This window comes from Epinephelus moara, chromosome 24 (genome assembly GCF_006386435.1).
Source record: "Epinephelus moara isolate mb chromosome 24, YSFRI_EMoa_1.0, whole genome shotgun sequence".
In the NCBI taxonomy this organism is placed as follows: domain Eukaryota; kingdom Metazoa; phylum Chordata; class Actinopteri; order Perciformes; family Serranidae; genus Epinephelus; species Epinephelus moara.
The window spans coordinates 15,771,364-15,832,311 of NC_065529.1; the positions used below are offsets into that span (position 1 = coordinate 15,771,364).

General features: G+C 40.1%; 5 protein-coding genes across 8 annotated transcripts in view; 3 read left to right on the forward strand and 2 right to left on the reverse strand.

The window, feature by feature from the left end:
• rabif (RAB interacting factor) overlaps positions 1-2,259 on the forward strand; it is a 2,764-nt gene extending 505 nt beyond the window's left edge. Inside the window, exons 2-3 of one of the 3 annotated variants that reach the window (XM_050039183.1) lie at positions 161-312; positions 1,681-2,259. In XM_050039183.1, the coding sequence (XP_049895140.1) occupies positions 169-312; positions 1,681-1,929 (393 nt within the window). In that variant the 5' untranslated portion in view covers positions 161-168 and the 3' untranslated portion in view covers positions 1,930-2,259. Of the gene's footprint in view, positions 313-1,680 lie in introns of all 3 variants that reach the window. The other 2 variants (XM_050039185.1, XM_050039184.1) reach the window with 2 other exon arrangements.
• A 4,883-nt stretch (positions 2,260-7,142) lies between these two features.
• On the forward strand, positions 7,143-27,852 carry kdm5ba (lysine (K)-specific demethylase 5Ba). Of its 2 annotated transcripts, none has more exons than XM_050037484.1 (27): positions 7,143-7,461; positions 12,488-12,565; positions 12,859-12,981; positions 13,131-13,358; positions 13,666-13,791; positions 14,222-14,315; positions 14,394-14,500; positions 14,677-14,835; positions 14,996-15,115; positions 16,746-16,904; positions 17,401-17,582; positions 17,777-17,939; positions 18,259-18,378; positions 18,786-18,980; positions 19,410-19,591; positions 19,953-20,077; positions 20,197-20,347; positions 20,736-20,856; positions 21,070-21,425; positions 22,587-22,725; positions 22,830-23,009; positions 23,103-23,261; positions 24,795-25,214; positions 25,385-25,475; positions 26,039-26,226; positions 26,340-26,603; positions 26,716-27,852. In XM_050037484.1, exons 1-27 carry the CDS (start codon positions 7,309-7,311, stop codon positions 26,851-26,853), a joined length of 4,521 nt encoding a protein of 1,506 aa, XP_049893441.1. In that variant the 5' UTR covers positions 7,143-7,308; the 3' UTR covers positions 26,854-27,852. The 2 variants fall into 2 exon arrangements, with proteins under 2 accessions (XP_049893441.1, XP_049893442.1); XM_050037485.1 differs by having other exon boundaries at positions 7,145-7,461; positions 13,131-13,301.
• Positions 27,853-30,652: 2,800 nt separating this feature from the next.
• nelfcd (negative elongation factor complex member C/D) lies at positions 30,653-37,461 on the forward strand. Its single transcript, XM_050039152.1, has 15 exons — positions 30,653-30,866; positions 31,630-31,736; positions 31,936-32,045; positions 32,146-32,255; positions 32,387-32,494; positions 32,844-32,996; positions 33,590-33,720; positions 33,925-34,090; positions 34,174-34,308; positions 34,411-34,550; positions 35,746-35,860; positions 35,941-36,036; positions 36,139-36,279; positions 36,737-36,866; positions 37,104-37,461. The coding sequence occupies exons 1-15, from the start codon at positions 30,807-30,809 to the stop codon at positions 37,136-37,138; spliced, it is 1,737 nt and encodes a 578-aa protein (XP_049895109.1). The 5' UTR covers positions 30,653-30,806; the 3' UTR covers positions 37,139-37,461.
• Positions 37,462-37,874: 413 nt separating this feature from the next.
• Positions 37,875-43,624, reverse strand: ctsz (cathepsin Z). The gene is made up of 6 exons (XM_050038451.1): positions 43,369-43,624; positions 41,875-42,038; positions 41,471-41,650; positions 41,240-41,390; positions 39,298-39,460; positions 37,875-38,679 (listed from the first exon to the last, which is right to left on the reverse strand). Exons 1-6 carry the CDS (start codon positions 43,491-43,493, stop codon positions 38,554-38,556), a joined length of 909 nt encoding a protein of 302 aa, XP_049894408.1. The 5' UTR covers positions 43,494-43,624; the 3' UTR covers positions 37,875-38,553.
• Positions 43,625-44,872: 1,248 nt separating this feature from the next.
• On the reverse strand, positions 44,873-58,396 carry npepl1 (aminopeptidase like 1). Its single transcript, XM_050038571.1, has 12 exons — positions 58,173-58,396; positions 55,770-55,955; positions 55,349-55,519; positions 55,093-55,182; positions 54,916-54,997; positions 53,558-53,700; positions 52,656-52,733; positions 52,449-52,549; positions 52,212-52,335; positions 51,844-52,020; positions 49,837-49,947; positions 44,873-45,880 (listed from the first exon to the last, which is right to left on the reverse strand). The coding sequence occupies exons 1-12, from the start codon at positions 58,320-58,322 to the stop codon at positions 45,722-45,724; spliced, it is 1,572 nt and encodes a 523-aa protein (XP_049894528.1). The 5' UTR covers positions 58,323-58,396; the 3' UTR covers positions 44,873-45,721.
• Positions 58,397-60,948: the final 2,552 nt, after the last annotated feature.

Genomic DNA, 60,948 nt, shown 5'->3' on the forward strand with positions numbered 1-60,948 from the left:
ATGCGCCCCATCTTTCTTTTCGTTAACATAGCCTTGTAATTTCCCATTAGCCAGTTAGCCCTTACAGTTAATCACTGTCGCTTGGTTCAGCCTGGTGGAAGATACTGAGACTCAGGCCTGTTTGGTGCATGTACATCACAGTGAGTGTGCTGTTCGTCAGGGCTCGACATGGACAACAGTCAGCAGTCCAAAGACAGCACGGACCGGTCCGACCTGGTGTCTGAGGACGGGAAGAACAGCAAGTCTGTCGTGTGTCAGCGCTGCGGATCCAAGGTGCTGTGCCCGGGGATGGCTGTGATGGCAGAGAAAGAGGTATGCTGTCCTGTCCATCAGTGGGCTGATACATTGCTTAACCTGTCTGCCCTCAGGTAGTATGTATATATCAATAGTTTTCAGCAGCACCATGTCATCCAAGGTGCTTTATATGACAATAAAACCAGTGGTACAGTGTGTGTGCATTTACTCAAGTACTCTACTGAAGTACAAATGTTAGGCACATAACTTGAGTATTTCTATTTTACGCTACTGTACACTTGTACTCCAGGACTGTTCATAGGGAAATATAGTTAATATTGTCAATATTAATTAGTTAATAAATTAGTAATAAAGACTAATTAATCAGTAACTAATTATTTTGCAGACAAAGATGTAACATTCAAAACATATATATGTCAAATATATGATACGGTGTTATAGATTAAACTACCTAATAGTATAAATAATAGTCAATAGCTTCATTTTGACCAACTACAACAGAAAAATCCTACTTACATGTTGTGTGCAATAATAATCTCATGTGATAATATCTGACGGTAAAATACTCACAAAGGCAATGTTTATGCAATGAGTATTTTTACTTTTGATACTTTTAAGTGCATTTATTATGCTAATAATAGTCATGTTTTTTTTATTTATGCAATGTTTTAAATTGATACATTTTAATTTGTAATGGAGAATTTGTATTATTTCTACTTTTACATTAGTAAAGGATCTAAAAACTTTCTCTAACCAGTATATGTCTACATGGGGCCCTGTAACTGGCTGGCTACACGCAACTTAGGGGTGAATGTAACAATCCCATTTAACTGAAGGATGGCTAGGTTTAACCTTGGAGATGATGTCAGCATGTGATTGTATGTGTCAGTATTATTATTGTTGTTATTTTGTTTTGTTCCTTTGGTTGTAGTTGGTCTTTTTCCCTCATCTCTGGTATATATATGTATGGGAGCTTGTGTGCATATATGATGCTTACCGGTATTTGTGATGGATTTTGTTTAAACGTAAAATAAAAAGAAAAATGTGCATTGTGGGGAAAAAAACTTTCGCTAACACAGCAGAATTGTACATTTTAACATTTTTAAAAAACTTGAATATGAAGGAGATCGGTGCCCCTTGACCTGAGAAGTCTGCAGTGTTTATATTCTTAGAGGACGTTATATACAGAGGCCATCTAAAGTTTTATATACCAGGAGGAGGAGGATCTTTAAAAGCAACAGGTAGCCTGTGGAGGTTTCTGGGGACCAGAGTGATGTAGTCTGATTTTTTTTCATTTTTATGTTACAGCAAGGTCAGTGCAACCTGTTCAAGTGTATGCTAGGTCCAAAACTCATATTGCATTTCTGATATTGAGCTCTTTCTGAAGTGTTTCTGTGTCATCTGAGGCTTGTTTTCTCCCACCAGCTGTTCCTACCATCCATGCGGAAAAAGAGCGGCCTCAGCAACACAGAGGGCTCAGTGGACGGGGACACTCTGACCGCCCACTGGTTTGTGGAGGACATGTTCACTTTTGAGAATGTGGGCTTCACTAAGGACGTGGGGAGAATCAAGTATCTTATCTGTGCAGATTGTGAGATTGGACCAATCGGCTGGCACTGTTTGGATGACAAGACGAGTTTCTACGTCGCTTTGGAAAGGGTGAATCATGCATAGTCTAAATGCCCATGAGCCCACATGAACTTAAAAAAAATGTGTTGGCAGGCTATGCATCTTTTCATGGATTTCCTCCCAGAGCTAACCCCAATCTAATCCATCACACACACGCCCACATACTGTTATGTGTATATTGATCATGAAAACAGGACTGTGTCGCTCTCATTCTCCTCTACCACACTGACAACAGTATGACCATCCTGTTCTAATAAAGATGTTTTGGGGAAGCTGATGTTGAATACCATACTGCAGCTGTTTCCTGGATATTATGATGTAACTTCCTTTGTCTCAGTGTCTTTTAATCCACGGAAAAATAAATTCCAATCAGATTTATGAAATTGTGTCAGTTTCCATCCTAACACAAGTGCTTGTTTTATTTATAAAAATAGTTGGGTACTTAAATGATCAGATTAATCAACTGAGAGTAAATAACACATTTGATAATTGATTCTTTTTTGAGGTCAATTGAAAAGCTGACTTTAAACTTCACAAATACGAGTATTTATTGCTTTACGTGTTTTTATCAGTAAATTGAATGCTTTGGGGTTTATACTAAGAGCAAACAGAAGCAGTTTGAAGATGATACACAGGGCTGTGTGAACTGTCTGGTGGTGGGCATTTGTCACTATTTTTTATTTTATAGGTCGAAGGTGTTTGTAAACAGTATCACAAGTGAAGTGAAAGCCAGCCCCAGCTTCGTCCACTTAGCGTTCCTCCTCAGTGTTGTTCTGTTCTTCGGTGCTGTGTCCACGATTTGCTGCCTACAGTCTGGCACCTGGCTGCTACCTTTTTATGAAGTCCTGACCTCACCTGCACATTGTACCCATGAATGCCCCAAACACAGCAAAATAATAAGAAAATACAGGGAGAGGAAAGGTACATAATTACGTAAGTACACCACCACACACACAGATGGATGACTGAACAGGCTGACCGAGCACAGGCCTAAGGATCCACCTGGACTTCACTTGCAAAATGTCACTCAAATGAACACAAACTGACCAGGAAGAGACAAAACAACCACGAGGAGACACACAATTGGCTATAAGAGACACAAAATTGCCACAAAGTCTCTTGTCTCACTGTAGGAAAGGTGGAGGGGCCTTTTAACCCACCAATGGCCACATACTCGCAGTGGGTCATGAGTGGTGATTGAGAGTTAACTTTTGCATGAGTCTAAAAATTGTAAGGAAAACCCTGCATAGTACACCTTTAACAGAGTCACTGAAAACATTTTTATAGACTAATAAATGCTGGAAATAAAAATTTGTTGCAGCCCTAAAAAAGTTATTAATTGTAGAGAAAAATCTAGTCCCCACTTATTTGCATGGTTGAGCCCTAAAAATACAGGATGTGAATTCCATGTTATTTGTTGACACAGCCTGACATTCAGCTTGCTCTTTGTCTTTTTCAGAAAGAGGCGTTTACCAGTAACTAAACCAGTTTGTTCAATATTTTCAGTTATAAATTTGTTATTAAAGCACACACATGGTCTCACAACTCCACACACACCCAAATCATATTAGAAGTTGCTCAGTGTATAGGAAAATGTATGTAAATTTACATGATGGTCGTTGAGGCCCTTGGTTTAGTTTTAGGGTTGCAGATATGAACTTTTTTTTTTTTTTTTTTGTGCACATAAAGTTGTAAACTTGTAAATGAAAAAAAAATCCATCATCAACATCCCTTTTCAGAGCCCATGTCCTAATTACTCTTATCCTTATTATTCATAGACCTCACTGTTACCTGCACACAGTGAAGAAATAACCCTTATAAAACAGCCTGGGTGAAAGGTGAAAAGTCATTATTTTAAGGTGTAGGTCTATTCTTCGCCACTAGATGTCGAGATTTCATTATTTGACAAAGACATTTATTACTCCACAGTAGCCGGTGGATTTCCTATATGATGTGGTCATTGTTATTTTGTGTGTGCCATGCACCTATCAAGTAAAGGCTCTGTCCCCACCCTGTCAGCTGCCAAATCAGTGGCAGTGGTGGTAGTCAGCATGCTACACAGTGAGTGATGGTGGTGGAGCTGTTTGCTTCCCTTTGTGCACTTTCAAACATTAATGTGCCATGACAGATGTAGAGTATTATATTCAGAATATTATAAAAAGGGGCATCAAATAATATATGTGGGATTGCAGCAGTTTGTGCATCAAAAAAATGTATGTAAATGACCCTCTGCAACATACTTAAACGTCCAGTGTGTAGAGTTTAGTGGAACCTAGTGGAAAGTTTGCAGAACTAATACTTCTTCTTTGTGCCAAACATGTAGAGGAACTATGGTGACCAACATGAAAATGCAAATGGCTGTATCTAGAACCAGTGTTTGGTTTGTCTCTGGTATCTCTCTTGCTATCAGAGAGGACCTAATCTGTGTGTAGATATAAACTGCTCATTGAAAGACAACAAAAAGTAAACTATTCTTATTTTCAGATGATTATAAACAAATGAAAACGTAGTCATGAATATTAGAAACCAGTTTTGCCAATAGATGCCCCTGAACCATGCACACTGGACCTTTAAGATTTAACAAAAGTTTTTTGTGAGTGTAGTCTTGAGCACCTTTAAATTTAAATATGTAGCCCACTGTTGATTTTGAAAGACACCTGTCATGTGTACCCGTTATAGTCTACTGTCCAAAATCCACCAAGATCGAAACAGAGAACAGGGACATTCAAATCAGTCTTGTGAACAGAGTGAAAATAAGTGAAGTGGTGGGCAGTACTTTATCAGCAGATGATACAACTGCTGCTCATTTATAAAGGTGGTTTAAGATTGTGAGATTAATGATGTAAGAGTTACAAACAATATTATTGAGACAGAGTTATGAGTTAAAATAAAAAGATGTCAACACAGAAAATAGACTCAATAGATAGACAAAAACCAATGTCAACAAACAGACATGAACAAAGATTTAAAAAAAAAAATCAGCTGTTATTTCCTCAGTTTTGGTCATCAGTGGAGATATGGGGTGGGAACCTATAAACATCAGACATAAATATCAAAGGTTTCAGCTTTGGAGCAGACTTGTGAGGATGTTCTGTTAGAGACTCACTGAGGGTCTGTTCTTCACTTATCAGAGGAGGGGTGGCCGGGGTGTGACTTCATTTTTGAAGTTACAGCTGTTTTCCCGTGAGCCTCCCTGAGTGACTGGCAGAAAATGCATGACCCTCCCTCCACCATAAATTAGTGATTACATATTAAAAAAGGGACCCTTTGATGTTTGCAAGTTAAAAGTCAAAGAGGATGTCCTGGTGTGGAAAAAAAGCCTTGGTTTTTTACTCTTGTCACCGACGCCGCTTTGCAGTTTCTTTTTAGCCAAATCTTAAATAAGACATAGAATTAAGTGGTTTTGATGAAGTACCACAATTTTAAGTTCAGATTTGATTTTTTTTCTTCTTCTTTTTCTGACAGAAGCCTTTCATTGCACATGATGTGTCCAAAAACCCTTGGAAATTTCAAAATCGACAATTTCTGTTTTTGATGTTTGTGGCTATAATAAAGGATGAAAGTAAGTAATGTTGTCTTTAAAACTCAGTGGTAAGATAAATACAAAATACAACCACTTAAATTTGTATACCCCTCCCCTAAACCTAATTAAAAAACATAAGTCCCTCTCAGTGCTTAAAGGATTATTTGACATGCCTCCCCCTTTTAGCACCACCCCTCCCCCCTCATAGGTAAAGAACAGTCACTGAAAAGATATTTAATTGGGACATCTTTTCATTCATTTTCCACAACAGTGGATGAGGAGTAAAATATTTCTTATGTATAGAGAAAATGGTCTCTTTATACTATTAGCCAAAATTACCATCTTACTGTCTCATAAAGAATAGCTACAGTGTAGAGCCTTATGTGAAGTATAATTCAAACAAAAGGCAAAGATCCTCATGTGCACATTTACGCTCAGGAACATTACCATTAGACCTAGAGATTGGTAGGTTTAGTGCCACTCCAGAGGAGAACACACTTTGTTGATGTGTAACATAGGTTCATTTTTTTATTTACTGAGCTGCATAGGGAGACATAAGGGATGCACTTTTCATTGCACTCCATTTATGTTGATTACTTCTAGTTGGATAACCATGAATAATTTGAGCTATTTTTTAAATGAGGAACCATTTTTTGGCAGAATTTATTTGCTGGACGTGGGATAGAAGGCAGAGTATTTTGTTTGGAGACTGAGCAGTCAAATAATGTACTTTGGAGTGATCTCTGCAATGATAAAATGGTGTCTTGTAAACCCATGAGGGTTGGGTACATGTTTGTGTGCATGACACAAAATAGTAAATAAATAAATAATGCTATAAATCTTGTATGTTTAAACACAGACCCTTATATAAGCATTTTCCAGTTAAATGATCACCCCCCTAAATGTGTGTCTGTATATGATTGGTACCAATTAGCAAGTGGCCTCATGCACAAGGCAAAAACTGTTAATGAATGATTCAACAAAAATAAATAAATAAATAAATAAAATATAGTATTTTACTATGTCATAAAGGCTGCACTTTAAGCCAGAGGTGTTCAGGGGTCAGTAAAGAATTAATTATTCAATTAAAATGTTTATTATTAAAACATAACAGCTGAAGTATTAACATATGACCGTGGTCTCTACCAATCAACGAGCTCCTCTAGACCATTTAAAAACGAAGTGCCGGTCAGCGCGCAGCGATCTAGTGGGTGTGTTCGATTAGAAAACTCAACGTACCGTCTGATACGTCTATTATTAAGGCTGAGCCGGGCGGGCCGAGGAAGAGCCGGTTGCAACTAGTCATTCATTTGTCAACCGGCTCGCCTGTGTACACCCGCGTGACAACACGGTGTTTGAATCAAACTCATCCAACAGGGGGGCAATCATCTGATAGGAAACCACGGAACCAATAAACTATATAATCCTTAACTAAAGAGCACTGTGCTCACAAAGTGTTTACTGCGCGCGAGGAGACTCCTACGTACTTTATTTAGGGTTGTAGTAAAGTATGGTGTGAAGTAACGGTTGAGGCGTTTACTCTAATCTAACAGTCATGCACTACTTCAAACATATGTAAGGACTGAATCAGTGTAGTTAAAACAGTTATACACACAGTTAGTGTTGGCGTGTGAAATACTGGTCAAATAGGACGCCTGTGTGAAATATGAGTGCAAACTGGCTTTAAAAATGAGTGTAGCATGAATAATGTGTGAGTTCCTACTTTTTGAAGCGGAGGCACACAATCTCTGACTGTCACCTCTCGCTTCCAACTAGATAATTCGTCTTTGAGTTCAATGAGTGGAGAGTGGACATGAACTGAAAGACAAGAATTTCACCTCGAGCGTGACGAAGCCTCTTTGAGAAAATATTTCAGCTGCAGTCATACCGAAGATGCAACGATGACTCAACCACAGCTGAATGAGTTCATTCCCCCTCCGGAGTGCCCTGTTTTTGAGCCCAGCTGGGAGGAATTTGCCGACCCTTTTGCGTACATCAACAAAATACGACCCATTGCAGAGAAAACTGGCATCTGCAAGGTCCGACCGCCGCCGGTGAGTATTCTTCTTCATTTTGACAGTTATGCGAGGTTTTGTTTGTGGCGTTGCGTGTTGGCCTCAGCTGCTGTTGGTAATTTAGCAGGCAAAGTTGTGTTTTTAGACAGGTTTCAACATGGCGGATTGCGGCTCCGAGTTGAATTGTCAGCTAGCCAGAGCTTGGACTGTGTTGTGTTTGCAACAACGATGGTGAAGCTCTCTCACACTAATAAATCTGTGTGTCCTGGTCAAGTTTTTAACCCCCAAACAGACAGGTGTGTATTTCTTATAACCGTCAACCTAAAGGGCAGAATTTTTAAAAAATAATTCAAACGCTAAACTTTGCCTGTATGCAAATATAATGGAAAGTGTTTACGTTAGCGCAGTATGAAATGCTTCCTGGACGGGGCGCACGGAAATTAGCTCACCAAGATTTAAACTAATAATTTAAGCACTGTTTTTAAATAGTTAGCTAAATGTAGAACACAACTTTCCCGTCAGGATTTTGATGTATTTAGCCAGTATGAGGTGACCTAGCTAACGTTAACGTTAATAAGGCCCGTTTAAAGCTGCAGTTGTCTGACATCTAACGTTGGCTAGCGTTACGTACGTGCTCGGTGACCAACTGTTTATGGAGAGAAGCGACGCTTTGACACGGAGCCCAACGGACACTGTGTTTCTGTTTTATCAGAGTTTATCATCTTTTAAACATACTTTAATACGGTTGTTTCACATGGTCGCCAGCGTTTATGTCTTGGCTAACTTGCAGAATAACGTTATGTCCCCATTATAAAACAACTCTTCGACTTTATAGTATATTTATATATTTTTTAAACATATATTTTTTTATGATTTGAGAGTCCTGCCATTAATCCACACCTTCCTAACACGTCGAATGCGTCAAATATTAAATTTTCAGGGCATAAAGAAGACGCCATAGTTATAGATTTCCTCCCAAAATGGACTGAATTCAAATTAATCTCACACTGACCTTATTTCTGATACACTGTGATGATGGCAGAGGGACGACAGCTTATTCAAAGGGTGTGTCCAAGCCTCCACGCAAATTAGATAAAAGGCAAATTCTACTGGAATAAATTACATTACCATGACTGATGACATAATTTCTGGGATTTATCTACGTGTCAGTTAAAAAAAAACATTCAGCTCATGTGTGGAAATTATGCAATCTGTATGCCGTCAGATAACATGAGGCTCATCTTTGGTAGGAATAAGGAGACTGTTAAAGCCCATTTTGCACGGTTTAACTGGACGGGTAGGAGTGAATGAGCCAGTATAACCAAATAAAGGGTGGATGGAGGACTGCCTGGCGTTTGCTCGTCCTTAAAGAAACCTACATATGAAGGCATGGCTGACTATGCACAGCTCATGTAAACAAAAGAAGGCTGTGGCAAAAGCTTTGGGCAAAGATTGGATGTAGATAGTCATAGCTTGAGCAAGGAATTGTTGGTTGACCAGTGCATAGAAAAAAGAGATTTTTGTCATTTAGAAATAGTCAGAAACACAGCTGTAGCCTACACCCTAGCCTGAACCGCTTCTTTTTACTGCAAGTCATTTGTATTTACTGTGGCATCTTTATGGGGGGCTTTAAAATGCAGGCCATTTATTTTTTTAAACTAAATACCATATGGTAAGGAGCAGTATTTCCAAAAAGTTCAAATACAATGCCTGCTCACTAATAAACATACAACTGACTGATTTTACCAAAAGGAGACGAAAATCACTTTTTAAGGTCAAACTCCAGCATTTGTTCAACACTGTGTAAGCACCATTGTCTGCGGCTCTGTGTCATGCACCAGTAGTTTCTACTGAACATTCAGACCAAAATTTGGCTCCAGGGTGGCGTGTGGGCCAAACAAACCAATAAACAATCTTGAATCCTTCAGCAATGTGGATCCGAGCTCATGAGAGTGGATTTCTACTAAGGGAATTTTTTAAGTGTATTTGTTTTGTGCGTTTGTGTAAAGAGGGCTTTGGGTATCCTGGAGGCTTGTATGGCAAAGGTTCACACCGTGTAAATGTAACAACCTGTGTTTTTTAGATGACGATCTGGCCTAAGATCTTCTCTTCTTTGTTTCAGTTTTCTCCAGTATAAACAAAAGAGATTTTTTTAGAAGGGAAGAAGAAGATATTGCACCAAAACCTGTTTTTGATTAGTGAATTCTGGGTGCACAGTGTGCGGTCAGTATTTCCTTCAAGGTTTTGCACAGGTCACACGTTGACTGTAGATGTTAGGAGCACATATGCAAATGGTTTTCATCCTGAGGCTGTTTGTGGTTAACTTCTCACCACTTGTATTTGTCATTTTGTGTTTGGCGGAAGGCCTGTCATGTTAAGACCAAAATTGCACTTGTAATCTTAACTCGTGTGGTAAGATTTGTGTTTGAAGGATGATTTAAAAAAAGAAAACAGTTCCCAGTGCAGGTCCATATGTCTCGGTGATTGTTTTTCTCTTGTGCCAGGACATTTGTGGTTCTAATCCAGCTTTGTCTACAGATGATAAGGTTGTGTTAATGCAGCTATTGTTGTCCCTACTCTGACCAGCATTTCCATTCTAGTTTAAAAAAAAATTTTTCGTGCTTAACCCTCACAGAAACATTGCACGCAGCAGGTGGTCAGTTGTAAAGAAAATGCTGACTATTTTTCTAAAGAACATGCTAGTGTATCCCCATTAAGAAATATTGTGAGTTAGCTAAAGTTTGAATTAGATCCAGAGCTGTAGCCAAATTTCCAGGCCTAGCCTAGTCAAGTCACATGTTTATACATCTTGCAGGCCAATGAAACACCTTCACTTTCCTTCGCAATCTAGTGTAAGTTAAAGTTTGGCTCTGAGATGTGAACTTGGGGATTTTTAAAGCAAAATTGAATAGCTTCATTTGGTTATGTAATAACAAGTCGTAGCTGAGATATGATATCTCCACTAATGACTCTGTACTAAGAGTGAATTTTGTGCAAATATCTCAAATTTCCAAATTGTAGATTTAGGTTGTACTTATTACTTTTTAGTTTGGGGTAAAAACTATTGGAAACAAATCTGTACCTTGCTTGTAAAGCTCCTGCAAGCCTGTTCAGTTAATCTAGTTTAGACTGGTATTTATGATGTGGTCTGGTTTTTCTTAAAGCCTAAACACAATGTTGAGCCCAAAATCTGAGCCTTGAAGAAAAAAGTAACCATCCACTCAGTGTTGTGTCAGAGCCGGTGTGTGTATACATACTTTTAGTGTATAGATTTATTTAGAGTTTATTGATTTCTTTGTTTTTGAACACATCAAAACAGTGTAAAAACTGGCTAATGTGCTGCCTGAGAACATTTCTTGCATACTGTTTGAAGGGCAAAATTGAAATCTGAAATCTGAAACCTGAAACTTGTCTCTAAGATAAGCATTTCTGTCTGTTCCATGGTGTCAAAAATGACTCTGGGATCTTGGAAATCTTTGAAGACATAGCTGGACAATTTAACTCTACGTGTTTGGAGTTTTTTTAGTACTTATGACGGCTCTTTAGCTACCAAAGTAACAATTTAACGATGTACCAATTTCACGTGGGGCAGGATAGCATCTTTTCTGTCACACTCAAGGAAACAGTTTCACAAGTTGTTTTGCTCTCATTTGTAAATCTTCTCAGTCGTGACAGCAGGAGTGTGGTGTCACACATTTAATGATGTAAAACTGAGATTATCTTGCTGACTCTTGAGCCATCACTGACACCATGTTCTCTAGTCTGGCAGGAAGTTGTGTGGTCTAGCGGGAGTAGGTTTGTTTTAATACAGTGTGCAAGTGCATTAATATCAGACATGTCAGTGTTTAGTCTGTCAGTAGGACAGATGGTGCTGTTACGTTGGTGTAGTTCAGTCCTTCACATAGTGACAGGCAGCACTGTAATGTTTTTGTGTGTTCGGTGGAGTCACATCCTGATGACAACTGCATGTTATTTGATAAATAAGACAGTTTAATTCAAAGGCTCTGATAAACATTTGATGACATTTAATGTTTAGGTTGAGATCACCCCTAACATTGCCATGCAGCTGAATGCATATCGTGCAGCCTAAATCTTATTTCCCATCTAGTTTTGTGTTTGCAGAAAAAACAATCTTTTAATGAGCCATTATTAGATCACCAGTATTGACAAACTTGTTTTCCTGTGCACAGCAACTGTGCATGTTTGCACAGACATGCTACGACTTCCTGTAGCTCTGCTTTTAATGACAGTCTTTGGGTTCACTTGAATAACTGCAGTCTGTCGGATGTGCAGACTGGGTGTGTAGTCTGGATGTGTTTTTATTTTTTCCTCCCTATTGACTACTGGCGTGGCCGTAAAGAGAATCAGATGATAGATGTTGAGATATCACACTGAAGTGATAAGAAGCAACAGTCAGAGGTCTCGTCCCCTTTTTTTTCCTTTTCATTTGGGTCAAAGAGTCCTTAAGATTATATTCCTAACTTTATTACAAGGAAAACTCTGGTGGTCTGAATGGGTTTTTGTTTGTTTAAGGAAAAAGTTTAAGGCCCGTCCCACCTACACTGTCCTGCAGCTGAACATACTCACTAGTGCACCAAATCTGTGGCTAGAAATAGTCCTCAACAAAGTCTGCTCTGTTAGAGTAATGTTTGGTAAAAATCACAGTGCTCACCTTGTTTAGGAAATTCCTTTTAAAAATTTGAAAGTATATTTTTGAGGCTTGTTTTAAAGTCTTCAATTGGAGTTAATGATTTGGAGCTGAGAGCCACAGACAGGCCGAGGAGGCCAGAAACACATTTTAGGTTTTGGTGTTTTCATGGGATTTCTTGGCAAAATAACCCCCCAAAAAATCTACAGTAATGCCAGTCTTATCCCTGAAGGAGGCTTGTTTTGTGTGGTATTCACTTAGGGCCTTGTTTAACATGATAAACTCTTTCTGATTAACAAAATTTGGTTTCACTGGCTTGTGTTTCAGGGTAACCAGGTGTCAGTTTACTTAACAAAATGTTTTGTTTTTCTAATTCAGTTTACTTAACAAAATGTTTTGTTTTTCTAATTCTCTCAGGAATGGCAGCCACCATTTGCGTGTGATGTTGACAGACTGAAATTCACACCACGGATACAAAGGCTTAATGAGTTGGAGGTATATTAACTTACTATGTTTATTTATTTAAGATGCATAAAATGCAATACGTGTAAGTGGATTATTCAATAAATTTAAAAAAAAATCCTGTCGTTTTAATTATTATATTCTGGCATTCTACATTTAAAGTTATTGCTGATGTTCCTGTCTTTGTCCGTTTTTCTAAAACAATTTACAGCTTCAAAATATCTGATAATATAAGATGTTCAGTTATTGTGTTGTCATTGTTGAAGAATAAACAATGAGATGTTTAATACTAAACATAACATAACTTTGGTTTCACTGTGCTTTAGGCTCAGACCAGGGTTAAGCTCAACTTCCTTGATCAAATAGCAAAATTCTGGGAGCTGCAAGGGTGCACTCTGAAAATCCCTCACGTGGAAAGAAAGATTTTGGATCTTTACCAGCTGAATAAGGTGCGTACAAATCCTGGCTGGTTATGAAATCTGGATTTTGTAAAGGTTTATTTGTGTGAAGAAATTCCCAATAAAATGTTTATTTACATGCAAATGCAAAACCACTCTTCAAGCAAACAGACTGAATATGTAATTTCTCTCTTTCCCAGCTGGTGAATGAAGAGGGAGGCTTCGATGCCGTCTGCAAGGAACGCCGCTGGACGAAGATATCCGTCAAGATGGGCTTTGCTCCAGGCAAAGCTATTGGCTCTCATCTGCGGGCACACTATGAAAGGATCCTCTACCCATATAACCTGTTCCAGACTGGAGACAATCTGCCTGTACGTCCACTATCCCTCATGTCTTCTTTTCCCAGCAGAGCAGCGGTGGATAGAATTGTAAGAAATTGAATGGATATTGGAAGAATTCATTGTCCATCTAAGTGCCATTTTCATGCCACATAGTTTATTATTACCATTTTCACAATTAATTGATCAGTTGTTGTGGTCTACACAATAGTGGAAAATGTCGATCCCAAAGCCCAAGATGACATCCTCAAATATCTTGTTTTGTCCACAATCCAAATTTTGTTAATTTGGCTTCAATAGAAAAAGTAGAGGCTTTTAAGAGTTTTGTCTCACTTCATTTTTAGTCAGGGTAATTTCAGTGTTCACTTTAATCACACACACCTGCTTCTCTTTGCAGAAAGCCACCTTGACCAATGACACTAAAGATAAGGAGTACACCCCTCACGACCTGCCGCAGCGGCAGTCTGTCCAGCCCCAGGAGACCTGCAGCATTGCTCGCCGAGCGAAACGCATGAGATCTGAAGTGAGTCTGATTTGTCTCTCTCTCTCTCTCTGTCTCTGTCTCTCTCTCTCTGTCTCTCTCTCTGTCTCTCTGTCTCTCTGTCTCTCTCTCTCTCTGTCTCTCTCTCTCTCTCTCTCTCTCTCTNTCTCTCAGTCTCTCTCTCTCAGTCTCTGGCATATCCACTTGTGCCATGTTTAATTCATTATGTGTATGATATGCTAATATTTGTTGGATGGATGTTTAACTAAATGTTCATATTCTTGTGCAGATTACACACAGAAATGCTCTGATAGACAACGAGTTGGTCTTAATCTATTTTGTGAATATGGCCTTGTGTTTTTCACACCACTTGTCTGGTTTAAAAGACTATTCCCTCATATCTTATTGAGGACCCAGTAAAATGTAGAACTGTTTTTCATTCTGTCTGTGTTTCTCGCTGTGACTCCAACAGAGAGGCTGCATTAAAACCGAACCAGGGGAAATTTGTCAGAATCGTCCCAATCTCAGGAGGAGGATGGGAACGTATGTTGGCAAACAAGAACCTGGTAAGAATAAAGCAAGTGTCAGATAAAATAAGTGGTATTATCTTAAAGCCTCCATTGAGCCTCCTCTGTGTCTTTCAGTGAGGATGGCAATCACTGAGGTGAAACAGGAGCCCATTAAACAGGAGAATCCAACAGAATATGAAGAAACTGTATTAGAAAAGATGATCAGACCTCCCTCAAGTAAAGTAAGTATATTGTTTTGTGTTGAAATGTTGGTTTAGATCACTATAATTTCAATATTGTGCCAGTGAAAAAACATCTGCCTTGCTGTAATGTTGCACGCTGCTCTGAATTACACACATCTGAGAAAATTACACATCACAGAACAAAGGCAGCGCTCACAGTTGTCCCGTCTCCTTAGGTGGACCAGTACATGTGCCTGGTTTGTGGTAATGGGACTGCAGAGGACCGCCTGCTGTTGTGCGATGGCTGTGACGACAGCTATCACATCTTCTGTCTGATCCCGCCCCTCCCAGACGTTCCCAAAGGTGACTGGAGATGTCCCAAGTGCCTGGTTCAGGTGAGCTGCACCCCCAGGGAGCTTAATCCCAGCAGAGACACTCATAATTAGGAGCAAGAGTAGATCATCTGCCTGGTATTCACAAATATAATACAACTCCAAGTTTTTATCTTTTATATTTCAGCTTTTTATTTTTTTTCCCAATTTTGTTTTTTCACAGGAATGTGGCAAACCTCCTGTCGCCTTTGGCTTTGAGCAGGCGAGCAGGAGCTACACCCTCCAGGCTTTTGGAGACATGGCCGATTCCTTCAAGTCAGATTATTTCAACATGCCAGTTCATGTGAGTTTGCATCACTTGTTAATTGACATCCAAGTGGTTTCCATTCTACTTAGTCAACATGTTTCCTTGGTAATTACATGGTATCTAAATCACAGTGTAAAGTGCGATGGGTTACATTCTGTTCTCACTTCTCGCTGTTTACTGATGTCAAAGGGTCCATGGCTTCGGAATATTTGAATACATGGTAAAACATGGGATATCGACATGGATAAGTATGTCTATTAATAAAGAGTGGAATTTACATAGGTATGTTGCTTTTTTAAGGCAGGACAGACGATTTAAATGAGCTCAAGGTTGTTATCAATTACTGAAAATGGGGGGAAAAACCTAATTATACTAGCTCTAATAATAACTTTTTATTGTTCATGGTTGCTACCACCTACAGGATGGGAGAATTATATTACTTCTCTTACTAACATCTTAGAGAGCCCCATTAACATAATATGTTTCATGGACAGTACATATGGCAACATGCAGAGGAGACTGACTACAGGAGGACTGGTCCGTTCATAGGCAGTCTTAGGTTACACCTCTGTTATTGGATGCTGTTTTATAATTAAATTTGAACATATTTTGTATGTCAAATACTCTTAAAGTAGCTTTCCCAAAGCTGTAATAACTACAAAACAGAAAATATTTGACACAGTGGAAACAGAAGTTGTGTTGACATCACTACTGATGTATAAAATGTTTTTATTCATTCCACCAAACCCCTTGTAAAATGATCATGCACTCAATATTTCAATAATTTAAAGGATTCTTGTGATGTTTTCTGAGACTTGAGGCAGAGTTTGGGAGGTCTGTTAGGGTAGCAGTCCTTTTACTTCTATTTTATGACTTTGGTCTGTTACAAAGAGAAGCTTTGATAGCACACTTCCAGAGAGAGGGTCCTGATGGTCTTATCAGATGCTGTGTTTCCCCCCTCTAACACTCTCACATCCTGTGAACATACTCTTACTGCAAGGAGAGAGTGAAAGAGGTGAAGAGGCTGGAGCCTCTTTCACACATAGCTCCTGGTAAATTACTGGGACGACCCTTCAGGCTCTGCTAGTGATCCTCGCTATTCACACATGCACAACATTCAGGAACATTTGCGTCTTGCACCTTTTCACACATGCCACGGCAGTGCTAGCATAGATGGGGTAAGGGACAGTCCAGCAGATGGTGTTAATGCAACACTTAGGCTTGCCAGCCGCCGTAAAACTCAAAATAAGAATAAGAAGAAGATGAAGATGGGAAGGGGAAAGGACGGATGTACATGCGTGCGGCAAAAGACGTCTCTCATTATTTTAAGGCGGGCAAGGAGCCGTTTTTGTGCGATGCCAATGTTGTTGAACCGTATTTGATAACTACCCGTGAAATTGATCCCATGAAACTATGCTGAAATTTACTACATCTTGATGCGGGAAATTAGCACCACAGATTTCCCTGATTCTCAATCACTGTTCCTATTCACACATGACCCCATGTAGGAAATGGATAGACTGCATATGTGAAAGGGGCTTTATTGAGGAGCAGGGAAAAGCAGTCCTCATAAGCAAGGAGTTGAGACAGAAAATTAAGATGATATTCTTGCCATTGATACCAACAAACATACTCTGACACCATGTCATCTCTTTGTGTATTTCAGATGGTTCCCACTGAGCTAGTAGAGAAGGAGTTCTGGCGTCTAGTCAGCACCATTGAGGAGGATGTCACTGTGGAGTACGGAGCAGACATCGCCTCCAAGGAGTTTGGGAGTGGTTTTCCTTTGAGTAATGGCCATTTTGAGGTCCCTCCTGAGGATGAGGTACAACCTGTCTGCTGTTATGGAGATGATGTATTGTATTTGTCTGCAGTCAGAAATAATTTGTCTTCATAAATTGGTGCATTTAACTTAATTCATTGAACTTGAATGATGGTGGAAATACAAAAAAATTGTATATCTTTTGTGTCTCTGAAACCTCACGGAAAATAAAAGTTGTTATGGGGTTGTAAAGGGGAGAATTTATATGATAGTTTATCTCCACAACCTTCAATGATAGCTAAAAAACATGCCCACACACAATATGTCAGAAATATTGATCTTCAAATCCAATAAGACTTGATGATGTTGGGTTTTTCAAAACAACCCTCAGTATTTACTGAAGCAGTGTTGATTTTTGGCTGGTTGCTAGGAAATTTAACAACACTGATATAATGTTATGATCAGTTTTACAAGCGATGACTACTATTATACCAGCTGGAGAGGGCTATACTTGCTTAAGAAGTAAAGCTGAGTATTGAGACCTGTGTTTGACCTGCAGCATTACCTGAGCAGCGGCTGGAACTTGAACAACATGCCGGTGCTGGACGCCTCCGTACTGACTCACATTACAGCCGACATCTGTGGGATGAAGTTACCCTGGCTGTATGTGGGCATGTGCTTCTCCTCCTTCTGCTGGCATATCGAGGACCACTGGAGCTACTCCATAAACTACCTTCACTGGTAGAGTGCTCTCTCTAAACTCTATCGTGAATCTATTAAAGTCATTTTAATGTAGAAAAGCAACAGCTGGTGCTTTAGAAAGAAATGTTTTGCAGATTTGATTTTTATTTCAGAAACATTCTATCTATATTTTTCAAGGAAATTTGTGTTGTTGCAAAGTGTTTTTCCACTAATAGTTTTGACCATGTTTGCAGGGGGGAGCCGAAGACGTGGTATGGGGCCCCTGGTTACGCTGCAGAGCACCTCGAGTCGGTCATGAAGAACCTGGCACCTGAGCTGTTTGAGGCCCAGCCAGACCTCCTTCACCAGCTGGTCACCATCATGAATCCCAACACGCTGATGAACAACGGTGTCCCGGTAACCTGCTCTCACTGTTACACTCATGTATTAATCATCACATTTGAATGTCTGAAACAAAGTAAGATCTTTATCCACAAAGTGTGATGTCAAAATTCCTTACATGTAATTGTCACATGTCAGAGTTGCACAGAAAGCAGGTCAGTTAATATAAATCAGATGTAATGCGTCTTTGGAATCAACAAAGAAGATACACATTTTTAAAATGTTGCAGTGTCTTAGCACTTTTTGTGAAAAAAATCAAAATCTAGATGTAAAAACATGGACTATTAAACACTTACATCTTACACTGTTTTTTTCTTTTCTTGCTGATAACTAGATCTATCGCACTAACCAATGTGCAGGCGAGTTTGTCATCACTTTCCCCAGAGCATACCACAGTGGATTCAACCAGGGCTTCAACTTTGCTGAAGCTGTCAACTTTTGCACCATGGACTGGGTATGAAAATCTGTTTGCACTCTGTTTACACAAACCAGATGTAGTCATCTTGCCGTATAATCATGGTGTTCATACAGTAGAAGTTCTGTTCATGCTCTCGGATTTTACTGAGAAATATTCTTCACTCGCAGTAATATTAAAGTATCCTAATAATTTGTGGAAAATGAAAGTGATAAAAAATGGTATCATAATGACAACGTTATTTGTATAGCACATTTCATGCCAAGATGCAGCCCAAAGTGATTTACAAAACTGGACTGAAAACAAATTTTAGACCCTCAACACAAATTTTATGGTAGAGAAATCAGATTTTCAGGAACAGACACCTGTTGTTACTATTATTCATTTTCTTGGTCCTGTTGGCGCATCACTCCTAAACTCAAACCCACTGATATATTCTCTGACAGATGCCCATCGGCCGTAACTGTGTTGCACACTATCGCCAGCTGAGCAGGTACTGCGTCTTCTCACATGACGAGATGATTTGTAACATGGCTTGGAAAGCAGACACCATGGATTTGGAGCTGGCGGAAGCAGTGTACAAGGAGGTGGCTGCGATGGTCCAAGAAGAAGAAGAACTGAGGGAGAAGATTAGCAAGATGGTGAGGAGATCTTGTTTCAAGGACATATTGTCCTTTTTTTTGATTAATCTAGTAGGTAAATGAAGTTCAGTGATGGCAGGATATGGTTTTATTATTTCAGCACATACTCTAGACATCCAGGAAATAAGGTGAGTGTTATAGAAAGGTGATTATCATTACAATGACTTGATTTTCACTATGGAAACAAAACATTTGAACAGTGCAAATTGTTGGATTTAAATGTCTGAATCCCATATATTTTTCAGTTTGTTGTATTAGCTCCTGTGAGGCAGTTATTCCAGAGTTGGTACACCGTTAATGATATGTCATAAAGAATACATTGGAGAGAACTTTTAACTTTTGAAGGAGACGATTTTTCTCTGCCCAGCTGTCTCATTTAGCTCCTCTGACTCCTCTGCAGCTCTAATGACTGTGAATGATTTTCCCCAGGGTGTGGTGCAATCTCGACAAGTTGATTATGAGGTGCTCCCAGACGAGGAGCGGCAGTGCTTCAAGTGTCGGACCACCTGCTACCTGTCTGGCATCACCTGTGCCTGCAGTCCTGGCAAGATGGTTTGTCTGTACCACACCCAGGACCTCTGCTCCTGTCCTCATGGCAACCTTACACTCCAGTGAGTCTTCAGTAACCACGACAACTGAACATACTCGCTTCTGAATTTGACTTTACCACTATTGTAAATCATCTACATCAATTAAGCTACCTCATGGGCATGCTAAAGGCTACGTGCATCAGATTTACCCTAAAATGGAGCTTGTATTTTTGGATTAATTAGGAATAAAGTCATTCAGGAAAAACACATTCAAACAAAATCACAGCTAATACTTAATAAAAAATTTAGACAAAAGTGTGATTACAGTACATAGTGTGATTTTACATTTATCATCAGGAAAAAGAAGTACTACTTTTATTAAACCTTGACAAACGTCCATCATCATCGTAAATCTACTGCCTCGTTTTGTCTTTCCCTGCAGTTACAAGTTTACACTGGATGAGTTGTATTCCACGATGGCATCAGTAAAGCTGCGTGCCGAGTCCTATAGAGACTGGCTCTGTAGTGTGCAGGACATCCTGGAGAACAAAGGACACAAGAAAAGAAGTTAGAAACATTCTGTACTACAAATTTTAGTTATTAATATTACATTTCACTTGTCACTCTGTTTTCTGTTACTTCATATATTTTATGCTTTCTAAGAGTTTGTACTGCTTTCTGCTCAGGTTTGGAAGAGCTTCACAGTCTGGTGGAGCAGGCAGAAACCAAGGCGTTCCCACACATCAGCCTCCTGGATCAGCTACGCACAGTCGCAGCAGAGGCTGATAAAGTTGCTGTGATGGCACAGCAGCTCCTCAATGGAAAGAGGCAGACGAGGTACGACAAACTGATTTGAAATTGCTCTCCTATGCAACACACCCGACAATGTTTAATTGTATAATGATGACTCAGTTAAGTTATTACTTATAGGTGTCTTGTGTTTTCTGGAAATTGCACATCTCCAGTATGCTTTGGTGTGAGCTGGACTGTAGTTATCTTTATTATTGTTATTGACTCCATTGTATCATTTTAAAGGAGATATTTTACTGCTAGTACTTTCTTTTCAACTTGCCAGACAAAGGTGACAGAATACACTTTCTTTTTTAGATGCTAGCATTGCCTTTTTTTTTTTTTTTTTCTTTTTTCTTTTTTTTTTTGCTTTTAGTTTCTGTCATTTTGAAAACGGTTTTCAAAATCTGTTAAGATCTCTTTTTTTGTATTTCAGGTATCGTTCTGGAGGAGGAAAGTCTCAAAACCAGAATGAGTTGACGGTTGAAGAGCTGAGGTCTTTTGTCCGACAGTTAGACAATCTGCCATGCAACATCCGACAGGCTCCTTTACTAAAGGTTAGTAAGCTTGGATTAGATGCATCAACTTTTTTTAAGGCCTACCTGAATCTTTAAGTGAAAGGTAGCTCATACTAAATCACACATTCACATTTAAGTCTAACAGTGTCTCAATGTTTGGTTTATGTGAGTGAATTTGGCTGAGTTTATGAATGAAGTCTTGTGCCAGTAGTACATTTCATTCCCTAAATTCCTGTTGAATGTTTCCTCCAGGACCTTTTGACTCGGGTGGATGACTTTCAGCAGCGCAGCGAGCGTCTCCTCTCTGATGAGTCACCCAGCCCGCTGGAGCTGCAGGACCTGCTGGACGTGAGCCTGGGCCTGGACGTGGAGCTACCTCAGCTGCCCCTGCTGAGGGAGAGACTGGAGCAGGCCCGCTGGCTGGAGGCCGTGCAGCAAGCCAGCAGCCGGCCAGAAAGCCTCTGTCTGGACACCATGAGGAGGCTGATAGACCAGGGCGTGGGCTTGGCTCCTCACAGCTCTGTGGAAAGAGCCATGGCTCGTCTGCAGGAGCTGCTGACGGTGTCGGAGCAGTGGGAGGAGCGGGTGCTCAGCCTCATGGAAGCCAGGTGAGGACACCAAGCTGCACTGGGCCTTAGGTCATATTTGAAAAGCTTTGGCTTTGTGTCAGGAGTGGTCAGTGGTGTAATTATAATCCATTCACCAGGTTCAAATACTACAGTTATTTTTCTCTCAAAGTTTATTCATTTTTGTTCTTACAATTTTTTTACTTTTTTATAAACAAAGAGCCTTCAGAAACAGAACTGTCAAGCTTGGTAAATTTTTTTGTATCAAGTATCAATTAACCATGAAAAACATAATAAATCACAACTTCAGCAATGACAGAGCTATCATTACAAATGTACAAACACACTACCCCACTTACTCCCTACTAGTTATAAGAGACAAACTCTGAAAGCTCTGAAAAGCTTTTCATGCCTCCGTGCTGGCGACAGCTGTGGCCTCAGGCATTATGTTTTCAGGTTGTCTGTCCGCCCTCCTCTTGTAAATGGGATATCTCAGGAATGCCTTGAGAGAATTCCTTCAAATTTGGCACAAATGTCCACTTGGACTTGAGGTTGAACTGATGAGAGTTTTGGTCGCCAAAGCTCAAAGCTCACTGTGACATCATAATGCTCTGCAAAAACACTTTTCTGGCCATTATTCAACGCAGTAACTCAGGAACAGAAGGGGAGACATTTGGTAAGATACTGTTGACACTGATTGTATTGCCCACCTTGAAACTGTGCTGATTGGTTGGTACAGGCATACAGCTGCAAGGTGGTAATTCTAGTTCTCTTCTATAACTTTTCTGAAATACAGTAAAGTCTGTTTTTCTAAACTGAATTCAAACTTTGTTTTGTACATTTTTAATTTTCATAAATAGTGGGGACAGATGTGAAGTGAAAACGTGAAATCAGCTTTAACTTCAGACTGTGCAGAGTGAAATGTGCCAAGTCTGCAGAGCTGGATCATGGTGGATAAACAGGATCATGGTGTTGTGACAGTGCTTAACCCACTGATGGCTCCACAGAGACTACACACTATAAAACACCAGACTCTACCATAGCCATATGATCTGATCCAAGTCCATTAAAAAGGCATTTTTTTAAACTAAGATTTGATACTGAAACATACCAGACAAAAGATTATGTGCCACTTCAACATCCAACTTTATATAAAACCAGAACATGTACAGTCTATTTACCAAAGCGTATGTCCCTTCACAGGCCGTGTCACAGCGTAGAAACACTTGACGCCGCTCTACAAGAAGTAGAAAACATCCCTGCATATCTGCCCAACTGTCTGCAGCTGAAGGATGTCATCACCAAGGCCAAGAAATGGCTCCATGAAGCAGACGCACTTCAGGTGAAATATACTTAAACTTAAGCCATGCTTAATGTTCTGAGCACTTAGCACTCCGCCAAAGATGATTGAGTTTGGTTATAAATCTTGTGTGTGTACACTTGCAGCTCGGGGGACGTATTCCTGTGCTGGACAGCCTCTCTGAGCTGCTTCTCCGAGCAGAGGGTCTTCCAGTGAGGCTCGACCCGCTCAGTCGACTGGAGGCCCTCGTCTGTGATGTTCAGACCTGGAAGGAGAGCGCAGCGAAGACATTCCTACTGAAAAACTCCCCTTTCTCTCTCCTTGAGGTAAAAGAATATTAGTAGATGTGCTCATTTTAAAGCTGTTTGCCAAATATGTCAGGACCAATAAATAATGTGCATTTGCTTTTATGTTTTCAGGTGCTTTGCCCAAGGTGTGATGTAGGGACTGGACATCAGAAGTCAAGATCTAAAAAAGCAAAAGAGGTTCCACAGATCTGTAAAAAATCTTCATCAAAACTGGAGTCTGTGTGTGACGTGGAGAGAGCGCTCTCTGAGAGCAAGGACTCAGCCTCTGCTGTGAGTGTAGCTGTTGGATTTTATTCTCTCTCACAGCAACCAAATGTATGGGAAATGGGAAATGTAGTCAAAGGAAGCAATACATGTGTGTGCTATTTTGACTGTGAAAGAGTCCCCTTGCTTGTGGAGCTGTGCTGGCAGTGCCCACATCTACCAGGATGTATTGCACAAGAGCTCAAAAAATAAAATTAGGTGACAAAAATACTCAATTAGTGGTCATCTGCCCTCTCAACCCTGCTAGTCTTTGTTGTATTTTCTAGTTTATCTTTGGGATCCCAAAGAAGGTGTCAAAACATCTCTGACTAAGTGAGGCATTAAACTTTCATACATAGTAACACACACACACACGGGCTCTCTCAGGGTTGGCATTTGTGACGGCATTTAATAAAAACTGCCCACACTGAAAATCAGTGCAGCAGAATGATACAGTTTCTGTTGGCACCAGAGGGCAGTTTGAACAAAGGCACCACCAGTCGGCGTTTGCTCTCTGCAGATCAGGTTCTGGAGGGTTCCTGCCGGCTGTATCCTCTGCACGGCAGCCGCAGCCCCGGCCTCTCTCTGCTGTGTTTCCTTGGCCGTACACTTTGTACTGCACTCTTGACGGATGTTGAGTACTGTTTGTAGTCAACATTTGTCTTACTTCTGTTTGGGATGCCATTTTCCCTGTTGTAAATGTAGCTAGTTTGCAAAACAAGCGAAGAGAACAAGGAAGTTCTGTTTTTGAGCGGCATTTACAACATGACCCCTGGCTACTCAGAGGCAGAGACTTTAAGTCCAAGCTGAAATTGGCAGTAGTTCTTTCTGACCTCCAAGTACGTCTCTGTCACATCAAATGTCAAATGACGGCGCTGGATGCAGGAAGAACAGATTTTGAAGCTGTGAACTCAGCATACTCTGTCAGCATGGCACTTGCTGACAATTTATTTCACAGTCGACTACATTTACACAAACACTGTTTAGACATCCACAAAAAAGGTGGCAGTTTTTTCTTTAAGACTCAATGTTTTCCTTTTTTTCCTGCCAGTGCAGCTAAGAAGAGCCTTTAACTGTATAAAGCCCAGGTGACCTTGAAGCTGCTTATTGAAATGCCTACCACATTTCAGTGGGACTTTCAGACTTAATAGAAAGGCTCAAAACACACACACAATGCATATACTAGACATTTTATCTGAGCAAGTATTTAAAAATGTATACCTTTATTGGATGCAGAAGCGCTGTCTCAGACAGCATATACTTCCCAATGAGCCCACAGCTGAAAAGTATGTGCTGCCTGTCAGGCGTATTGCAGGGCACTAAAGTACCCGGGTAAACTCTGCTACCCCCAGTGCAACAAAAGACCGGATGGATGCCTCGTAAAGTGAACAGGAAAACATAATGGATTTTTTATCAATCATTAACACTGTTTCAGCACAGTGTGGTGATGTTACTGTGACAGCCCTAATTACAACACTGGGTCATGAGACCTAATCTGGTGTCAGACTGTTGACTGAGTCTTTCATTTTATTTATTAAGTTTAATTTTCTTCCCTGACAGATGGCCACACTCGCTGAGGTCCGCCAGAGGGAGATGGAAATCTTGTTGGCTCTGCGCGCTTCAAATGAGTCCAAGCTTGTTCCTGCTGAAAACTGTTATGCACTTAGTGTTTGCGTTTGCCAAAAGGCCCCTTCGGGTGCCATGGTGCAGTGCGAGCTCTGTCGAGAAGTGTTCCACTGCGGCTGTGTGACAACAGCCGCGGACCTCGAGTACGGCCGAGCCTGGCTTTGCCCAATTTGCCAGCGGTCGAGGAAACCCCCTCTGGACAAGGTCCTGCCTCTGTTGGCGTCGCTGCAAAGGATTCGGGTTCGACTGCCAGAAGGGGACGCTCTGCGCTTCCTCATAGAGAGGACGGTGCGATGGCAGCACAGAGTTCAGCAGGCCTGCACAGAGGGAGTGCTGGAGAAAGTGTCAAAGATGGTCAGTGGGAACACAAGTTATCACTTATGTAAATGTAGTTGAATAGATGTTGGTCTTGAACCTTGTTATTGATATAATTCACCATCATAGGGTCTGATTACTTCATCAGTGACATTGAAGATGCACCAATCACTGGCAAGCACACTTATGCTGGTTGTTTATTGTTTCAGGGGAGAGTTGGACTCGGAGTATCTTCACATCGGACTCAGGAAATAAACGGGTCATTTTTTCATATAGAGCACCAGTCTGTTCCACTCCAGGGTGAGTGTCAGAGCTCTAAGGGAACACTTCATCCCTCAAATTATCACTTGTACATCAATTACCCACTCTGTTACGATGAGTTAGTGAAGAAAACAGTTTTCCTTGCATGCCTCGACAGTCAACAAAAAATACAAAACGGAGAAAAGTCTGAAGTCATAGGGGTCGACGTTTAACAGGAGTAAACCTATATCAAAACATGTTTACAAACACTTACACAGCTCCTGTAGAATAATTCAAGTCTCATTTGTCCAGACACTTGGATTATACTGCATGAGTTGTGTGAAAGATTATAAACAGATGTTCTGCTGTTGCTTAATGTAGCCCCCTGACTTCAGTTCATCAATGATTATTTATGTCTTTGGATTCTTCATTCACCGTGGAGGCATGCTAGACAAACAAAGTTTTCTTCCTGATTCAGTGTAACACGGGGTGAGTAACTGATATTCAAATGATCATTTTGTGAATTAAGTATTCCTTTAAGAAATTTTCATTTACACATACTTTGCATTTTTTGCTTGTTATTTTACCTCTGAATTCTCCACTGCTCACCATATTTGTCACAGGTCTGGGTCCTGAGCTGGAGGAGCTGATGGTGGAGGGATTCCTGCTGCAGGTCACTCTGCCTGAAACTGAGCAGCTGTACAGATACCTTCTGTACAAACTGGCCCCCCTGCCCTCACATAGCTCCCCCTGTGGGAACGACACAGAACAGGACCAACAGTCTCAGAGAGGGAGCCCCCACCACAACAAGGTAACTACAAATACAGCAAAGACTGTTGCTTGTGGATCATATTCTCAGTCACACTGAGATATATAATTACAACATTTTGGTTTATTTATTGAAATATTTATGTCTCAACACAGAACGGAGTTTCAAGTCTCAAAAAGGAGTCGGTGAACGGCCAGAGCAAGAGGACCAAGCGACGCAAGGACAGCTCCGACTCTCAGCACAGTGAGAAGGCCAAGAAGTGCCGCAAAAAGAAGTCTAAGAAGAGCAAAGAGAGGAGCGAAGATGCCAAGCCAACTTGTTCTCCCACACACACAGTGTCTGACCCCGCCGCTTCAGATTCAGAGGAGGACTACTCACTGTGTGCTGCACCATGGTGCAGAGAGCCAGAGGGCGACGAGGTGTGTTTTATATCAGGCTTCCTAATGAATATGCTACATGAAGTTTTCATGGCAGGAGTTAAACTGATTTATGTTCATGTTTGTTAACTTTTCTCATCTTACTGCTTTTCAGGTAAATTGGGTCCAATGTGACGGCAGCTGCAATCAGTGGTTCCACCAGATCTGTGTAGGACTGTCTGCAGAGCGAGCAGAGAGGGAGGACTATATTTGCATAAGCTGCACACAGCCGGATTACGACAGAGGAGAATGAAGACCAAAAAGTGACTTTGAAGGATCAGCAGTTTCGTTGCGAGCCGCAGCACTTAAGTGCACATTTGAACTCTGTGTGCTCCTGCGGCTTCTCCCCCTTTACCTTCTGGCTTGCCCTTAGTGAACATGGTGCTATTTACTGTTTTTTTTTTTTTTTTTTTTTCCAGAGTTACAAAAGACTTCTGTCACTGTTTTTGTCACATGGCTGGTTTTTCAGCCAATCAACTAATCCTTTTTCTGAAACTTTCCAAGACTTGATGCAGATGTACAAAATGGCAAACTGTTTCAACAGCGCAGGGATTTTTCAACCAAAAAAAAAAAAAAAAAAAGAGTCAATTTGACGCCACATTTTAGAACTGCTTTTTTTTTACATGCATCTGAACAATGTGAAACTTATCTTTCTCTTGTAGAGTAAATATTATTTATCTAAGCAATAACTGAACCGACTAATTGAGGTTCAGTTTTCACCTGAGCTATATTTGTGCTTAGAAAGTCTTTGATAGGATGCCTTCTTGAAGCAAAAACCCTGAAGAATTCACTTTATGAATCCTATGATCTTACACAGTTCAGTTTAAATTTGTGAACAGAGCCCAAATCAGAAACCACAGAACAACGACTGTATGTCTGCGCTTGTTGATCCAATATGTGCAAAGGTTTTCACCTGATATTCGCCCATATCCCTTAACAAATCACTGACTTTGCTATAAAGTCTGGTCCCTTTTGCGCTGTCTGCTGAGGAAAAAGGTGAGTCCTGGCGTCGAGTCAGACTTTAATGTTCACAAAATCAGAATGAACTGTCCGACATCAAAGGAATGTACATTTTGTTTTAGGGTGGATTTTCCCTTTATGGTTTAGATGATAATATTGTGTTGGACTTAGATTTAACACAGACTGTGTGATTTATTTGCCACGGGTATATGACCTTTTTCTGCTCCTTTGGGTAAATAATATAATTCATATGTTGCAGTTTGCATTATAAAATAAAAACTGTTTGTTCCCATGTGCCTGGACTCATCAATCCTCAACGTGCTGAATGACATACAAGTAAAATGTGTCATTAGCTGTGTCGGTGGATTTTGACAGGTTGACTTCAAACTCCTCTCTGACCGTTACAGTATCTGTAAAAGGGGAACGGTTCTACTCAAATTGTCTATTTGAGGAATTCAGAACAACAACAGGAAAGGGGGGGGGGGCTGATTGTATCATTTAGTACAAGTGAGAAATATAACAAACATTTTCTACAACATATATATTTCTGTCTCAGCTATAAATGAATATGTTTTAATGTACACAAATGGTCCCTGAAATAAGGTGATTCGTCATTTAAATCGCATTGTTCATTTGGGCCAATCAGACCCATCACAGAGTTGGTTGGCACAGTGTTAAAATGCTATTACTACAAAAAATGAGCAACCAATAGAAACATTTTCAAAATTAAATTTAAACAGGAACCAAAAATAATGTGCATTTAATAAAATATGCCTGTTTTAAAACCAAACATTTTTAAGCAGTTCGTTAGAGGGAATATCTGATTACTTTTGCCACTGATGATTCAAAATAACAAACAATATAAATAGTGTTATTAATCTTTTGAATAGGTTTTAATCTCAGAATTCAGTTACAGTAACAACTATTACTTTATCAACCAACCCCGCTCACATTTGACCCAACTTTATGATGTGAGCCAGCTATCTTATAATACATTAAGTCCACAGACCCCCCCAGACCCTTTTCTTTCTTTTAACTCTGGATACAATAATAGTGAAATAAAGCAAACATGTTGACGTTGTATTTTTGTTTCTGTGACCTTTAAAGCACCATAGCTGGTTCTTAAGTTGAAGAATTCATAAATAAATAGAAAACAATACATGCTATCAGCTTATGTAGATATTGATAATAAAAACATATACATACAACATGGCTCCTGATTAATACTTAATGGTGCCACACTACCATCTAGTGAAGATTAGATAGAACAGGTTATACTGTCTTGATCATTTTTTAATCAATGTATTAATAATTACAGTTTCTAAACAGTAAAGATCAGCACTTCACACTGAGCTTTTCAGGACCATCATACCAGTAAACTCATGCTTTACAGGGCACCTCCCTGTGAGGTTTTCTTGTAAACAAATAGTTATATTTACATTTTAATCATTATCAGAATGCCAGTATCCTTTTTTCACCCACATGGCGGTTACTTCCTAATTTTGTATATATTTCTGCTAACGGTATGTTGTTGGTACAAAATGCTCATGTGTGCACAAATAGACTCTTTTTGCATAAATGCCCAACTTAAAACTCAGCATCACATATGTAAATACCAAACGACACATTGTAATTTCACATCCTGAGCAGCTTCAACACCTGCTGCTTTTGTACAGCTGTCAAGTTTTGATGTTCATTTTAGGTTTATGCAGTCGATATAGCCAGAGAGCTATTTTTCTATGTGCATTCTCAGTAGAAATGGCACCTGGATCTCCTTATTATGCACTGTTGTGTTCTTTCCTTATTTGATGGCTTATTTCAATGTGGCCGGGCCTTTTGTTAATCCTGAGACTTTTTAATGGTCTCACTGCTCCCTACAAGGTGAACAATGCAGATGAATTATACTTCATGCACAGACCGGGTCATACACTCAGTTGCCAGTTTATTAGGTAAACCTAGCTAAAACTAATACAGTCAAATACATCAACCCTGCGATAAATTCAACTTTCTTTAAGGTCATTATGCTTGGTTTTCATTGAATATTTTACAGAATTAAGTGTTGAATGCTGATGAAATGTTATACTGACATGTTTTTGTGTTTTGTCCACCCCATTTAAAACAGTGAGGTATGCTCAATAAAGGAAACCTGTGTGTAGTTTCACCTGGGTGTTTCTAATAAACTGGCAACTGATTGTATTTTTACTTTCATAAATAAATAAATAAAAATAACCACTGTTTCTCAAGTATTTTGCACTAGAACCACAACTTTCAGGTTTCCCGGTAATCACATGAAGGATGTAAGTGGATTAATGGCACAATTTATTATTACCATGTTTTCGCCAGTGTTGGTCTGTTTGTCTGTCTGCAAAATAACTCAAAAAGTTATGAACGGATTTTGATGAAATTCTCAGGATAGGTGGATAATGGGACAAGGAACAGATGATAAGATTTTGGTGGTGATCGGTTGAAGCAAAGTGGATAAAATAATAAATAAAGTCTATCGTCTGACTGCCTCAGCAGCAATTCCAATTTCTAAAGACGGTGAAAATAGCGCCATCTGGTGGCCGGAAAGCATGTCTTGTTCTACTTGCTAAATATTGCTGTAATTCTTAAGTTGAAATTAATGTTCTGTGTTGGAAAAAAAGAAAGTGAAAAATATATATATTTATATAAAAAAATTATATTCTGTGTTGGTACAAAATAAAAACGAAATAAATACACCACAGTGTCTTCATGGTGAAGGCATATATAACCTAATAATGATAGTGATGCAGATAACCTAATTGTGATGCAGGCTGCAAAATCTGATGCAGAGGGAGAGGGAATATCACCTACTTGGCTGAGGTCTGCACTCTCTGAGTGCTTTTCTAGTTATTATTAAGTAATTATCATTATCATTATCATTATTATACAATCAGTGTTTGGTTAAACTGCTCACTGTGTTTTATTCTTTATTTAGAAGTGTAACCATTTACAGTTAAAAGATAGATAATGATAAATTCTTGGGATCCCGGAAGTTACCAGCCTGGCAGACTGAACTCAGGGTAAACAGCGCTAAACAAATTGAGGTGGGGGGCGTGGCCTGCTGTCCGCCGACTCGCCATTTTCCTCCTGTTGTTGTTAGCCTGCTAGCTAAACAGGCTAGCTGCTTCCAGCATCTTTAGCGGCAAAACTAAGTCACGTCAAGATTTAAAACATACAGTTGAACTACTGTAGCTGGTCCAGCGCTACTTCTCTCCCGTCACCATGGACGAGGAATATTACAGCGGCGGTGGAGACTGGGAAGGCACGGGGGAAGGTCCCATGGTGAGATGATGACTTGTTGCTGTGCAGAGTGCACAGTTAGTTAGCTGGCTTAGCAGCGTTAGCTTACCTGCAGCTACACTACCGGCTGGTCTGCTGTCTCTACATTGACAGCTAACACGGAGGTGATGTGCAGAGATAAATGTGTCCACAAAGCTGTACTGAGAAAATGTTTCGCATGGTTTGAACTAACAACAGTTTAGCGGCTCCATTAGCCAGCTACAGGCTAACTAACGTTACAGCTGGTGGACATGGCAGTTACAGTTACACCTTAACCGTTACTCACCTCACTTGTATGCACCATGTACCACTTGGTTAGATGTAGCTCCGTCCCCGCATTTTAAATGACTGTGCGTGACGTGAGATAGTAATATGTTTTTCAGGTAAGCCTTTGTGGGTCTGTAGAAGAAGCCAAGTGACTGAGTGCTGGCTTAATAAGACATAGCTGTGTTTAATGTTGCACATGCATTCATCTACAAAAGACAGGAAGAAGGATTTCATACTGTGACTTATGGAAAGCTGTTATCTACAGTTTAGTTTGCTTTGAGTCTGATGATACTCAATCAGTAATATACTTGTGATAGTGTTATCAAAATGTTGTTTATGGTGTTTGTTATGTGGCACTTGTCAGCCCTCTGCCATCTCTGCCGTGTTGTTACTACTTAATGTGACTGTATGCAAAAGAGATAAAGAGAATGGAGATTTAATAAAGACAGGAGAGCCTTTACAGAAGCATAAACACATGTACTGATGTTGCTGTGGGCAGGATTATGTGGAAGGGGAAAATGATGGGAAAATCCAGGAAGACTGTCTGCAGAAATTCTCCAGCAGGGATTACATCATGGAGCCTGCCATCTTCAACACCCTCAAAACGTAAGCACCTGTTTCCTCATGCAAACATAATTTTATCGCTTTCATTCCACTGAGAAACACACAAACCATTTCTAAATGAGAACAAGATGATGAAATAACTGAAAACTGAACAGGATGAGTGTGTTGACTGCTTTGGCAAGCACACATGAATCCTAAAGACCCGCAGAGAATTTGATGATTGAAACCATATTTTTCTCAGGTATTTCCAATCAGGCGGCTCCCCAGAACATGTCATCCAGCTTCTCTCTGAAAACTACTCTGCTGTGGCTCAGACTGTCAATCTGCTGGCAGAGTGGCTCATCCAGATGGGTAGGAATCAAAATACAAAATCCTGCAGTGTTCCCCCTCCTCCTTCGACTGCTCATTGATGGCTGTTCATTAATTTGTCACTTCTTTATTTTGACTGCAGGTGTTGAGCCCGCTCAGGTTCAAGAACGAGTAGAAAATCACCTCAAGAGTCTCCTGATAAAACACTTTGACCCCCAAAAAGCTGATTCCATTTTCACTGTTGAGGGAGAGGTGGGATTTCTGCACACTCGGCTTTAATTTGACAAATATAAATCACCACAAATCCTGAACATGTTGTGCAAAAAGATTTAGTTATTTATGGTTACATATAACCAAACCAATCTGGTCTCCTGTGTTTTCAGACTCCTGCTTGGCTGGAGCAGATGATAGCACACACTACCTGGAGAGATCTTTTCTATAAGCTGGCAGAGGCTCACCCAGACTGTCTGATGCTCAACTTCACTGTAAAGGTACAGTAGTAATGGTAGCAGTTCCTGACCCAGATGTTATGGATATGTAAACATACTTTAGAGTGAAGGGAGTCAATTTAAGTGTTTAGAAGCAAAAAAACAACAACAAAGAATTAATTTCCTCATCAGATAAATGGAAAATAGGTTAGTGCGTAGTGCTGAAGCATTTATTATGATTATTTCAATTAAATCTACTAGAATTTCGCTAATTGAATGTGAAGATTTGCACGTATTTAATATTCATATCACTATGAATATATCTTTTTTGACAGAAAAAAATAGCAAAGAGTCTGTATGTGTTCATCTTTGTCATGTTACATATGTTTTGTGTGTGTGTGTGTGTGTTTAGCTTATTTCAGACGCAGGTTATCAGGGTGAGATCACCAGTGTGTCTACAGCGTGTCAGCAACTGGAGGTTTTCTCCCGGGTGTTGAGGACGTCTTTGGCCACGCTGCTGGACGGAGGAGAAGAAAACCTGGAGAAGAACCTGCCAGAATTTGCCGTGAGCCTGTTACCTTCTCTGTTTCATTAACCGTGGTGCAATGAAATACAAGCACTGTCTCCATATAGAATTTTTTTAGAGTTGCGCTTCTGTTAATTTACAGCGAGGATTTAGTAAGTTACGTTTTAATCTCTAATATTTTCAAATATGAAGTTATTTCAATTGTATCTCAGCACCTTAAAGTTATTTTAATACAAGACTGATATTTTAAAAAGCTGAAACGATCAAATGATTCATCTCTAAATGGAGAAACATTAATTTATTCCTATTTCTCTGTTTTATATGATTGTAAATGTAATATTTTTGAATTTTGAACTGTTGGTCACTCAGACAAAACAAGGGAGATGAAATCATCTTGAAACTGATGTTTTCACTCTTCTTGATACACGTTATAGATGAAAGGATTATTATTTCCTGTGATTATTTACCTCCTCGCCTTGTGAAGAGAGAGTTTGGTCCTAAATAAAATAACAAGCTGTTTCATATGAACACCACATTGTGTAACAGTCAGTCAGTGCATGTGGTGATTTTCTGTTCCTCAGTTTAATGCTAGCGTTGCTCTTTGCTGAGTCGTTCCTTCCTCTCTCCTGTAGAAAATGGTGTGTCATGGCGAGCACACCTACCTCTTTGCACAGGCGATGATGTCCATCCTCTCTCAGGAGGAGCAGGGTGGTTCAGCTGTACGTAGGATCGGCCAGGAGGTGCAGAAGTCAGCACACGAGAGGTAATTTTTTCTATTCTTCAGCAAAATCTCACCATGGCGAGCTGCTTTCTATGGTTCCATGGGGTAAAACTGATCAAGTGGATTCAGTTAACTGTGCACGATCACAGGAGCAAGATGTCTGAGTTATGTTTGATGACTTTGCTGAATACAACCAGGAATCCTGTCTAGATTATATTAACTCTGTGGTTGTGGATTGTATCACAGAGGTCACGATGCCAGTCAGATAACCCTCGCGCTCGGCACAGCGGCAGCCTACCCCCGAGCCTGCCAGGCGCTGGGTGCCATGTTGTCTAAAGGAGCCCTGAATCCTGCAGATATCACAGTTCTGTTCAAGATGTTCAGCAGCATGGACCCGCCTCCTGTGGAGCTGGTGAGGACGGAGCGTCTTTGACCCTGTTTGTATCCACTGCACATTTGTTAAGGTGCTGAAATATTTACCTTTTTCGTCTTTAGATCAGAGTCCCTGCCTTTCTGGACCTCTTCATGCAGTCACTGTTTAAACCTGGATCAAAGATCAACCAGGACCATAAACACAAATACATCCACATCTTGGCGTACGCTGCCAGTGTGGTTGAGACGTGGAAAAAGGTAGAGAGAACTTACAGAATTCCCAAGGTCATATGTTTCCTTTATATCCCACTGATTTCACCTTCTCGGCTGCTTTACACCTTTCTCTCTGTTTAACCTCAGAACAAGCGCGTCAACATCAATAAAGACGAGCTGAAGTCGACCTCCAAGGCCATAGAGACTGTGCACAACCTGTGCTGCAATGAGAACAAAGGAGCTACAGAGCTGGTGGCTGAACTTGGCACTTTGTACCAGTGCATCCGGTGAGTAGACGACGAAGATCTCATTCCTCAAAAGGCAAAACATTAATTCAAAGGGTGGGTGCATTAGTTTGGAAGGTTTATTCCACTGTGTAGCCTACCAGTAGTTTACTCATTGATTCAAATCCAAACATTCAAATTTTGGTCCAAGTATGTATGGTTTAGCGCCAAAATGTCATTTTTTTTTTTACCAAGCCCTTCTAAAATGGTTTTCCTACATGACCAGACGTAGATTTCTGCATGGTGACATTGTGACATAAACCCTGTAGCCTCCCTAATGTGCCTCTTTGTGACTGAGCCAAGCCTTCCCTGCAATGTACTGCCGTGGACACCATGTTAGATGGAATCCCAAATTCACACACTAACACAAACTAGCTGATGAAGGCAGCAGTAGACCAGCAACTCCTGTGTTCTGAGAAGGAAAATTAATGTTTTGTCAAATGAATCTGGTGGCTTTAAAGAGAGTGATATAACGGTTTCAGTTCCCAGTCAGAAAGGGCCGTCAGACGGCAAGGTAAAGCTGTGAAAATATTACACGGACTATGATCAAGTACCTCATTTAAGCCCACTTCAAAAAAATCCGAACTATCCCTTTTATTTATTTATAATTGGTGATCACTGCTTGAACTTACATAACTGCTTTTTGCAAACAGCTGAACGGGTGTTTCCATTTGAAATAACCCAGAGAAGAATGCAGATGGACCCGTCCTTTAATGCAGTTAGAAGGGAATGTCAGTACAGTGGTAAATGAATTATAAAATTGAAGTCCATGAAAAAACAAGCTACAACCAGTTGAATCTGAGCTGTAAATAAGAGACTGATCTAACTTGATACTTCTGCTCCTGGGAGGGAATGAATACTTTTGTGGTCATCACTCAAATGTTTTTCATTTGGTTACTCATTACTAGGGGCTGGGTAATTCAGACATTATGGCTAACAACATAATTTCATTATCTGTTTTGTGTAAACATATTTCTATTTAATAAAATGCAACTGAAAACAAAACTCATTTTGTCTATCAGAACATGAACTTTGCTTAGATAAAATACTAAAAAATTATTCAGTAATGTGACTAGAAAGTGTAAAATTAATCAGAAAATACAGATTGTTGGTACGGACACTTCAGTTGTATTCCAAAATAATTGACTGATTTCATTTCTGACTGATCCCTGCTGACTTCCTGTCTGTGTGTTTTCAGGTTTCCAGTAGTTGCAATGGGGGTTTTGAAATGGGTGGACTGGACAGTGTCTGAGCCGCGGTACTTCCAGCTGCAGACAGACCACACTCCAGTACATTTAGCTTTACTGGACGAGGTATGACCGTACTATCAGATGAAATGTCAAATTTTTATTCTTTAAGGCAGCAGCTGAATTTAAATATTTCCTCCACACAGATCTGTACGTGTCACCAGCTGCTCCACCCGCAGGTACTCCAGCTCCTCATCAAGCTCTTTGAGACGGAGCACTCTCAGCTGGACGTCATGGAGCAGGTGAGTTCGTGTTGCTCTGATGCTTCTTATTTTAGTCTTCAACAAAAGTGGGTTTGTTGTAACATCGCTACACATCAGCTAACAGTTTTATTTCCCCTTTAGCTGGAGTTGAAGAAGACTCTGCTGGACCGAATGGTTCATCTGCTGAGCCGTGGCTACGTCCTGCCCGTGGTCGGTTACATTCGCAAGTGTCTGGAGAAACTGAACACGGACATCTCGCTCATTCGATATTTTGTCACTGAGGTAACAGCTGATTCTGATCTCGATTAGTGGTAAAGAGATAAAACGTGAGAAAGGAAGTGACCTCTGGTTCACATGTTGAACTCTGAGTATTTTCCTCCATCACAGAAGCTGCAGTCTGTCAGCAGGTCCTTAAAGTCTCTATGCTTTATACACTCAGGGTCCTAAATTGGCTGTTGATTATAGTTAAATAAATTGAAGGGGCATTTATTTCAGAGAATATTGTCCACCCTAATCATGAATTTTATAGTTCTTAGTTCATAAATTTGAGATAAATTCACCTTAAATTTGTGGATGATTTTCATAACTTGTTTCTGCTGCCCTCAAGTGGCCAAACTGGGAAATGCAGCCTTGAAATTCTGTCATTTACAAATATTGCTCCCATAAATAAACATTTATAGTTTGTGCATAAACCACACCTGTGAACAAATTAATTATACTCCAATATGTCTCTTTAAAGGTGCTGGATGTTATCGCTCCTCCCTACACATCTGACTTTGTTCAGCTCTTCCTGCCCATCCTGGAGAACGACAGCATTGCAGGAACAATCCGCACAGAGGGAGAACACGACCCTGTTGCAGAGTTCATTGGTAAGTCACACGCTTACATTTAAAGTCTGTACACTCACACTGTACTGAGAGAGAAAATAAAGTATCCCGATTTAGTCAGGGCTTCCTTGCACAGCGAGTAAGAGCTTTACATGTACAAAAAAGAAGCAGGAAGTGGTTTTCACACATGAACATTTACAGTAAAACCATAATGTAAAATAACATGTTAAAATTTCCTTGAGTCGCTTAAATGTAGGTAATTATTTCCCTGTTTTTCAGCTCATTGCAAGTCAAACTTCATCATGATAAACTGACGTGGAGAGGACACTGAAAATGTTCTTGTTGGAGACTGTACCAGGAAGACCTCACAGAGACTGTTTTCCCAAACACTCTGTTTGAGGTTGAAGCACACAGAGACATAGAGACCTTATTGTTCTGTTTGACCAAGTGAACTATTTGTTTCTGGAGTCAGCAAACAGGCAAATGTCAACGAGTTGATGGAAAAGTACAGTAATACAGACTGGTCGAAGGAGAAGCCTCTGAAGATGCAGCTAAACGTTTTCTTTCATCTGTGAATTTGATTTTCTATATTTTATGTTTGTTTAAGCCGTTTTAAAATAAAAACATGAATATGTCATTTCTCGCATTTTTGAATTTAATGTAGTAAGAAAATGTGTCGTGCATCCTGCAATCACGCGTACACACACACACACACACACACAGTAAAACAGCAGTAAAAGTAGTTCCCCTTTATGGATCAAGACTTCACACAGTTGTGGGGCAAATGTCCATTGATATTTTCTGTGGTATCTGACTTCAGTGAATATTTATAGAGATCTGAAAGCACACAATCTACAGATCAGCATCAGATGTATTTTCTGCATAGCACAGAGCTGGTTGAATGACGACAGCGCACACAGCAAACCTTAGAATCTGCAGTTCATATAATTAGATGACTGTATCAACTGTGCATATGTAGTAAAGTGTATGTCATCATAGAAAGCTTTTTACAGCCTACAGATAGAAAGAGGTTGACACTGACAGGACAGATTTTGTTTTAAGTGTTGTGTTTATTGGCACAGTTTGAAGCAACAAAACAAAGTTTGCATTTTTTCCAAAACTTCTGACGTGTAGATTGTTCAGTGTGAAAACAAAAAAAAACATTACAACATTACATAAATCTATACTTGAATGCCAGTGTATTTAAGGCACACTTTAAAGTTGATATTTTTCCTTTTTAATCAGGGTGTAGTGCAATATTGTCGATACATTAACACCACACAATGAAAACATTCAGTGTCGCAGCAGTCAAGGACAAATAATAAACACCGTGCTCTTTGGCTGAGTCAGTATGCATTGAATAATCTATAAAAAGCTGTCAACGTCCTCTTGATGATGTAAACTCAATTTCTTCTTTCTCTTATGGCTATTCAGCATGCAGGGCATGACGTTTACAGATTTTAGTCGTACTGATGTGTTTCAACCCTCCCATTCAATTCAAATCAAAAAATCAGCAGTGATTGAAGCAGGTCTCATCCAGCTGGAAGACCTCAGCACTGGAATTTGACCCCTTGATTAGAAGTGTAAAAAATAGATCTCTTAAAAAAAATCTGAACTTACTCCCTTTTCAGCATTTTACAAATAAAAGGTTTCCCTCTGCCCGAGATAGGAAGACGTGCAGTGCAGTGCAGTGCAGTGACAACCTCTGGCGCCATAGGGCTGCCCTCCCCTACAGGTAGGTCTTGGGGACAATCACATCTCCGTACATGCAGTCCTCTTCCACCGCCAGGTTGTAGGTGCTTCCACTTCCTCCCTTGTAAGCGCTGGTCACGATCCTGAGCCAGCCCTTCTCACCCTGAGGAGAGGGGGGAGATGAATCAGCAACTATTTTGATGATTGATTATTTTTCGAGCCAAAATACCAAACGTGTCCGAGCTCCAACTTCTCAGTTGTGAGGATTTGCTGGTGTTCTTTGTTTCAAGTGATAGTAAGATAGATAATTGTGGGTTTTGGACTCTTTATTGAACAATCATTTTTAAGAAATCACCTTCAACTTACAAAATGACAAAACAATGGTGACACTATCACAATTTCCAGATTTTTCAGACCAAACACGGTTCAACAATATTTGAATGCCAGGACAGGGAACTGGTTGCTGATGTTGCCAGGAAGTTGCCACTGTCAGTCAAATCAGATTAAAGCACACATCTGCACCATCATGATGAGGCAGGAGGTTTTGCCTGACTCTTAATAAGTAATACGTAGCATGTTTTCTTTAATTTAACAGACCTCTTCAGGGGGCTTTAAGTGACACATTTTTGCAAACAGATAAAAAATGACTCATATGACAACTCACATAAAAAACAATTCTACTCCAAGTCTGCTCTGTCAGACAGCAAGGTCTTTAGTTTGACCGCATATCTGACAATCATTCCTTCTTTCACTGTGTCAAGTACTCTGTCTGAAGACTTACCCATGGCTCTCCCCAGGAGTTACGTACAACCCAGTATTCAACATCATCCTCCACTCCCCAGCCCACCACAGACACGATGTGGTTGATGAAAGGACTCTCCTGATATTCAGAGTAGAGACCTCCTGTGTAGGCATCCAGCGTGTCTGTGGCCATAATCCCGCAGCTGGAGAGAAAAAAGCAAATAACACAGACTACTTACTTCCTTTAGATACAAATGAAACAATGGCTGAAATGTGAAACAGAGTAGAGCTGCACTGGAACGAAGATGTGAATATATGATAACGCAAAGTTCCATGTGTAACAGTGTGCAATGGAGGGGCTGAGCAGCTGAACACTGACGCCATTTGATGTTGCAGATCATCTAATTTGGGCCAGTACGCTTCACTCAACATTCTGTTTGTGGATTTAACAAAGAAAAAAAAAAACAGCTCAATAATCATCACACTCAAACACTGTTCAGTTTGTGATGGCTCTGATCAAAATGTATTACCTGAATCAGAAACATGACATCACATCCTTTTTGGAGGATGAGAGCAGGGAAATTTTGTTGCACAGATATGTCATGTGACCTCACCTATTTTTAGTTTACAGCATTTTTTCCTCAAGTTTTTGTGTCTAAGGCTGCAATGTTACCACTCGAGGCATGTTTGCAAAGTCAGTTTACATCATTTAAGTGCTTGTTTTTGCCACTGACAGGCTCAGACTGTTACTCTAAGTGTCTGACAACATTATGGAGAGGATCCCTACAGTGAAAGACCTTGTTGTTAAAGAGCAAGATCCTTTTTGTTCAATAAAAAAACAGCCCTTAAATCACTATCACCAAACCCACCAGACTCCATTTTAAATAAACAGTAATTTTAGCGTGTATAGAGCAACATGTTTTCACATCTAACCGGGTGAATTGGGGGTTTATTTCAACCAAACTAGAGTTGTGGATCGATGAACAGTGGAAAGACAAACCAAGACAGCTTTTGTGAGTTTTATCTAGTTCTGCTGTCTTTGAGTGAGGTGTGTTTTATGATAATAAAATTATTGTTTATCTAAATGGAGTCCGGTGGGTTTTGCGATGGCAATCTCTGGGCTGTTTCTGATTGAACAAAAAGGATGTTACTCTTTCACAAAAAGGTTTCTCTCTGGCGGGATCCTTTTCATAATTTTGTCAGACACATTAACAATCTCAGACTGTAAGTGGTGAACACAAGCACTTTTAATGGACACAATCGATGGTGCAAACATGCACCGCATGGTTGGAGCAGTCCGTTTTGCAGCTACTGGCTGCAGCGCTCTCATTCCACACTGCATCAGTTTCAAAATTTGTTTTTCTCATCAGTCACTTAGACACATAAACATGGGAAAATAGTCGTCCAGGTTATAAATATCTCAGTAACCCTTTAAGGGAGAGGCAAGAATGAGTCTAAGAGCTATTATCAGCTGAAATCTTTTCATTCCTCTTTTTTTTTTTTTTTTTACAAAGATGTGGTTGTGAAAGAGTTTTTACCCTTTACCCTGTCTCAACTGTGTCATTTCCACAGCAGACATTGTGACTTGTCATAGCAGAAAAAGCTCAGGTGTTACTAATAACACTAACAATGGCTTTGTTCTATTCAAGTGTCCCAGTGAGCCATGACGGTGTTGAAGTGAGCCAGCATGCACAGTACCAGGACCCTGAAACTGAAGCAGCTAAATGGAATTCAGCCATCATTGATTATATCATTTACACCTGTTCTGTGACAAGTTAAAATGTCTTCCATGAAAAAGGCCTGTTGAAAATGTTTCTATTTTCTCAGGCTTCTGATCCGTTACTGTGTTTGTCTATGCATGTTGTTGGTCTGTAAAGTGGATGTGGGTTCCTTACAGTTTTTAGGTGAGTTTACGTGTAATCAAATGTGCTACAAAGCTACATGTGGAGTGAACACTGATCTACAGGGGAACAGCTGCAAACCTGATTGGCCCATTGGCGTAGATCTCTGCCATCATCTTCTCCCTCCCACTGACATCTCCAAAATCTCCCACTTTCCACAGGGTGTAGTTCTTCACAATGTTGCACACTCCGAAGGTGGTGCAGGTGCCACACTCATTGAAGGGTTTGCACTCTTTAGAGAGGGACACAGAACATGTTACAGCTCAGACTCAGACAGGGTAAGTGTTACTTTGGGCCCTGAAGGACACTTACTCTGGTCTTTAGCCTGGTAGTTGTTGCAGGTCTCATCTGGGATCCCGTGTTTGTTAGCATACTCCCACACTCCGCTGTGATCTCCTCCATGGCAACTGCCAGCATCACCACAGTCAATCACATGCTGGACAGAGAGATAGGCAGATGGCCAAGCTCCTTTCCTCTTAATGTTGATGCGATCTGGTGAGAGAGCAAACACAGAGCTCTATAAAAATAAATGGCAACTAAGAAAATGCCACAACCAGTTCCTGTTAATCACTTCAGCATAAAGTGGAAGTGGAACTCCCACCCTATTTAAAAATGCATCTGAGGAGTCATGTGAGGAAATGCTGCTCTACACTGCAGCCAAACCACATGATTCAGTGTGTTTCAGTCCCCAACAGAGAAACTAGATCTAGTCATACCTGCCATGGCGCTGGTGCTGCCGTGGGCCCAGCAGGAGCCACAGTATTGGGGAATGTGCTGGTTGCGGGTTGTGCTCACATAGTTGGTGCCGTTGATGTTCCTCCAGTCCCAGGCTTTGGGCAGATCAGAAATGTTTATGTACTCATGAGGACGAGGAGCGGTCCTGTGAACGGACAGGCGATTAGATACATTAGCTCTGCAGCAGCAACACACTCAATAATTGATTAATCATTTACATCACAAGCAAAATGCCTGAAATGTCTTATGTCTGGGATCATCAAGATACTGGCATTTATGTTTTAAAACGGATTTAATCAGTTCCACTATCAATTATAAAATAGATGCAGAAGATTTCAATCCACTAATAGATTAATCATTTCAGAACAGATTTTAAACACTATACATTACTGTACTATACTCTAAAATACAGGCATTACAATCCAATATTGGTCAGCTGTAGCTTTTAAGACTAATTCTGACATTTTATATTTATCTTGAACACTTTAAATGATATAAAAGGGACTTAATATAATATTCTTCACCATGCTACATATGATATGTGTACTACTGAAGGCTTTAAAACATGTGAAATATTGTGCTTTTTTTTTTAAAGGGTTCCCACACATTTTCAATGACAAAAATTCAAAACTTTTCCATGACTTTTCAGGGCCCATAATAAAATGTCCATGTCCATTCAACATGTATAAATGCTAATATTGCTCGGTGTCAAAAATACAGTACAATTTGAAAGTAGTAGTGGGTCACAACATTATTTTTCTCTTATTCAAACATATCAGATTCAAACTATTTTCAAACATGTTTCATCAATAGCTACAGAACATAAAATCTCTGTTATATTACATTATATGGGAGGTTATTCACAGGAGATTAATGTAACAATTTCATCACAAAAAAGCAGAATTTCATGACTTTCCCAGGCCTGGAAAATTAGTTTATGAAATTCCGTGACTTTTCCAGGTTTTCCATGACTGTAACCCTCCCCCCCAGCAGTTGTTTAAACAATGAGTGTTTCAGGTTTGATACCTGCAGTGTATGAAGTAAAGGAAGTGTACAGAGCTCCTGACTTCCTCAACCTGTGATGAGTTCACTAAACCTCGTGATTTGGGGAAAGTCATGACAAAGGACAAAATCATATCTTTCTGTTTAGTTTCATTTTTACCACAAGTACTCAGAAAAACAACGGTAAATGTAACCCACTGACTGTTTTATTTGTTTCCCCTACACCCCAGTAGGCTATAATTTCATATTTAAAACATGCAGGTCACATAAGAGTGTAAAAAATAAGATAAGATATCTCAGCTCTGAGCCGTGTGGAACTTCTGATAAACAACCAACGGCTGCAGCTGAAGCTAACGTTACTGTTAGCTAGCTAGCTAACGCCAGATAAACAGCTTTTTGCGGTGACTACTTTTAGCTTCTTCGTTACTTTCAGCAAATTTGCTTTTAAATCCACAGAGATATGTTAAACCTACCTCAGTCCGAACTCGTTTTTCCTGGGTGTGCGGACATAACACGGCTCCTTCTGGCTGTAAAACACTCCTGCGCTCACACAGGACAACACGACTGAAAACAGGACGACTAAAACGGCCCGAGCCATGTTTGACACCGGCGGGTTTCACACTGAATACCGTTTACCGGGAGGAGCAGAGGAGGACCTGGAGCCTTGTGTGCTCAGCAGAGACTACAGCCTAAACACTGCTGTGTCAGTGTGTGAGCTCAGGGCTGATAAACCGGTACTGAGACTGCTGTCATGTGACCAGTAAATCACAACCCACATGTTGTACAAGGAAGTCACAAGTCAACACATATAACTCCATAATGATCATCATGTGGCTGCCTGCAACAGTGCGCTCAGAATAACCATATTATCTGGTGTGTGTGTCCAGTGTGTAAGATTTAGGGAGTTTTAGTGGTATAGTGATGAGGATTGCAGATTGCAACCAGCTGAAATTTCTCCCGGTTAAAATTACGTAAATGTTTATTGTTCCGGGCTGAATTATTCTCAGATGTCTTTTCCTCCCTAAAACAAATGGATCAGGTGATTAAAACTGGTAAAAAGACTGAATGAAGCAGTTTCATGTTACAAATAAGCAGTTCTCCTTTACTGCCGATGTGTGCTCACCCTTTTTCTCTGATTACGATCAGGAGGTTTTTATTGGGAGCTGAATTATCTGCAGAGCTCTGTTCCTCTCCAAAACAAACAGACCAGTGATTTAAACTGGTAAAAACACTGAATAAAGGACTTTTACTTTTAAAAAATCTGTGTTTTTCTGACACTCATTGTGGATGGGCTTCTAACTGCAGTGGCCAACGTGAAAATTCGAATGCCCCTATCTAGAGCCAGTTAGGTTTGTCCGATCTGGGCTACTGTAGAAACATGGCAATGCGACATGGCGATCTTTGTGGACAAGGACCTCCCTATGTAGACATCAATAGCTCATTCTTAGGTAATGAAAACACAGTAATTCTTATTTTCAGGTGATTATACACTAAAGAAAACACACTTATTTTCAATTTCTGCCAATATACAGTATCCCCCTAAATCCCACAAACTGGACCTTTAAGTTTGATGCTGACTGGCTGTTTTGGGGTCTGAACAACTTTAAATAATGACAGACTGATGTTGACTGGTGGTCTAGAGTAAGGCTTCAGCAGAGCTGTGTAACAAAAAACCCTTTTAACAGAAACTCAAGAGTAAAATCTGGCAAATGTAACAACATGTGATGTGTGACGCTATCAATTACTGAAGTTAATTTTAGGTGGGATAAAACTTTTTAAGTGGTGAATGTGCAAGTTGATTCTTGCCTGAGGAAGAAATCTGAACTCAATGTCCACTTGACAGCTTTTTCCTGATCATTTAACCACGTCTCTCAGCAGATGGGAGTTCTCCCACCAAAACAAAAAAGCTGATACATGTACTTTGACTTGAGACATTTTTGTCAGCATTCTGTATTTTATTTCACATCCAAACAAAGGTGAGATGGCACCGCCTTTATTGAAGGACAACATGATTGTCACAAGAGTGGAAAAACATCATACTTTTGCTGGATTTTGTCTAATACTTGAAGTTACACTTAACATCTTGTGTGTTTTGTGCTGACAAAGCATATTGTGGCACTGCCTGTCGGTTACTCATCTGACACCGTTGTGAAACTGTTAAAAACCGCAGTACGCACTCACTCCTCAGTTTGGTCCAGAGATCACACAATCCAACTATACACAGGGTGAGTACAAAGTGCAGTGGTTACCAAAACAGAAAACTTTAGCTTTGCTGATCCTGATGCAGTATTTTTCACAAAGACGACATGTATAATAATGTATAATCCTTGATTTGCATCAAAGTATCAACGTACAACAATGCTTGCAGATGAGGTGGATATTTAAAAAACAAGGTTTTATGAGGTAAAACTTTGAACTGACATTAGGTGTACTGACAACGTAAAATATAAACATTTATAAAGAATAACTGCTGGACAAAATTAAGATTGGTTAATTAATCTGACATGAAGATAGACCACCTGCTTTTTTCAGATTTCATGATAATCAATGCATCTTCCTCAAGAGCAACTGAAAGATGGAGAAGCTACGGAGTTGATCAGTGCAGCAAGTTCCAAGTCATGAGGACAAATGAAGGCCTGTGTTTCATCATGTATAACACACCTGATTTACTTTTGATTAACTGTTTTATTCAGTGAAATTTAATCAAACACAGGATCACAGTTTAAAATGTTTTAATTCTAACCGGATGAGCACTTGTTTCAACGGTTTCGGTGTGTGGAGGCAGCGGAGCGGTCAGGGTTTGGGGAGTAAACCGTGGCATGTGTCCTACACCAGTCTTCGTCTCTTGCAGTCGCGCTCCATCTGGTCTTCAGACATGTTGGTGGCTGCACCCAGAGGAGACACTTGGTTCAGCATGGAGTCATCGGATGCCTGGCCAAACAGGGCCATTAGCAAAGCAACACCAAATCCTGTGGCACGCTCCCCCTGCAGAGACCGAACATAAGACAAAAAATAAAGGTCAGATTCCAGCGCTGTTACCGTAAACTTACCCTGCAGCTATCTTAATTCCACTGCCAGTAAAGTTCTCTTTTTCATTCAGAGTGGTTGTGACTGAAACATGAGACTTTGTTTGGTCTAAAATCGAAGTTGTAAAATCATTTCTGAGGCAAAACTGAACTGGTGAGAAGGATAAATATATACTGCAGGCTTCAGTATGTTATAAAGGTACGCTCACACATGAGCAAAATTAACACTGGTAAACTCCACTACCCTTCAATGTGCACAGAGAAAGAATAAACATTCCCCTAGGTGGCAAAGCGAATCTGCATCTTCACATTACGTCAAGTTCAACTTTGTTGAACTCCGACCGGCCAAGTCCCAGCATTATTTTCAAGGTTTTTAAGACTTTAACGCCACTCAGAATGACATTTAAGACCTATTTTACAATGAGCAAAATAGTAGGAAAAAAAAACATGAACTGAGATCAGTTCTGTAGGGTTACAGAACATTTTGCCCAAATGTTTACTGTAACATAAAATGTGACTTTTTCATTGCGGGGCGGAGACGAGGGTAAACAGAACTTGGAAATACCCGCTGTTTGTTGGCAAGTTTTTTGGGTAATTTTGTGTTCCTCACTCTGCATGTGGGATTCCACTGCCTCGAACCCAACCATGAGTTTTGAAAAAAAGAATTGGCAAAAAGTACACTGAGCCTGGTATGCACTGCCTTGTATTGGTTTCAGGCATGCCACTAAATCTTCGATTGAAATTCAAAATTCCCCATGTTGTCCAGGGTAAAATGAGTGCTGCTGGTTCTGCTATCCTGATCTGTGTGATGCTAATGCAAGAAACATGCCGTAAATTGTTTAAGAAAATATATATGTAGGTTACCAATTATTGAGATTTTACAATGCAATGCCAGAAAAAAACGATTTATAAAACCGTACTTCTTATGTCTTAGCTTTTTTAAGAGTTTTGAAAGAGTGATTTAAGACATTAAATACTAATTAAGGCCTTATTTTAGGTAAATGAATTCAAATGCCTTTGAGGCTTTTTAAGAATCCGTGAGAACCCAGTTATTAGCTAGCTTACATTAGCTAGCAAGCTAACTTTACTCTTAACTAACTTCTGTGCGTCATACCTGGCACCTCCCACATTCAACATGAATATCACCTCAGCAGGTGATAGGCACTCACCTGCATTTGCTCATTGTGACCGTGCCATAAGTGATTATCAGACAAATTGTTATGAGCTGAATCACAGGACCAGGATAGAACAGGGTTTTGTTTTTTGTTTTTAAATATGAGAGGCTGGCACAATCCTGACACACCTGCAGGAATGTTTGAATTAAAGTAATACATAATGAGCAGGTATAACAGAGCCCCAGTCACGATCAGTGAGATCAGCTGCTTTTACTTCCTTTCAAAGTGTTGTATTATGAGTTTCATAACGCCCGAGCAGCAGAAATCAGCCTATCCGCAGAGGAAGCTGGTGTTTCAATAAATGTTGCAGGCTCAACTAGTTTCTGTACCACATGAAAACCATATCGAACTAAAATGGAAGGAGTCTCTGTCTGTCTGTTCTTTTTTTCCATGAAAACCATTCATCCAATCGACTTCATTCATGGCAGGTGTATTGCTGAGAGCCTGAGGAAGTGCAGTGTGGAGTGCAAGCTGTTGAGATCTGTGGGACATATTTATTAGTTGTGCATTACGTCCACACTGTATAGTGTAAAAGAGAGGGTCCCTATTAACTGTTACACTGCTGAAGGGCATGCTAGGTACAGCTCGTTCTCTGTCGCTCGCTACAGTACATTCAAGAACAGAAGAAGAAAGAGAGGCTGGTGATGTTACACTGTAGCAAACTCAAACATTTCAAGCATCAGCAATGTAACCTTCTGAATGAATGCCTTTATTCTTGGAAATAGCCTGGTCCCAAACAGCTAGCTGTCAGCAAATGATGCATATACTCCAGCATTACAACTATGTCATGGCAGGTGTATTGCTCAGGATCCAAGGAAGCCCAGTGTCAAGTGTGAAGTTGTTTGGATGAGCGATTCTCAAGAACGCTGCAAGCAGCTAGAGATGTACCGATACCATTTTTTCCCTTCCCGATACTGATTCCGATCCCTGAACCTTAGGTATCTGCAGATACCGAGTACTGATCCGATACCAGCGCGTAAAATAAAAATGGATGGGATATGAATTGCTGTATGTCTCAACTCCTAAAACTCTATGTAAAATATTTAGAAATAAATACATATTAGTAGAGTTAATGCCATAAAACCTTTTTTTTAATTATTATCCAGTGTTGACACAGATCAAGACACAGGTTAAAGTGCAGCCATCGGAGGCATTTCCGATACTGGCATCGGTACAACTCTACAAGCAGCAATATCAGAGGACAAGCAATCGGCCTTTTCCCAACAGGCCCATTTTTAACAGTCACTGCAATAGTTAAACAGTCTGATAATCAGGTTCACTGATTTTCAAGTAAACTTTTGAACACTTTTTTTTTTGCACAGACCAACCACTGTGGATTTTGTCCCCCATTATATAAAATGAATGTGCATTAGGAGCAGATCTTTTAATGGCCAGTATCAGGCTTGGTCACACTTGCAGTGGAAGCGCCCAGTTGCCTGGCTGTTCAGCAAGCAATTGTGTTTTTCTGCATTTTTCTAAACACACATAGGTCTGCGTATTTATGTGTGTATGTGACCAGACACCGAAATTATCACTGCAGACTGCACTAGGCAAGGAGACTGGCACTGCGGCACATCTACAGTAAACAGCCCAATGGCTAAACTTGGGTGGCAAAAGTAGCAGGCAGCGTTTCATGGAAAGTCAGTGCGTTTTGTGGCATTTCCAGGTCCAGTGTGAACCCAACATTATGGTATATCAGGGTATTAAAAAATCCCAAAAAGTATGATTTTCAATACAGTCAAAAACATGTTTTTCTGTTTAACTCATGTAGAGATCCTGTTTTCAGGTGATATATTGTAGTGCACAGCACACTCCACCAGAGGTCAGTCTCTCTACTGGTGGAACAGGCAGCTGAGCTGAGAAATACGGTGGGTGACTGAGTGGTGGGGATGATGTTACAACAATAAAGCCAGCAATGCCAAAGGGAGGTCGCCATGTAAAACCAGCATATTTTCACACCTAACTCTGTGAATTAATGGTTTATTTCGACCAAACCAGTGCTGGTGATAGTTGGAACAGTGGAAGGACTAACCGAGACAATTTTAGAGAGTTTAATTTTCTTTCTGCCCAGCTTGAATGAACGCTGACAGTTGTTTGATTACACAAATACCGTCATATACCGTAAAACTTGAAATGCCAGAAAGGTATAAAGGAAAAAACTGCCACTTAAATGCACCTAGGCCTTGTCAGTATGAACAGGAGGAATGACTACAGCAGGAAAAACCTGTTTCAGGGTTCATGTTAGCACCTGACTGAAAACCTGTCGGCCTATTCTTTAATGATCAACATGAGTTTTAGTCAAACCAAGAGGACATGTGATGCGTCACAGCAGCCAACTTCCTTACACATTCTGCTGACTCTCTTCTTTCAGGTTACTGAGTCAATAAAATGACAAGAATATTTTCCACAGCTGATATTGCATCAAGACATACAATAACTCATACGCAGATACAAATATCTTTGTACCATTATAATATGTATTTCCATTGCTCTGTGGTGAAAAAATATTAAGCTCAGTTAGTCCTTGGCTGGAGGTTTGATATCAAAAGTTGGATTTATGTGATCCTGTATAGCTCTATGTACACGTCTGTCTTTATCAACTGAAGCCACGACATATCATGCAACCAATAAAACTTTCACTTCACTAAGTTATGATTATCACCTGATTTGCTTCAGGGTGAAAGTCAGAGCACTAACTGATTGCACAATATTTGTTTGACACCAATTCCCAGTTACTCACAGCATGGACAGGAGAGGCGATATCAACATGGACCCAGACACCAGGCCAATCAAAGCCCAAGTGGGAACCAATGAAGAGGCCGGCGCAGGAGCTCTGGGCGTTCTCTCGGTCCTGTCAAAACAAGAAGGATGATAAACATCTGCAACTCCTCAAAATAAATAACAACGTCGGTCATCAAACAAATATCCTACTTGAAATACTTTGTGATCTCTACACTAACTTCACATTTCCATTGCATGGTACGGCACGGCTCGATTCAACTCTACATGTTCTTTTTTAGTTTTCCATTGTCAAAAGTTATAAATAGTGCCTGGTACGTTTTTTGGTACCACCTTGGTTGAGGTTTAAAGCAAGTTGAGCCGATACTGGAAGATCAGTTGAAACACTGCAGACCAGTGACTGGTCGCAGAGAATCATCACTTGAGTGACATGGGACTGCGTGCACAAACCCACCATTTTTAAATCATAAATAGCAGATATAATTTTTTTATTCACTTAGCCTGCAAAACTACACCGTAAGCTACACACACTATGCAGTACCACTGATGAAGTGCAGAGCAGATGTCCCTCTGTTTGATTGCCGATGAAAGGATCCAGCGCGCATTCCATTGAGAATGATGTCACAGTTTGGAGGACAAAAAATATAATTGTTTACTTCACAAATACACTAAAAGAAGTACACTAAAAAGGCTAAAAGGAGCGTCACAACAGCAAACAGCTGAAAATTCCACCTACACTGACGGAGATCTGCAGTGAAAAATGAAATAAAGAAAAACACCTAGTGGATACCAATATACCAAAAGCGAGTCAAATCAAGCAGAACCATGTGGTGGAAATTAGTCATTTGTTACTGGTTTTCAAGTGCTGCCTCCCAGGTAATACTTGTCATTGAAATTACATTCTGCCTTTGGTGCACACGCCAACCATTTATGCAGATTTACTGAAAATCAAAATTTTATGTTTAGCAATTCACACAGCATCACCTACCACCTGTATATGATCAAGCACAGCTACTCTACCCTGTTTATCTACATCGATCCATGTCAAAAGAGCAAGATTAACTCGAGTTTCCAGATACTTTGTCGCCTTCAAGGTAGAGTCTCCACCAATAAATATTCCGACAAGGCTCTGATGTGAACAAAAAGAAGTGCCTTGGTTGTTGTAAGCTTTAAATTGGACCAACCAAGCAGTGAAAACCTGTACTGACCCTAGCACAATGTGCAAAAGATAACTGAGATGCAAGAACAGTGAGCTACAATGACACTGGACAATGTCTAAAAACAAGTGCCAGTAAGCCTATTTAGTGTACTTCTTTTAGTGTATTTTTAAAGTACACAATTTAATTTTGTAGTCCTCCAAACTGTCAGATACTGTAAAACTTTGCTAAATAGCCTGAGCATTCATTTGTTTCAATAACTGAACTCAACCTGTGTATATTTGGGACAAATGGACAGAGAGAGAGACAGATTTTAAAACACTCGTTTTCGGGCATCGGAGTATTACGGCATACCCACATTAACACCTCTTTATCCTCTTAAAACCATATTCACAACTCAGATGAATTAACATTTTGATCCTCTTGTTCGGTGGACCCTTACGGACAGAAGGAATAAAAATAATTAAGGAATGGACACATATTCAGATTCTATGACTGCTTCGAAGGTAGGAAGTCACCACTTTTTTGGTCTCTCCTTTACCATGCACATAAATCTGAATCAACAATACTCATGGTGCTCATGGTTTCAGTAAAATGAATTGATCGATTCAATTGTGGAGAATGTAATCAAGCTAATGGTGGTGGGGATGGATAGGATGGATGTCCATATTCACAAGAGGTTAAATATTAATATATAACAGTTAGCCATGTAATGGAGACCTGGGTTTATTTGTCAAAACGTGTAGCCACACCTGGCGAGTACCTCGGCGTTTAACTGAAGTTTTACGGTACATCAGATTTCCATGACCTTTGTGGATTTGGTTTTGATGAATTAGTAGTTTGTCACTTACTGCCACAGAGTTCTTCATGTCCGCCATGGCAGAGGTGAACTCGCTGAAGTGCAGCTCGGGGCAATACACCAGAGGATGAGCGAGATCTCCACTGCTGCGGCCGGCGCGCACACACGCAACCTCCCACTGCTCACTGTTAGTCATCACAGCTGCATGGTACTTCCCTGTGGAGATCCCCTGGGAAAAAAAAAAAAAGACACACAAAGAAGTTTTAGATACAAAAACAATACTTGTTAGGAGGCTAAATTCATTGTTGCTTTTGCTCTCTTTGAGGACTGTGTTGATTAAAAAAATAGAATAAAACGGTGCCAATGTTTTGAGTCCATATTTACTGACTTGTAATAGAGGTTGGAAATACAGTCACCCACCTGTGCCCCCGTCAGTGTGGCCATGTCCAGAATAATGTCAGCTGACAGGTCTTTGCTGGCATACACTACTCCATCTGCCAGCACCAGCCTGCCCTCGGCATCAGTGTTATTGATCTCCACTGTCCTTGAGCAAAAAACACACACAGATGACAGATTTATGTGCAATCATACTGTGAGGGCACAGACAAATCAAATCAGGCAGTTTTATAATATTATTATCATTAAAGATGGTCTCACTTTCCAGAGTAGAGAGTGTGGATATCATCAGGACGTGTGGCCGTAGGTCCAACTGCATTCTCTGCCAGGCAGAACACTGCATGGAGGTTATCCTTAAAGCCCTAGAGCAAACAGAGGAGAGAGTCTGATTAAAATAACTCTGCTACAGAGAGACAGAGGAGGCTAGAACAGCTGTGACAGCTGCTGAGGGATAATCCACAAACTCACCTGTTTGACAGTAGCTCTGAAAGCTCCCAAAATGGCAGCAGCTCCACCACAGTCTCTCTTCATCCCTGGCATTGTGGTCTAAAAAAACCCCCAAAAAACATATTTACATGTGATGAAATGGGATCTTATCTGCACTCTAATTTTATGTTTGCATATGACACTACTACATAAACTGCTGCATGCAACAGCAACTACATGTGAACGGATTACTGCGAATAGGCTTAAAGCTTAGCAGATCATAGCGTGCAGGTTCGAGGATCACCAAGACGACTGCAGAGTTCAGTTTTTTCAAGGCAGCAGTCTGAAAGGTGTTCAGTGAATGGGCCAAAACACTGACATTTTGGAGGGGTCCCTACTGTCCGTGAGAGATGCAGTGCATCGTTTTGAGCTAAACTTCAGTCAGACACCCTGTTTGTTTTTATTCCTGTTGTTCCCTTTTAAAGCATCAAGATGGTAACATGAACAGCTGATTCATGATGTTCAAATGAGGAATTATCTTCAACATGTGTCCTTATTTTACTAAAAAAAAACTAAATACAGCGGCAGTGTGTATTTAGGTTTTTATACCCATAGAGGAACATCTTAATTTACAATCTATGGCTGAATCAAGCAAGACACCTCATGATAAAATGCGGTGTATCGGTCCAGTGAGCTGTTTATCTTATTCTCAAACTGGTTTGAAATTTTTTATGCCGACTCATCCCTAGAGTCTTAACATCGTATTTTAGGAAATTCCTGTATGGTATACCATAAATGCAGAGAGGTAAAACATAATAATATGCAGGTTTGAACCATTTCACTATATAATTACTGCAGTGATGTTCCCATGCATTAGCATAACAATGCTAATGATGCTCATGATGCAAAATAGTTACACATTTCCAGAGGAAAAATGGGGGTACCTTTCCCTTGATGCTGAGTCCTCCAGTGTCGTACACGATGCCCTTGCCCACCCATGCGATGGTTTGGGTTGCACCTTCTGGTGTGTGGCTTAGGACTGCTAATGCAGGAGGATGCTCTGCTGCCTTGCCAACTCCATAAATGCCTGACACAGTAAAAAAAAAAAAAAAGAAGACAAATAAATAATCCTAACTACCAATGATCAATCTGAGGATTTGTCATGTCTTAGATAAGGACAGATATATGGGCTTTTTGCTCTATAGAGGCACGTTGTTTTCCCGATACTGAAATTAAGCTTTTTCAAATAAGAGTTTAATATTTTGGGAAGGATGAAATTGTTTTACTGGATTTAATAAAAAATGTCGAGGCAAAGTAAAAAATAAAATTAAAGTTAATTAAGTTTCAGACTGGATGAATGCAAAGGCAATTTATCTTATGATTAATGAACTTTTGTTAGTTGCTGAATAATGATTTCTAAAATAGCAGATGGTAAATAAATACTACATTTTATTTATATATTCATCTTGGTCATGTGCAGACAGCCACGATGCCGTTTTTGCATTTTCCCCACATTTTTACTGTTTATATTCGCGTTTTTTTCCCACTACCCATTCATACTGTGAGCACCATTAGCAGCGCGAGCTGCGCATGCGCGGAGAACACCTGCACTCGGACCACAGTTTATGGCTGGGACATGCAATTGCAAGCACCAACACTTGCTGAAGACTAAGGTATGCAATTGCAAGCACCAACACTTGCTGAAGACTAAGGTAATTATTTAACTGAACGAACGCGCGTCTGTGTCTGTGTGCGCGAGCCAGCCATTACATATTTTCACTTTACTGACATTAGCCTACAAACATTACAAACTAAACATTGCGCTGTGCACTGTTTCTTTCATTCTTTCTCCGTATTGCGTGTGTATGTGTGTACCCGCGCACGGCCCCACGCACGCACGTGCCTCCGTGCCGTCAGCCAAAACTATGCTCCACGTATTTTGCCATAAAGCATGTTTCTAAATACAGTGTGCATTGTTTGTCTTACATTAATAATTATTACACAGTGCATTTACAGTGCTCTGATTTTGCATCTCCTCTAATACACTGTTTTTGATTTCTTATTCCTCTATACATAACACATCCCCGGGTATGGACTAGTTTATATATAAATAAAATTGAGCAACAGAGCAAAATTAGCTTTAATGCATCCATATTCTTTGTTTTAAGTGACTGTTGCCATTTTCAACAACAAAAAACATTCAATGAAAAAGGTCATATACAGTTAACCCGTTGTTCTAGCAGGTGAGTTGTTGAAATATAAGCTAATCATAGACATAAAGAGACGTATACAGGCATGTTACCTCCAAATCCTCTTTGTTTCAGCTCCTCTCCACGAACGATCACTGGAGTTATTCCAAGGTCAGTTCCCACAGCCTTGATCTCCTGAAACAGAAATGAATGTCAGTGACAGGGTGCTGCATCAAAATGTTCCTGTAGTGGAGTCAACAACATCAACAAAAAGGTGGAGTTTTACTTACATCCAAGAAGTGATCTGTATTCATCTCATTGCACGGTGTGTCCACAATCCGAGCTGCCATCCGCACTCCGTGAGCAGCGTTGGTGAGACACTGAAGAGAAGAAAAGCCTTAAGTTATGACAAACTGTGGTGAACATAAACCATAATGGTTCAAAAATATATTATTTCTACTGGTCCTGAAAGATCATGTTAAAAAAGACAAAAAGATGAGCAAACAAAGAGCAAAACCAAACCAACCAAAAAGAACAAGGAAGTACCTCAAGTTCTGCTACATCCAAAGGACTGCTCTCTTGCCCAACAATCAAAAACTCTACAGCGACATGTTTCTTCTCTGCCCTGCGTGAAGACGAGGAGCGGCGAGAGAATTGGGGGAAGGCCCTGGCGACGGCACAGGCGGACGCAAACATATCTGGACGCTCACACACCATCTGAGGAGGACAGAAACACTCATATCAGTCACTTGGCTACATAAGCTATCCCTCTACTGGGTGACCCAGATTTAAGTGCCATAGGACTCCCAGAGGGAGTCATAGAAGGATGGTAACCTGTATTAACAGCAGATCTGCTCTGTAGCTAAAGTTGCTCCCTGAAGGAGGTGAGAAAAAGAAAGAAATTCGCTTCACACTCACTAACTATTATGCAACAGACAAGAACAAATAAAATTCTGGAGACACTGACCACAATGCAGCGGTTGTTCCCCCCAGGCAGGCAGGAACGGACCAGACGGGACACAAAGTGAGCAGAGGACTGGCTGTTGTGCCTGCTGACCCGTGAAGGAAGGGCAGCCACCACAGCATGGTTGAGGTACAGAGGGCAGCTGTCCGTGGGGTTCGGGTTCAAAGCGCCGAGAGCTGCCTGCCAGATCTGAGACAAAACGGACATTTAAGATTTACTATTGAAACAGTAGCGCAGAAACAATTGGTGGATTAAAGCTGTGGTTGGTAACTTTTATAAAAATAACTTTCTGACATATTTACTGAAACTGCCACTATATTCACACAGCACTAAATGAGACAGATAATCTGTGGGGAAAAAAAAAAATCACGCTATTCTGCTTTCTTGTAGTGCTTTTTATGGCATTACAGCACGTGAACGAAAACAACCAATCATGCCAGTCACTGCTCGTTAACTGTGGTCAATTGGTCAAACTAGGCAGCTTTGATCAAATATAAATCATGATTGTGTTGCTGCATTGCCTATTTCTCATCTAAAACAGTTTCAGAAACATATTTTTGTGTACTGTTTGACTGTAAAATGATAAAGTTTGTGACCTGGGCGCCATGTTGAAAATAGCCAAACAGAGCACCACCTACCATATGGAACAAACCTTCTCCATTTAAAAGATAAACAGCACACTAAAATATGTTTCTGAAAACATATGAGGCCAGAAATAGGCAATGCATAAACAGAATACTGATTCAAATTTGATCAGCGCTGCCTGGATGTTGTTGTAGTCAATTTGCTCTTTTTTCCAACAGTCATGATAGATTCTAGCAATTGCCATTAGAAGCAGTAGGAGGAGGAAAGTGTCTCATGGACTACTTTGTGAATATAGTTACAGTTTCAGCAAATATGACAAGAGGTTATTTTTTTATAAAAGTAACCAGGTGCAGCTTTAATCAATCAGATTGCCAGAGAAATTCATCTGCAACCATTTTGATAACTGGTTAATCATTTAAATCATTTATCAAGCAAAGCTTTCTAACATTAGCCTACCTGGTTACAACTTCTCCTTGTGTGGACTGCTGCTTTTCTTTGTTTTATGAGATTGTAAACTGAATATATTTGGGATTTGGAAAATTGTTTGGGGCATTTTTTAACCAATTTCCAGGCCTAAACAACTAATCTAAAATGATTGGCACATTCATCTATAATGAAATAATCAATCCATGTAGACTCTACAGTCATTTGCATGGTTAAAGTTTAATGAGGCAAATGAGAAAGCTTGGTCTGCAGCTACTACACTACCTTCCAGGACAATATTTCTATATATCACTGTTTAGGGCAAGAAAGTCAACTGTTAACTGTTTGCCACGAACCATGTAAGACTGTAAGACTCATCCATGTGTCTATACGTGTGTGCGAAGTTTGATAGCTTTAAAGATTGCTGAATGCTTAATTTTTCCCAACATCTAAACCGACCGATAGCAAATGGAAATCATTCAATATGTGAATGGAAAATGTGACGAGGCGTTTTAAAAATGAGAAGGTGCAGCCAAACAGTGTCATAATTACCAGCTCAAGTACTGCAAAGACCTTTCACCACCCAGGAACAATTAGAGCAGTACAATTAGAAAATAATGTTGGTTAATCATTGTCGGAGGATACTGAGAGGCTCTGGGACTGACAGGAGACCTTTCCTTGACCTCACAGACTCCCTCTCTCAAGTCTCTCTTTATAGACTGGCTCTCACCTTTGCACAAGCACCTGTGAGGACTTTGCACGACTGTCTGCTTCGAGCTCCATTAGATACCATGACAGCAGGGTATTTTTGTCTGAGTCTGATCACTGGACCTTTCAGTGCCACCCTGAAAAAACTACATGAACAAAATGTCCCCCAGTTTAAGAACATTACTCTTATGGCCATACAATGCTGCCATTATCTGGGAAATGAATTTCTCTCAAAGCCTGGAAATGGAAAATTCAACCTCAACTCAACAATTGTAAAATGTTTTGATTAAAAAGTAAATGAAGTGGTGTTGGTAAAGTGCTAGTTAAGATCCAACAACTTGCATTAATGTTTATTAAGCAATTAAGTTAGACACTATATTATTTGTTATAATTAACAAGACTGACGTTGAAATTCACTTCTCCACTGACTAACTTACAGAAAATAATTATCGGTGACAAGACAGTTAACGTCTTGTTAATTTCTACAGCTACATCAATACTAGTTTATTAGCCTAACAAACTGATTAATAAGTGTTATATTTATGAGACTAGTTAACGTTAGCTCGCTAGCTAATGGTGTTCAAGTATCGTTAACGTTAACATTACATTAATTTAGCTAGCGGTGTTAGCTAGCGCTTTCTTGGGTTAGCATAGCGCTAACAGTAGCTGCCATTTCATTCACAATATTACCTCTTTGCTAACGACCGGCTGCAGTTTTCCTTTAATTTGGCTCCAGCCGACTTTCTGCAGGTTGGGCAGCTGTCCGATGAACAGGACAGGGCGACTCTGTGGCTCGGAGTCACCGGCTGAAGCCTTAAACTCCAGTACCACATTCGCCATGTTTGTGTCTAGCTAGAAAGACAGCTAGCTGACGGTAATGTTACAGTGGACGGACTGCTGTCGTTCACTAGCATAGATATATCTATGGTTCACTAGGGCAGCCCGGACCGGCGACGGCAGCCGGGAGAGGACGAAAAGGCTGAATTTATAGCGGCTGTGAAGTTATCTCTATCATCCTCTACCGGCGCTCAGGAGAAACTAACGTTACATGAAGCTATTCATACATTTATTTATTCATTTTCATTGAGCTGAACACTGGTACATCTGTATCCACACGTACTCCTCTATATTTAGGACTTGTGCATTTTTAGCCCTCAATAAAAACAAAAATAAGAGACATTTGCATCCTAAATTGATGCAGAAAAGGCACAAATTGGTGCATAAAAATTTACCAGAATTCAGATACTCAGATTTGTCTAATGCAGGACCCAAACCCCGTTTCATATGTGTCCCTCTCAAATGCTGAAATAAAATTATGGACTGTGACAACATCAGGGACGATAAAGCCCAACCAAACCTAAATTACATTTGTTAAGTTCATTTGTATTTATTTTTTCCTATATATTACGTTGTGCTGTAAATATGTGGCAAAGCATATTTACACAGACATTAACAAATGTGAAGTCACGTCATAAATGCATAGCAGGAGTTACTAATAATATCTACCACTTACGCAGACTTAGTATCTTTCAGTGGATTTTGAATTTACCTTTATTTATTTATTTTTTAAGCAATATCATTTCAACAGGTTAATTGATTGATCTTGTTTGTGTTGACACTTTTCATTGTAAGGTCATGGCACCTCTTTGGTTCAGCATTGAAAATGGACTGCATTTTACTTCATGTGGGGTTTTTTTTATACCAAGGTTACATGTCTTGCCCATTGATTACTAGATAATCCATTTTCAAAGCATTGATGAACTTTCTTGAGATTTTGAGATGTGGAAAAAAAAGTGAAAAGGCCCTCTGGGACACTATTCTTACTATAGACTAATACAGTGATTGGTCCAAAGAATCTCTTTGGTGCAACGTTCTACAACATTTTCATCAGAACCACCACACAAGGGAAGTATGTGTCAGTACGTCAACTCAGACAGTCAATTACGGTGAACTACGGTGAGCTACAGTCAGTGAACGATAAGTGAATATCTGTCAACAGTTTTCTTTAACCAACTGAATCTTGATCTCCTACACAACTATTTTATCCATTCACCATGGAGAGAAGAGACAACTTGAGACCAAGGGTAAGATTTTCTCATTTAATCAAGAGACTTTTTGGGGGGCAAATTTAATTTGGCACTGAGCTAGAACTGAGGCGTGCTCTTTCATTTCTTTATATTAGGTCTGATTGCATTTAAACAAATACAATCAATCGGTTTGTGGCTCAATTTTCAAACAGTTTGATGAGTCAATATGTCATTGTTTATACATTTATTTTACCCAGACAGCAAAATGCTACAGCTTATGACTTGTACAGAGAAATACTGTTAGATATATTTTATTTAGAATACAGTGCATTAAGGTTTAACCAAGCGATTGCAGCAGCTATCGCTTGTACAATGGTGAACGTAAACCAGGTACATTTACTCAAGAACTGTACTTCGGTGCAACACTTAATTTGGATAGTCTACCCACAGATAGTTTACAGAGTATTTTCCAACATTTCAACAGCTTAACTGATGTGCTATATCTGTAGATGTTTATCTAAAGAGTGTATGTGACAATTCACTATATTCTCAGAATAATTCCATTGATTTTATTGACTCAACCTCTGCTGCATAGGTTGGTTGAGTGAATAGTTCAACTAAATTATTTATGTGGCTATGTTCATGAATTGTCACAGTGAAACAGTTAACTTGTTGAATTTCAACTAATAAGCTGTTGAGATGTCACAAATACTCTATACATGTTCTGTGAGTAGACTGTCCAAATAAAGTGTTACCAAAGTGTCAGCTACTTGTACTTGTATTTCCATTTTGTACATATTTGTTATGGACTATCCCTTTAGGACATAAAGTAAATAAGAATAATGAATAGTTAATAATTAAAATCCAATGAGCCAATAATAATAATAGCACAGGATATTTTGCTGATAATAATTCCATACTTTTACTTAAGTCTAATTTTGAATGCAGGATATTCACTTGCAAAAGGTTATTCTTACATTGAGGTGCTGCTACCTTTACTTTAGATGATCTGAGTACTTTTTTACCACTGAGGATGCACCTCGTTTTAGCTAAAATGTGTATTTATGTCTTTCAGACATCTGGTAGGGTGCAGCCTCGCAACCCTACTCAGTATCCCAGGCAACAGCAGCAGTATGCTCCACCTGCAGCAGCAGTACCTCAGTCCCAGCTTGAATATACATTCACTCAGACACGCTCTTCTGGCCGCTGAAGAAGACAATCTGAAGCTGTCTTCAAAAAACACTAACCTGAGGCATCAGGTCACCAGCCTACAGAGGACATTGGGAAGAAAGCTGCACATGGCCCAACAAAACATCAAGACTTGGAAAAGGCTTTAGAGGCCACAAAGTCAGACCAAGATGAGAGCAAGAAGAGAGAGGAGACTCTTCAAATCTCTGCACTTCAAGAAAGTCTCCATACACAGAAGGAGAAGACAGAGA

Bases quoted from the DNA above. Each gene is read 5' to 3' on its own strand.
- ctsz (XM_050038451.1), bottom strand. From the start codon at position 43,493: ATGGCTCGGGCCGTTTTAGTCGTCCTGTTTTCAGTCGTGTTGTCCTGT. The intron at 42,039-43,368 runs GTAGGTTTAACA...GTCCGTTCACAG, and splicing joins AAAAACGAGTTCGGACTGAG to GACCGCTCCTCGTCCTCATG. The intron at 38,680-39,297 runs GTAAGTCTTCAG...CCCTCTCCTCAG, and splicing joins ACTCCTGGGGAGAGCCATGG to GGTGAGAAGGGCTGGCTCAG.
- npepl1 (XM_050038571.1), bottom strand. From the start codon at position 58,322: ATGGCGAATGTGGTACTGGAGTTTAAGGCTTCAGCCGGTGACTCCGAG. The intron at 49,948-51,843 runs GTAAGTGACAAA...TTGTTTTGACAG, and splicing joins ACATGAAGAACTCTGTGGCA to GACCGAGAGAACGCCCAGAG. The intron at 45,881-49,836 runs GTGAGTAACTGG...CGGTCTCTGCAG, and splicing joins TCGCCTCTCCTGTCCATGCT to GGGGAGCGTGCCACAGGATT.
- nelfcd (XM_050039152.1), top strand. From the start codon at position 30,807: ATGGACGAGGAATATTACAGCGGCGGTGGAGACTGGGAAGGCACGGGG. The intron at 32,256-32,386 runs GTGGGATTTCTG...CTGTGTTTTCAG, and splicing joins TTTTCACTGTTGAGGGAGAG to ACTCCTGCTTGGCTGGAGCA. The intron at 32,997-33,589 runs GTGAGCCTGTTA...TCTCTCCTGTAG, and splicing joins AGAACCTGCCAGAATTTGCC to AAAATGGTGTGTCATGGCGA.
- kdm5ba (XM_050037484.1), top strand. From the start codon at position 7,309: ATGACTCAACCACAGCTGAATGAGTTCATTCCCCCTCCGGAGTGCCCT. The intron at 17,583-17,776 runs GTAGAGTGCTCT...CCATGTTTGCAG, and splicing joins TCCATAAACTACCTTCACTG to GGGGGAGCCGAAGACGTGGT. The intron at 25,215-25,384 runs GTCAGTGGGAAC...TTATTGTTTCAG, and splicing joins TGGAGAAAGTGTCAAAGATG to GGGAGAGTTGGACTCGGAGT.